Genomic DNA, 72,089 nt, shown 5'->3' on the forward strand with positions numbered 1-72,089 from the left:
ACTAATTGCAATGAACAAAGCATGAAGACGTAACTTATTCCTTTTGCTTTTACCACACCCCAACTTATGTGACTATTTGCCATAATAAAAGTGCAATCCAGAATACAATGCAGATAAAGAACAGATACGTAGCTCCTACAATGTTGTTTAATTGTTTTTTTTTCTCATCCCATTGAAATTGACCTTACTAAAATTAATTAATTTTACTTTGAATTTCTCCTTTTCTATGGCTAAGATGATCACGTGATGTCATTACCACTATATCCTCAGTGACCAGAAAATCTGCAGATTCTGGAAATCCAAAGCAACAGACACAGAAATTACTCTTCTAGTAATAGCATTAAAGGCCAACAGGATGACAAGTTTATGAAATGTGGTTCTAGGGCACAAGGTGGGTCAAGTGCACTATGTTTCATGTGGGGATCATTGAGGAATAACATGCTGGAGGAACTCTGCAGGCCAGGCAGCATCTATGGAAAAGAGCAAACAGTCTATGTTTTGGGCCGGGACCCTTCATCGGGTCTGGAATAAAGTCATGATGAAGGTTCTTGACCCGAAATGTCGACTAGTTCCTCTTTTCCAAAGATACTGCCTGGCCTGCTGAGTTCATCCAGCACTTTATGTGTGTTGCAACACTTTTTATTTATTTTATTCAGGTGAATATACTGCTGTGCAGTTGTTCCAGTGAACCAGCGTTGGAGCGGTTGCCCACATCTTCGGCTCTGTCAGGATTAAATTAACATTCATGCAAATGAGCTGGTCACGCATTGTCCGATTAGAAGAGTTGTGCGCAGGCGCCAATGGTTAGAGTGCCGGCGCCGTGTCGATCGCGGCCGCGGAAAATGGTGCTGCGCCGTGGCGAAGGGCGGGCCTGAACCCTGAGGTGATAAACATCGGCCTGACAACAATAACAAAAGCGACCGGCGCTCTCCCTTATTGATAAATTGGAGAGAGAGAGAGAGAGAGATACATATTAATTCGGATTTTGACGACGGAAATATTTCCGATAAGGCTGCAGTCGGACTGAGATGCCGGGGTGCCCCGTTTAACAGCGCAGTCCGCTTCTCCCCGCCCCAAGATGTGGCTCAAGCTGTTCTTCTTGCTCCTCTACTTCCTGGTCCTCTTTGTGCTGGCCCGGTTTTTCGAAGCCATCGTCTGGTACGAGACCGGAGTCTTCGCCACGAAGTTGGTAGACCCAGTGGCGTTGAGCTTCAAGAAGCTGCGGACGATCCTAGAGTGTAGAGGCATCTGCTACGCTGGCCTGCCCGAGAAGAAAGATGTCAGGGAGCTGGTGCAGAAATCAGGTATGAAATATACTCGCCTCCAAAGAGTGTTGATGCAATACCACCCACACGAAAACCTGAGATGTTTTCTTAGCAGATACTGACTGACCTGTTTTCAATTATTTTGTTTGTATTAATAATCAGGTGATGGGGTGGGGACAAGTACATTCTGTCTCCAAGGTATTCATCCACTAGGAATTGATATTTCAAGAACACTTATCATTGGGTGACTTCTATATTATGTCACCTTATTCTGAATTTTTTGCTTTATTTTTTAGATTAATGTTGCGACTTGAGGAGTTGCAGGATTTCCAAATACCTTATGCAGTAGGTTATTTGCAAATTGTTAACGAGACGTTATGTTGAAAGTATTTTGCAAATTTGCCTGTTTTATAGGAGGAGTTTTGACATTTCATCCATAGTGATATTGTTGGTTTTAATATATCAATATTTCCCGTGTTTTTATTAAACGTATGCTCAGTAGCCTCTTTATTAGATACACCTGTATACCTAATTAATGCAATATCTAATCAGCAAATCATGTGGCAGCAGCTCAGTGCATAAAAGCTTATAGATATGGTCAAGAGTGTCTCTTGTTCAGGCCAAACGTCAGAATTGGGAAGAAATGTTATCTAAGTGAAGTTGCGGAATGATTGTTGACGCCAGATGGGGTGGCTTGGTATCTCTGAGAACAATAGTCTTTAGGGTTTACAGAGAATGGTGCAGAAAACAAAAATCATCCAGTGAGCAGTACTTCTGTGGGCAAAAATGTCTTGTTAATGAGAGTGGTCAGAGGAGAATGGCCAGACTGGTTCAAGCTGACGGGAAGGCGACAATAACTCAAATATCCACCTGCTGTGGCAGTGGTGTGCAGAGGAGCATCTCTGAACTATCAACATGTCAAACCTTGAAGTGGATGGGCTGCAGCAGCAGAAGACCATGACCATACACTCAGTGGTCACTTTATTAGGTACAGGATTTACTGAATGAAGTGATCACTGAGTGTATAAATCAATGGATAATTTGTTCAACAACTTTAGGAGAGTCAGACTTAATGTGTGAACTTGAATGTTGATTCACAGAGTAATGTAGAAAGGATATAGAAAGGCCTTTTGGTCAAACTTGTCCATACTGACCACGTTGCCCCACCAAGCCAGGACCACTTGCCTGCATTTGGCCCATATCCCTCTCAACCTTTCCTATGCATGTACTCAAACAGTTGTTGCTATTGTACCTGCCTTGACTCCTGGCAGCTCACTCCATACACACATTGTCCTCTGCATGAACAAGTTATCCCTCAGGTCCCTTTTATATATTTAATCTTTTATGTTGAACATGACATGATTGCCTTGAAAAATGCACCAATGTTGTGCAATTAAGAGAAAGTGAACTTCCAATCTGTTTGTCACATTAAATCAGAAACAGTATTATGTATAATCTATTCAAGTACTAGAATGTTTGCATCTGTTACTTATTTAAAATGCCTTTTTCAGTTTTTCTAAATTTTAAAACATTTAACAGCTAATTTGTGAGGATTCAAACTTGGTTTTCTCTTTATTAGTTCCAGGCCTCCAGATTACCTCCACACTAACGGCTGCACAATCACTATTCCCTAAAGAAAACCATATTGTCTATTTAAATAATAACCTGACGAAGCAGCTTTTATAAAAACAAATGGACAATCAGAAAGGTTATGTTAAAAAATAAAAATGACAGTATCAGGATAAATATGTTCATATGATTCCAGTGTTGAAATAGACACGTTGTCTGCTGGATCTCTATTCTTGGGGAGAACTTTTACTATTTCTAAACAATTAAAGTTATTAAAAACATGTAAAAAAAGGCAATATCAGATAAGTGTGAATGCGAAGGTTCTGGTCAAAATACATTTGAATTTGATAATTGGGAAAGAGTGTTGGCTGAAATCCGGTCTTCTATTGTTGTGCATATTTGGTAATAAAGCATATGGCTAACTCAGTGGGAGTGGATTTAGTTTGATTTCAGCAGGAATGTACAAGCTTTGCAGTGTTGATTTTGAGGAGAAAAAAGTACTTGCATTCACTGCCTTTTGCTATATCGGTATGCCCAAGGAGCTTTTTGGATTGAAGTTGCTTTAGTAACAGAAGAGACTCTGCAACTAAATGTACAGAACAAAATCCATTATTAATAATATCATAATGATCAAATCTATTTGTTGATGATGAATAAATATTAACACACTAGAGATGAAGCTCATTGTAATGTGAACAGGTGGAAAATTGTAGCAAAATAGTTAGGACATTGATGCATTTGTTGATACTAGGATATGTCACTCTTCTAAAGGGACTTTCTTCCAACTATGCAGAACTCCCGTAGAATGCAGAATGCCGAACCCTTAGACTTCAGTCGTATCTCAGAAGTTGGACTTTAACCCATAACATTCAGAGAAAAGTGTTACACCTAATTTACTGTTGGCAACTACAAAGTAGCTGTAATGTTTCCAATATTTTTCCTGCAATCCTCTAATACCTTCTCCCTAGCACCTGTTCAAAGTCGTATTCCAAATAATTGATATGTATTTTACTTCTAAGGTAATGTTTCGTCAGAAATAGTTAACCTACTTAAACTTTTCTAAGGGGAAAATATAGTCTTGTGTATAAAAGAAAATTTAAGACCATAAGACATGGGAACAAATTGGGCTATTCAACCCATCAAGTCTGCTTTCCATCCATTCCATCCATTATAGATGATTTATTATCCCTGTCAACCCCATTTTATCCATAACTTTTGATGTCTTTGCTAATCAAAAACCTATAAGCCTCTGCTTTAAATATGCTCAGGCAATTGTAACTAAAAATAATGACGAGTTTAGGTTCAGGTTAGTTTATTGTTGTATATATGAGGGTACAATTAAATGACTTGCTCCATGAAGATCACAGAAAACAGTATACATGGTGATAATAAGCACAATGACCAGGGCACAGAGAATGGAATGGTGCAAAATATTGTATTGCAGACTGAGGTGGTGCAAAAAGAAATAGTTAGTTTTCTTTTCCTTGCTTTTTGAGAACCCTGAAAATGTTTTAAAATTTCAACAATGCTTCCTCAAAATGCAATATTATTGAAACATCCCTTAATGATACTATTCTAAAATTCCTTTTATTGTCATAATAACCATATTGGTGGGATTTTTTTCTGTTTGGTATATTATCATTGCATTACATTCCATACAACATTAATTTAAATAATTTGCCTGCTCAAGCTCTACATACTGGAGAGTGGAAAAACTATAAACAGGTTTTCCCATGGCACTCAAGATTCCCAGATTTTGGAGGAAATGAAGCAATGAAGGAAGGCAGGAACATTTTGATTTCCATCTCCAAATCAGAATGTAGGAACTGGAAAGAGGTAAATATTAATCTTGGAAAATGCTGGAATACGCACAAAATGAGGCTGAATATCAAGGGAAACAGTCTCTGTGCTCTTGTCTCTGACATGACTTGACCTGAAAAACTTTCAGTATTTTCTCTTCAGATTTGCAGAACCTGCATTTTGAAAAATTAATGTTTGTAGAAGGTATAATCCGAGGATCGTCATCTTTTCATGGTGGAGAGGCTTGTGAGTTCTGGAGATCCTGACAGCGATGCCTTTTGAAGTTTGTCCATTTGGTGCTTAGCTCTTGGTAGGGTCACCCACAGCAGTAAAGTCAAGGGGGAGGTTCAAAACAAAGATTGTTCCAACCAAGATGTCAGCAGTGGAGCTGGTGGAAGATGATGATCCTTCACAATGGCAGAGAAGGCAAAGAAAGCCTGCATTATCGTCGTGCATTCCATGCCACTGGACCCTGCCCCTGATTTGTTAAGGACCGCATGGCGGCTGCACATGCATCAGCCTCCCGACGTTAAACAAGGTCACTTACAGGTGTTCTCCATTAAGGGAATTCACTCTAACATCCCAGTTATGTAGATCCGGATCAGCATCTATAGCCACCTGAGGATCCATTAATAGGCAAACCCTCTGAAGAGAATCATACCCAACTAAAGTGACTGTATTACCAGTTGTGGTAGGGTTTAAAGGTATGGATAGGTAATTCTCTTCATAACGTAGCTTGAGGAGCAGGAGTACTTATCCCTCCCCTGTTTGTTAAACCTTGCAGCACCATCACCTTATGGTCTCCAAGTCAAAACGTCATAGAACTGGAATCAGGAAATCCAAGTCAGAATATTTGACTTCCTGCCAAATCATGTTCAGGAAAGTGAAAGAAGAATTTAGACAGGGTAGAAGAGAAAAGGATTATTTACAATATCCTGAAGGGTTAAATGTTCTAAACTCACTAAAGTGCTTAGGAGAGATTTGGAATTAAGATTTAAAATACTGTTCACTTGCACAGCGATATAAGCTCTAAATGGACACAAAATGAACTAATTATCTCTAGCATGTTTAGTATGTATCTGTAACACCAGCACTACACCTTTTGCCTTTATATTTACATGTGTTAACGTTCTTGCCAGAATACTACAGAGGTGACTTGTGAATAGACAGAACAATTCCAAGGATAACAAGTATTTAATTGGACATGTACATTCACAGATGTTACTGTTGAAATTACTATTTTAATAATTACAAAACTTGTTGGGCACTTGTCTGTGTGTATTTTTTCAGTATTTTCCTTTTCAATATTCACATTTATATATAGAATATTACAAGAAATTTCTATACTATCAATGGTTATGTAGATACTGCAAACTACCAGTGATAAGAGGTTAATTACAGGAAAATGATTCCATATAATACATACTTAAAAATATAGAAAGTGTATCCTTGTTCTTGTCTGTTGAAGTTAGCCGGAGATTCATTTTTACATAACAAGGCATGATTTCCAGTATTCTTTCAGTAATGGTTAAAACATCGACCATCCCTTTGCCTCCACAAATGCTCTGTGACCAGTTGAGTTCTTTCAGCAGTGTTTTTCTTCCCGCTCCAGATTCTAGCATCTGCAGTCTCTTGTGTCTCCAGTGGTCCTGTAATCTCATGTAAAGCAAAATATTAATTTAAATAAAAATCCTAATCAACCTGAGAACTAATATTGAATGAATACTGCAGTTTTCCTTTTCTAAAGGTCTTTAGTGATCCGGTAGGTTTTTTATGATTGCCTATTTGAATCTGGTTCCTTTTATGTCACCTATTTTCTCCAGTTTTTAAAAAAATTAAGTACAGCACCTTTAGCAGTTTAGCCAAGTTATAACATGGAAGTGCTTATAGATATCTGTTGAATTATTCAAATATAATAAATTTATTATGAGTAATGTACAATGTATTAAGCATTAGAAAGATGAAAGGGTGTATGATTTAAACTTCTCATAATAGACTATCATTCAAATTCCTGTGTTCTGTTAATGTATTCAAAATGCAATATTGATATAAAATTTTCACTGTTTTCATTGATTGTCAGATGACATCTGATGCAAAAAAAAAAATCAGGGATCACATGCTTAAATAATGGAAGTTAAATATGAATGTTTTAAATTCAAAAGTTGGAGGTCACAAGGTTTCAACTATACAGTTCCTTAAAAGTAGCAGTTCATTAAACAAGAGTTTGAGGTGTTTAGTTTTCTAAAGGAAAGAGAAATTCTAAATGATTTGGCCTAATCAAATTATTTTCTAATTCTGGGTACTCTTCTTTAGGAAGACATTTTAAGCCACCAGAATAATGAAGAAATTTACCACAATAATGCCTCATTGGTAGGAGTAAAGAAGTAATCCTGCAGGTAGATAAGACATTAATCGGAGTATTGTCTGCAGTTTTGGTCGCCCCATTTTAGGACGGATGTGGAGAGTATGCAGAGAGGTTTACCAGGATGCTGCCAATATTAGAAGGTATAAGCTATAAGGAAAGGTTGGACAAACTGGATTGTTCTCCCTAAAGTGTCATAGGCTGTGGGGAGACGTGATTTTTTTTTTAAGAAGTTGAGAAGCATAGAAACCATAACCAGTCAGACTCTTTTCCTTAGGGTAGAAATATCAGAAGACATTTTGTTCAGGTTAGAGGGAGAAGTTTAAAGATGTAACTGGAAATGATTATGACTGACCTTTCACCTTGATATCACTTTACCATGTTCTGTTATTTTCTTAAGATTTTAAATATTGGTGCTTCTGTACTATTTTCAGTGTATTTTTATTCAGGTGATTTGATGGAGGGCGAGCTTTATTCTGCACTTCGTGAAGAGGAAGCTTCAGAATCTACTGCCAGCACTAACTTCAATGGCGAGATGCATTTCTATGAGCAGGTGGAAGACACTAAAGATGGAATATGGCTGGTCCAAGTAATTACTTCTGTATTTTTTCAAAATGCTGTGTTAAGACTTCAATAATATTTTAAACTAGTAATTGTTTTAAAATGTATGTAATGAAATTTGTAGGAGGGAGATATTTTAACAGCAATAATGATTGCTATTTTAAAAATTGTAGTTAGAGAACCTGTATGTTGTTCTGTTTTAGTCATAAATGACAGCCATGTTTGCGGCTGAGTTGTCATTGTTAATTGTTCAATAGTATTAAACTCACTATATTTGTTGATCTACTTTTGGAGTTTGTTGTAGTAAGTAGTAAATGCTAACAGCATTTAAGATATTTTTAGACTATAGTCTAAAACACAAATCTAACATTGAGAAGTAGTGGTAATTGCATCCTAAGTTTAATTTGTTGCTTATCCCATTAGAATTCTATTTGGGCTTGAAAAGTGAATATTGATTACCGTGCTGAAAAAGGGGCATGGGAGTCTGGTGTGACATCCAAACCCCAAGCTGTTGATAGATGCTGTGGGATGATTCCTCCCTAGCATTGAGGACATCTTCAAAAGACGATACCTCAAAAAAGCTTCATCCATCATTAAGAATCCCCTTCACCCAGGCCATGCTCTCTCTTATTACTACCATTTGAGAGGAGGTACAGGATCCTGAAGAGGCACACTCAATGTTTTAGGCACAGCTTCTTCCCCTCCACTGTCAGATTTCTGAGTGGACAATGAACCAACTCACAAACACTCCCTCACTATTTTCGTTGCACCACTTTATTGATTTTAAAATATATTATTGTAATTTACCGATATATCATTTTTCATGTATTGCATTGTACTGCTGCCACAAAACAACAGCATTCATGACATAATGTGCCCTGAAAATGTATTCAGCCCCCACTCTTGTTCACATAAATAAGTATTACAATCTGGGGTTTTATTCAGTTTAACTGAGAATTTGTATTTGTGAATCACATGCTCCTTTTTTTTCTCCCCCACAGTAGAGCCCCAAGAAACAGGGAAAAATTGTAAAGAATGAAAAACTAAATGCGAAAACTGACATGTCAGAAGTACTCACCCCCCCCCCCCCCCACTTTTGCTCAGTATTCTGCGGCTATTATAGCCAGTAGTCTTTTGGAGAAGTCTCCATCAGCTTTGCACAATGTGATTTGTCTATTCCTCCTTGCAAAATTGCTCAAGCTCTGCCAGGTTAGTTAGAGAGTGGCAATCTTGAGGTCTTGCTAGAGATGTTCGACCTGGTTAAGGTCAGGACTGGGCCATCAATTTTTTCATTTGAAGCCACTCCATGGTTGTTCTAGCAGTGTGCTTTGGGTTATTATCCTGCTGAAAGATGATCTTCCTCCCCAGTTTAAGCTTTCTGGCAGATACTAGCAGGTTTTTATTCAAGATCTCTGTATTTAGCAGCATTCATCTTCCTGTCAATCCTAACCAGATTTCCAGTCTCTGCTGCTGAAAAGCATCCCCACAGCATGATGCAACCTCCACTATACTTTACTTTAGGGAGGGTGTTACCTGGCTGATAGACACCACACGTTCCACTTAGTGTTGAGGCCAAAATGTTCCACTTTAGTCTCTTTCAACTACAAGACCTCCTTCCACATCTTTACTGTATCTTTTAAGTGACTTTGCAAAGTCTTAACAGACAAGGATATGTTTTTTTTCTTGGTGTGGCATAAATCTTAATACTGTGCATCAGCCAGGTAACACCATCCCTGTTGTAAAGTATGGTGGAGGTAGCATCATGCTATAGGATGCTTTTCAGCAACAGGGACTTGAAATCTGGTCAGGATTAATAGGAAGATGAATGCTACTAAATACAGAGAGGCCCTGGAAAAATGCAGAATTACAGATAATATTGGAAAGTTCGGGTTAAATTGAGAAGTTTCTTTTCAGTTTACAGAAGCACATTGGGCATGCTGTTTATAAACTTAATGTAGGTCACAAATCATTTAGCTTGGTGTTTAAGATCGAGGCATGATCAGGATTAAAAATACAATACTGGAAATACTTAGCAGGTCAGGCAGCTTTTGTTGGGAGAGAAATAACCTAAAACATTTCAGGTTGATTAACTTTTGTCAGGGCTGAGAATAATTATTATTCTGAATAATAACTTATTTGTTTTCAAGTAACCACTGCCATTATTTCACAGGTTGTGGCTAAAGATAAGGATCCTTTATTGGGCAAGGATCAATGGCACAAGATGGTGAAGAAAGTGTCCCAGTTTGGTATACGTACAGGAGCTTTCAATTGTTCAAGTGACCCCAAGTAAGCTTTTTGGAGTACTTGTATTCTAAAACATTTCACAGTATGTGTAGTTAAACTGCAGAAATTGTTAATTGTTGTAAATGGCCTGACCAAACATTTTTTGCAGAATTAGACAGAAACAAATGCTTTTAGTGTATATGCATTATGATATTTACACAATGATTAAGACCTTTAATAATGAAGAAGGAAAAGTCTTGTATAGAGAGTAAATATTTAAAAGCACTTTTTTGGCTATACACTGTCAGAGGGACCATCTGCCTTGTGATTTTTTTAAAAATATATAATACTGGACATGTCACAATACTAGTAATGCCTTTGTTTCTACCCCACAGAAAGAGCTGTGGCAGCAACTAAATCATCTTTCACTTCAATGCACATTTTAGTGTGCAAATAATAGGAACTAACGAATAAAAATTTAATTTTCAGTGCAGTTTAGATGTGTAAATTTTATATACAAGGCATATTCAGCATATCTTTTTTATTATAGCTACAGTTTTACTTGTAGATCAAGAGCAAAAGAAATACTAATCAATATAAGCATTAAATCTAACTCATTTGAAAACTAGAATATGGCTACTGGCCAGATAAAGCATTTTGCTTGGTTGTCAAAAGTAAGCAACATACTTAATAGCAAATGGACACACTTAAACATAAATTGCATTCTTCAAGATTGTGGCTTTGCCTTCTAGTACTCGCCAAGTGTATGAAATAATCAACCCACTTTTACTAGTCTAGATCTTTGGGTTTATCCCAAGGGGCCCTGTTCCTACATAGTTGAATAAGGGCACCTCATCTCCAGCAGTAGCTTCCCTTTCTTGCCTTTAAAGCATTAACCTCACAGAGTCAGCTCATCTACATGCTAACTTGACAACATCATCCACAGGCACAGCTTGAAGTTTTGTCTCTCAGTTATAAACACCCTCACTATCATTGTTCTTTCAGTTTTTGGGTTCATGGTTTGAAATTTGATAAATTTAACAGTAATGTGGGAATAGCTTCACCACTAGGGCTGCAGTAATCATATAACCATATAACAATTACAGCACAGAAACAGGCCATCTCGGCCCTTCTAGTCCATGCCGAACGCTTACTCTCACCTAATCCCACTGACCCACACACAGCCCATAACCCTCCATTCCTTTCCTGTCCATATACCTATCCAATTTTGCTTTAAATGACAATACAGAACCTGCCTCTACCACTTCTACTGGAAGCTCATTCCACACAGCTACCACTCTCTGAGTAAAGAAGTTCCCCCTCATGTTACCCTTAAACTTTTGCCCCCTAAGTTGCAACTCATGTCCTCTTGTTTGAATCTCCCCTGCTCTCAATGGAAAAAGCCTATCCATGTCAACTCTTATCTATTCCCTCATAATTTTAAATACCTCTATCAAGTCCCCCGTCAACCTTCTACGCTCCAAAGAATAAAGACCTAACTTGTTCAACTGTACTTCCTTAGAAGGTTGGCGTCATTCAATGTCTGTAGTGAGATGCTGAAGATGTTCTATAGGTCAGTTGTGGAGAGCGCCCTCTTCTTTGTGGTGGCGTGTTGGGGAGGAAGCATTAAGAAGAGGGACGCCTCACGTCTTAATAAGCTGGTAAGGAAGGCGGGCTCTGTCGTGGGCAAAGTACTGGAGAGTTTAACATCGGTAGCTGAGCGAAGGGCGCTGAGTAGGCTACGATCAATTATGGAAAACTCTGAACATCCTCTACATAGCACCATCCAGAGACAGAGAAGCAGTTTCAGCGACAGGTTACTGTCGATGCAATGCTCCTCAGACAGGATGAAGAGGTCAATACTCCCCAATGCCATTAGGCTTTACAATTCAACCGCAGGACTTAAGAACTTTTTAAAAGCTATTATTAATGCTTTTTGAGATAGTGATTTAGATGCATATCATATTTTTTTACTGAGTTAAGTATTGCATGTAATTAGTTTTGCTACAACAAGTGTATGGGACATTGGAAAAAAGTTGAATTTCCCCATGGGGATGAATAAAGTATCTATCTATCTATCTATCTATCTATCAATCTTTCCCTGTAACTTAGGTGCTGAAACCCAGGTAACATTCAAGAAAATCTTCTCTGTACTCTCTCTATTTTGTTGACATCTTTCCTATAATTCGGTGACCAGAACTGTACACAATACTCCAAATTCGGCCTTACCAATGCCTTATACAATTTTAACATTACATCCCAACTCTTATACTCAATGCTCTGATTTATAAAGGCCAACATACCAAAAGCTTTCACCACCACCCTATCCACATGAGATTCCACCTTCAGGGAACTATGCACCATTATTCCTGATCACTCTGTTCTACTGCATTCTTCAGTGCCCTACCATTTACCATGTATGTCCTATGTAGCACCTCACACTTATCAGCATTAAACTCCATCTGCCATCACTCAGCCCACTCTTCTAACTGGCCTAAATCTCTATGCAAACTTTGAAAACCTACTTCATTATCCACAACGCCACCTACCTTAGTATCATCTGCATACTTACTAATCCAATTTACCACCCCATCATCCAGATCATTAATGTACATGACAAACAACATTGGACCCAGTACAGATCCCTGAGGCACACCACTAGTCACCGGCCTCCAACCTGACAAACAGTTTTCCACCACTACTCTCTGGCATCTCCCATCCAGCCACTGTTGAATCCATTTTACTACTTCAATATTAATACCTAACGATTGAACCTTCTTAACTAACCTTCCGTGCGGAACCTTGTCAAAGGCCTTACTGAAGTCCATATAGACAACATCCACTGCTTTACCCTTGTCAACTTTCCTCATAACCTCTTCAAAAAATCCAGTAAGATTTGTCAAACATGACCTTGCACCCACAAATCCATATTGACTGTTCCTAATCAGACCATGTCTATCTAAATAATTATATATACCATCTCTAAGAATACTTTCCATTAATTTACCCACCACTGACATCAAACTGATTGGCCTATAATTGCTAGGTTTACTCTTAGAACCCTTTTTAAACAATGGAACCACATGAACAATACGCCAATCCTCCGGCACCATCCCCGTTTCTAATGACATTTGAAATATTTCTGTCAGAGCCCCTGCTATTTCTACACTAACCTCCCTCAAGGTCCTAGCGAATATCCTGTCAGAACCCGGAGATTTATCCACTTTTATATTCCTTAAAAGCGCCAGTACTTCCTCTTTAATTGTCATAGTTTCCATAACTTCCCTACTTGTTTCCCTTACCTTACACAATTCAATATCCTTCTCGGTGAATACCGAAGAAAATAAATTGTTCAAAATCTCCCCCATCTCTTTCGGCTCCACACATAGCTGTCCACTCTGATTCTCTAAGGGACTAATTTTATCCCTCACTATCCTTTTTCTATTAATATAACTGTAGAAACCCTTCGGATTTATTTTCACCTTACTTGCCAAAGCAACCTCGTATCTTCTTTTAGTTTTTCTAATTTCTTTCTTAAGATTCTTCTTACATTCTTTATATTCCTTGAGCACCTCATTTACTCCATGCTGCCTATATTGATTGTAGATATCTCTCTTTTTCCTAACCAAGTTTCCAATATCCTTTGAAAACCATGGCTCTCTCAAACTTTTAACCTTTCCTTTCAACCTAACAGGAACATAAAGATTCTGTATCCTCAAAGTTTCACCTTTGAATGACCGCCATTTCTCTATTACGTCCTTCCCATAAAACAAATTGTCCCAATCCACTCCTTCTAAATCCTTTCGCATCGCCTCAAAGTTAGCCTTTCTCTAATCAGAAATCTCAACCCTGGGTCCAGTCCTATCCTTCTCCATAATTATATTGAAACTAATGGCATTGTGATCACTGGACCCGAAGTGCTCCCCAACACATACCTCCATCACCTGACCTATCTCATTCCCTAACAGAAGATCCAACACTGCCCCTTCTTAGGAAGTTCTCAGTAGTTCAGGAAAATGCCCAAATCACCCTGTGCAGTAGGGGTTAGATTATAAGCTTCACTTAGCCAGTGGCTTCCGCCTCCTGAGCAAACACCACTGCCTGGAAGTTGCCCTGTGGGCCACACCAACCTGACTTCACTGAGTCAAGATCCTGGAACTCTGTCCCTGGCAGCACTCTGGGTATGCCCACGTCTTAAAGACCATAGCAGTAAATGAAGGCAGCTCATCATCACCTTCTCAAGACCATACACAATGCTGGAGGAACTCATCATCTATGGATAGGAATGTGTTTTGGGCTGAAATCATCAGGAATCAAAGCACCTGGCCCTTGAATAAACAATAAAAGACGATATTTTACAAAAAGTCTCGTGAATGTGATTGAATGTGAGGTCAGAGTTAAATGTTAAAAAGAAATTTAACGATGCATTCAAAGGGGAGACTTGAAGCGAAATCTGCTGAGGGATCACAATTGCTAAAGGTAGGGAGATTTAAAATTGGGACTGCTCAAGAGTCCAGAATTGGGTGAGTGCCAAGATCTGTGAGGGTAAAAAGGAATTTGAGGTCGTGGTACTGCAGTACTTTGAATCATGTGGAGGACTCTGTCAAAAAGTTCAAGACCTTTGGAAGGTCTTAAAATCAAAAGGAAAATATTTGAATTTGGAATCACAAGCGTAAAGGATGAGCAAATCCTGGAATTAAATAAGATACTGAACTAAAGTTTTAATGAGCATGAGTTTCTGCAGGTTTGTCAGTAGAGTGCCAGAATAGTCATGTTTGATACTGATGAGAGAAATCTGGCTTTTGTCAGCGTACTAGTGGAACCTGTTGTTTCTTTAAATAATGTCATAGAAAAGTCAGCCATTTCCTCTCCGGCTGACACATCAGCATGAACTAGTTATTTTGTATTGGCTGTCCATCAGAATGTATCTCTTTTACTTCCCAAAAGCTTCATCAGATTCTGCTTTTAGTCCAATTTATGTGATAATTTCACTGCTGAAGCAACCTTCTACACTCAGTGGCCACTTTATTGGGCACCCCCTGTACCTAGTAATGTAGCTACTGAGTGTATCTTCATGGTCTTCTGTTAAAGCCTTTCTGCTTCAAGGTTTGACATGCTGTGCATTCACAGGTGCTCTTCTGTACACCACTGTTATAACACATGGCTATTTGAGTTACTGTTGCTTTCTTGTCAGCTTGACCCAGTCTGGCCATTCGCCTCTGATCTTTTTCATTTGCCTACAAAACTGCCACTCACTTTTTAAAATTGTTTAATGTGGGGAAAATCCTGGGAGATCAGGAGTTTCTGAGATACTCGCACCAATAATTATTCCATGGTCAGACTCACTTAGATCACATTTCTTCCCCATTCTGATGTTCGGTCTGAATAACAAATGAATCTTGAGTATGTCTGCATGCTTTTATGCATTAAATTGTTGCCACCTGATTGGACATTTACATTAATGAGCACATGTACAGGAGGACCTAATAAAGTGGCCACTGAGTGTAAATGTGCAGTGTGGTTCCTGGAAGGGAGTGGTATTTATGGATAACTTGATGTTTCTCTGTGTAAAGTGTACAGATAATTACAAAATGTATTTATATTTAATCTGCATTTTTTTCCTGTAGATACTGTAGCAAGCGAGATTGGTTGAAATCTACACTCATAATGTCCATTCCACAAACTAACACTTCAAAAGGGAAAGTAATGCTTAAAGAGTATCGTGGGCGAAGGATTGAAGTTGAGCACATTTTTAAATGGATAAACACCCATGTGGCATCTCGGATTAAAACAATCAGAAGTCCTGATCAGTTGATGGAAGAATGGAATAAAAGTGATCGATACCATGTAAAGATCTATTTGTTTGCAAGCCTTGACCAGCCACCTGCTTTCTACTCTGTTCTCAGTGTAAAATTTACAGGACGTGTGGAGTTCATTTTCGTTGATGTTCAGAAGTGGAACAGTGACAGATACATGAAGGAGATTGGTGTTGATCAATTCCCAGCATATATCGTGAAAACTCCTGAAGGTATCTATAAATATGGAAACACTACAGGGGAGTTTATATCACATCATGCAATGGATGTATTTCTCCGATCATTACAGCCTGAAGTAAATGATCTCTTTGTCTTGAGTCTAGTTCTTGTTAATTTAATGGCATGGATGGACTTATTTATAACACAAGGTGCCACAATAAAGCGATTTGTGGTTCTTATAAGCACACTAGGTACTTATAACTCCTTATTAATAATGTCCTGGCTGCCCATAATAGGATTTTTGCAGTTACCGTATTTGGAAAGCTTTTATGAATATAGTTTAAAGTTTCTGCGGTACGCCAACACAACCACTTTAGCTTCTTGGGTTCGAGCTGATTGGACTTTCTATTCATCTCATCCTGCTCTATTTCTCAGCACGTACCTGGGCCACGGTTTGTTAATAGATTACTTTGAGAAAAAGCGAAGACGTAACAATAATGAAGATGAGGTAAATGTGAATAACCTTGAATGGCTGTCAAGCCTGTGGGACTGGTATACCAGCTACTTGTTCCATCCAATTGCTTCATTTCAGCACTATCCTCATAATTTAGATTGGGAGGAAGATCCCAATTTGTTGTTGGAAAGACTTGCATTCCCGGATCTGTGGCTACATCCATTAATACCAACAGATTACATAAAGAACCTACCAACATGGCGATTTAAAACTATTGCAGGGCATTCTGAAGATGAAGTAAGTGAAAGCTGGCATGAGACTGACAGTGATTCTGAAAGTGAAAGCCATGATGTGTGCAATAAATCAAGGGTAAATGATAGTGAAGAGGCAAGTGGGCTCCAGACACTTGCAGAAGGAAAGGTGCAAACTAGTGAAGAAACCAATACCTGTGAAGTAAATTCTGGCAATGCATGTCAGTGCACACCAAAATCACACAGAAACACAAACATCACTGAAGCTGATGAACCAGATTGGTCTACCTGGCCCAGTAACATGCTCCATTGCTCAGAATGTGTGGTGTGCCTGGAGAATTTTCAGAATGGTTGCTTAATAATGGGACTACCCTGTGGTCATGTGTTCCATCAGCAATGTATTGTGGTCTGGTTAGCAGGAGGACGACATTGTTGCCCTGTATGCAGATGGGCTTCATACAAAAAGAAGCATTGTTTCATCAGATAAGGACAATGGTTCAGCAATGTTTTCAACCAATATTTCAGGCTCTTAAATATCTAATACTTAATATGCATTGTGATGTTTGTTGTTCATGTTTGTGCTTTTATGTGATTTAAATTTAGTTTTTATGTAGAATTTTTTTTGAGCTGATCCACAATATAACTACACTACATTTAGTAACGAGTCTACTACCAGTCTTGTTAATTTCTGGATGCTTTACAACAATAGCACAATAAATCTTGTTAATTCTGTTTGGTATGTTCAACCATTAAACTACCGGTATCACCAAACGGAGAATGTAAAAGACCTCCTGATTTGAGATTTTGTTAGAAGAATATTAAATTTAAAATATTTGTCTTGTTCTAAATAATTTCTTTATCTGGTTGCAGAACATTGGGCGGTATTTCATTACCTAGATCTGGGAACAGCTCATGGCTATTTTGAAGTGCAAGTCTTATTCTAAAAGGGAGTCAATAAAAAGATGTATAATCATTCATATTGAAGCATTTTTTGCAGACATTTTGAAGAGCATTCAAGACATGATTTGAAAATGGAAGAAAAACATGGTTCAATAAAAGTATTTCACACACTTAACCATTACCAAGATGCTTAGCACTTTATTCCCAACTTTATTGGATACTTCATAAACTGAATGTACCTTAAATAGATGTAGCTTGCTGAATCATCTGTATTCTTTGCTAGGGAATCATTTTTTAATTCAGATTTTTAAAAATGAAGGCCAAAGTCTCATAATACATATAGCACTGAGGTTAAAACAATGAAGTTCATGTAGCAATTGTGTTAGCCATTGAAAAAGCCAAGATTGTCAAAGTTTATAGGTCATAAGTGAAATGAAGAAGTAAATATATATTATAGTGTGTATGTATATACAGATATATAAAAGTAAAATAAGGACTCGGGGAAAATAATTGGCCCAAGGTGCTGATTTGGATTTGGCAGGAACAATAATTTCCATAAATAGATCCTTTGGTCCTTGCAGTCTGGAAGTACTTCTACTGCATATTATATTAAACAATAGCAAAATCCCTGGTACTGGATTTGATGATGTTATGTGCAGTGATGTATACTTCTGTCTTTTAAATGGTGAAATTGCTGTAAGGTCAAAGGGTGAATTATAAGGCAACGAATTGGCTTTTGTATGGAATGCTAATAGCAAACCATTTTCACAATAAGCTGTATTTATTTTCTATTATTCCTTGTAACAACTGAACAATAAACATTTTCCTTTGATGAAGGTCTACCTTTTTTACAAGTTGGCAATGTTTTAAAAATATGAGACTAATTGACTTTCAATAGACACTGATCATCATCATTATGTGTTGTATCATGGTCTGTGACCACAATTATTATCAACAAATCTTTCTACAGAAGTGGTTTACCATCGCCGTCTGGGCGGTGTCTTTACAAGATGGATGATCACTTGTGACGTACCAGCTGCTCGTAGGACCATCCACAACCTGCTCCCATGGCTTCACCTGACCCTGATCAGTGGGCTAAGCAGGTGCTACACATTTAAGTAACTTAAGATCAGAGTGCACACTCCCAATGGTGGAATAATTAAAACTGGGGATGATTGAGAGTCTAGAAATGGAGGAACACAGCTATTTCAGGATTGAAGCAATGGGTAAATTCCAATGATATCAAATAGCAAAGCCACGGAAAGAAAATTAAAATCAAAGTTTACAATTTAGACATTGTGACCACTATAGTTCTGCCATCACAAGGATAATTGAATAGGATTTAGTTCAAGTTGAAGCATGAGTTGCAAACTTAAGTTTGAGTAGGATGAGCTGGAAGTTGGACAGAAGAGTGTTGGAATGGTCACTTTGTGGTAACAGTAACAAGGATGAGGATTTCAATTGATAGGAAAAGTCTGCTATGAAAATAGAAGTAGGGCTTCTGAAGATTAGTGGTTGCAAGCTTATTCAGTTGCATATGCTAGAAAAGCAACAAACTGACCCTTGTTTAAATGTCTGAAAAATAGAGGGCTATAGGTAAGCCTGATAATTTCTGAGGTAGGGACAGGTTTGACACAACTTTGTAGGCCGAAAGGCCTGTATTGTGCTGTAGGTTTTCTATGTTTCAAGGACAGGGATGTAGTTGATAATCAGAGAATAAAATTAACAATGAGGATTGAAAACAGTAGTCTCTGTTTAATGGAGCAAATTTCTGGTTAAAGGAATATTGATGACAAAGTAAAGATAATGGAAAAGAAATGGCAGTGAGATAGATGCAGTATGTTTACTGCATGGATACTGAGAGTATGTTTTCAGATAATGAATGAGCATATGTAAGAAATAGTGTGTGGAGCATCCTTGGGATGCTGGAGATAATGAATGTTATTGTAGATAATTATTGATGACAAATGAGGTATCAGAGGTTGGTCTGGTCAGTGGTGAGAGGCTGAAGGTGTTTTTCAGTATTTGGGAAGTCAGTATAGCTTTGTCACTGTCATCTGTGATTTGGTAAGAGCTATTTTTTGTTCAATTTCAAAGTAAAAATTTGATAAATTGTAGCAGCTGAAAATAAAACTAAATGATTACCTCTGCTTTTGTGTATACTGTTTGACAGCTGAAGAATTCAGTGAGTCAAAATGCAATGGAATTTCAGGGTTGAGGACTAGAATATAAAAGTTACTTTAAAGCACTGGTGAGGCCTCACGTGGAATATTGTGAGCAGTTTTGGGCTTCTTAGAAAGGATGTGCTGAAACTGGAGAGGGTTCAATGGAGGTTCATGAAAATGATTCCAGGATTGAATGGCTTGTCATATGAAGAATGTTTGAAGGCACTGGGCCTGTATTTACTGGAATTCAGAAGAATAAGGGGTAACCTCATTGAAACCTATTGAATAGTGAAATGCCTTGATAGAGTAGGTGTGGAGAGGACATTTGCCGTGGTGTAAGAATCTAAGACCAGAGAACACAGTGTCACGTACCCCATGACAGGTAAAAAAACCCAGCAGAAATGGAAAACACTTTGGAGTCTGGTACTGCTATTAACTAATAGTGTTTATTAGTAACTATGCAATACAATAATATAAATGCAGATATATCAAACAGGTTAGCAATGATTATAGATACATATATGTGTGGAAATAGAAAACCAAACTTTTTCAAGTCTAGGGGTAAATGGATACAGTCTTACGATGATGAAGAAAGTTCCGTTCAGTTTGTGGTATTTAGTTGAGTTGAGTTGGAGAGAGAGAGAGATGTGTAGGTCTTCAGGTGAGCTGGTGTCATCGATCTTCCCGTTGTCCTCCAAAATCCTTTTAAAGTCACGGACTGTGACCAGAATTAAGGTGACTGTTCTTCTGTGGTGGAATTATCAACCTAGGCAAAGGTTGGGCACACAAATAACTTCCCATCGGTCACACCTTTTTTGCACTGCGAGAGCCACTAATCGATCCTCCAAAAAAATCCTCCTTCCAGTGGGCACAGCAAAGCTCATCCAGTGTCCAAAGCCGTGTGTGTCTGGCTCCAGCAGCTGACCTGGCATTTATCTCAGCATGCTAAACACCAGCTGTCCATCCAACTGCTCCGCCCTCCTCTCTCTGTAAGAAATTACAGGCAGGCAGTGTCCTTGTAGAAATGTCAACAAACTGCTGAGAATCCATAACATCAATCTTCAGAGCATTCTTCTCCTCTCTTAATAATAAAGTCTCTGTGTTGGACACCTCCCTCCCTCTCTCTTGTTAAGAGCACAGTTCATAGGGTCAACTCAGGACCCTGTCACAACAACCTCAGAATAGAGGGACATCCTTTTAGAATGGAGATAAGGAATTTCTTTAGCCAGAGAGCAGCGATTCTTTAGAGTTCTTTGCAACTGGCAGTTGTAGAGGCCAAGTCTTTATGTATATTTAAGGCAGAGGTTGAGAGATTCTTGATCGGTCAGGGCAGGAGATAGGGGCTGAGAAGAAATGTGGATCAGTCATGATGAAATGGCACTGAAGTCCTCAACCATTAACTTTTTGCCTCTGGTAAGACTGTTGCTATTGAGTTCTGGATGATAAGTAGCACAATGCATGTTTTGGAGTTCTGGAATTTTGACCCAGTGAGGGTGAAGAAATAGCAATATATTTCCAAGTCAGAGTAGTTTGTGGCAACTTTCCAATTGTTGGTGTTCCCATGTTTTTGCTGACATGCTCTTCCAGCCAGTAGAGGTATTATGGGTTTGGAAAGTGCTGTCTAAGGAGTCTTGCTAGGTTGTTGCAATGCATTCTGTAGGTGGTACACATAGCTGCTACTGTACATCAATTCTGGATAGGGTACCTATCAAGCAAGCTGCAATGTCCTGCATGTGTCAAACTTCTTGAGAGTTGAAGGTATACTCATCCAGTTTTGTCATGAAAAATGCAATATACAGTAAATGCAAGTTGTTTTTCTTACTGAAATAGGTGAAACTGGGTCCTTCAAGTAGAAGTTATTGTAAAGAACTTGAATATAAATAAACTAAAGAACAAATATCAAGTGAATTGTGAAGCTAGCAATAGGTTATGCAAGGTAAAAACTTAAGAAAGCCACTGGGCCCTTCTAGGGTATGGATCAAAGAATACTGAAGAATGTGAAAATGGGATGTTTACACAAAATCTCAATGCAACAATGATAGTTTAATGGAATTATAATGATCAATATATAAATGAAGGTTCTATGAACTCTGTCTTTTTGAATCATATTAAATGTTAAGATGGATAAGGCTGCAACTCTGTTTTGGATGTCATTTATATGACCTCACCTTGACTTCCTATTTCTAGCCAGATTCTGCGCCTGTCTTAATTATTCACTGCTGAAACTAATCCGTGCCTTTACATATATACCTTGATGATTCTAACACAGATCTGATAAGTTTATGTCTAATAAACGTCTGAAAACTTGAGCTCATTCAAGACTTTGCTGTCTTGGTCTACGCAAACCCTGTCCACCTATTACCGTAACAGTTTGTAATGGTGGCAGTGTTGATCTGCACTTTCTGCTAAACATCCACTTAGAATCATAGAACACTATAGCACAGAAACAGAACCTAGTTTGTGCCAAACTCTCAATCTGTCTCATCCCATCAACCTGCTCCATACCCCTCCCATCATGTACCTATGCAAATTTCTCTTAAATGTTGAAATTAAACCCACATCTACCACTTCTGCTGGTAGGTAATTTATTTATATCCACTCTCTCATCATCCTCTGATCGAAGAAGTTCTCTCTCAGGTTACCCTGATAAACATTTCATCTTTACTTAAACATTACACCTTTCTACCCCTCATAATTTTGTATACCTCTTTCAACTCTCCCCTCATTCTCCTATGCCCTAAGGAAGTAAGTGCTAATTTATTCAACCTATCCCTATAACTCAGATCCTCAAGTCCTGGCAACATCCTTGTTAAACTTCTCTGCACTCTTTCTATCTTATTGTTATCGTTCCTGAACTGCACACAATACTCCAGCTTAGGTCTCACCAATGTCTTATGGTCAGTTTCTAAAGAGTTTGTACATTCTCCCCGTGACTGCATGGGTTTCTTCCCACAGTCCAGGTTGGTAAGTTGTAAATTGTCCCATGATTAGGCTATGGATAAATCAGTGATTGCTGACTGGCGCTGCTCGAAGGGCTGGAAGGGCCTACTCTGTTTTGTAATAAAAATAAATAAAGACTTCAATATAACATCCTAATCCAGTGACACCAGACTGTATGTAAATTGGATCTGTTGTGTACCCAGTGGTCAAGCCATCATGAAACAGACAGCACAGTGACACAACTTAAAGAGTTGCTGCTGCAAAAGCAACCGAAACCTGGCTTTGATTCTGACCTCTGATGCAGTCTGTGTGGAGTTTGCATACTTTCCTTAGATGGTCTTGTTTCCTCTCATATACCAAAGATGTATGAGGTGTAAATTGCCCCTGGTGTGTAGGTGACTTGTCAAATTGAGAACTTGATGAGATTGTGAAGAGAATGATGGGTTAACATAGAATTATAGATGTGTGTTTGAAGGTCAGCACAAACTTAGTGTGCTGAAGAGCCTATTTTCTTCTGTATCTATGATTCAAAGACATAACTTGGAGACATGTTTGGAAACATGGGAGACTGAAGATGCTACAAACTGGAGCAACAGACAATCTTTGGAGGATCCCAGTGGTCGAGTAGCATCTGTGGGAGGAAAGGAACTCTTAGTGTTTTGGGGTCAAAATCCTGCATCAGGAATGGGTTGCAGATGCTGCCTGAACTGCTGAGTTCCTCCAGCAAACAATTGTTGCTTTGGAGGTGAAGTTTGTGGGTAACCAATTTATAGAAGGATACTCCACAACCCTTTCATGTGGTCAAAACTGCCTTGGGCTGACATTGCTCCCCAAGCAGTAAGAACGATCAACACACCACCAATTCCACCACTACTCTATTATTTCCCATAGGTCAACTAATGGATATACAATCAACCTATGTATATAAGCTTTCTTATGTATTCATATTGTGTGATTATTATTGTGTTTCCTATATTTTTATTTTTTGTACTGCATTGGATCTGGAGTAACAAGTATCTCGTTCTCTTTATGCATCTGCACCGGTGACATTAAACAATCTTGAATCTTGTATTTCTTTTGCATTGTCACATGGCCATTGTAACTTTCCACCCTGAGACTTGAGCAGAAGGAGCAACAAACTGCTTGAAGAACTCAGTGGGTCGAGCAGCATCTGTTTGGGGTGAAGGGGAGAAAAGGAACCGTCAATGTTTGGGTCAAGCCTCTGCATTAGGTATTGCTGATGCTACTCGACCCGTTGAGTTCTTCCCAGCAGATGGTTTATTGTTCAGACTCCAACCCTTGCATTGCTGTCTGCAGCGTCCTCACTGGGAGGTGAAGTTAGGAAGGGTCCAGGCAGGGAGCGTAATTAGAGCTGCAAACATGTTCCTCTCCAAATTGGCCAGTAGCGCCTCCTGCGGCAGCGGAGCGCAGTGCCAAAGGCGCGGTGGGATGACGTCACTGCGAGCGAAGGGACGGGACGGGGTGGGGCGACAGCGAGCACCTCGGTGACGGCAGCGTCGGCAATGGGGCTGTTCGGTAAATCCCAGGAGCGGCCGCCCAAGGAGTTGGTAACCGCGTATTTTCTTTTTGTTTTCCTTTTAAAATATCCGACTGCTGCGCGAGTAATGTACAGCCACCAGTCTATGAGGTCGAGGCAGCGTCATAACCAGTCTCGGTTATGCGCTGCCCAGCCGCCTTCATCAGACCGGCGCCCGCCTTCCGCTGTCGCCTATTGATCCTTTGGAGCAAGGACTCCTTAGTAATTGGATCACTTGCCTGCCACACCGAGCAGGGAGGGGAGACCTGCGTGCCAGTCCTTTAATGTTACTGAAAGTCGGGCCTTCTTTGAGACTCGTTGTGTTGTTCCAGGGCCTTAAGAAATTGGAATTGGGTTATGTACCGAGGCATAGTGACAAAACGTCTTTATACTGATCATTTGATTCTACTGTACATTGAAGTAGAACAAGGTAAAATAATAGCAGAAGGTAGAATAAAGTATAACAACTACGAAGAAAAACAATAAGGTGTAAGATAGATTGTGAAGTGAAGGGTCCATTTTATCAGAAAATAAATCACTAGCTTTATAATAGCGAGGTAGAAGCTGTACTTGAGTCTGTGGTACGTGCTTTCAGGCTGCTGCCCGTTAAAGGGGGTCGAGGAGAAGAGAATATCTGGGTTAGTGGGTTCTTTGAATATGCTGGCTACTTTATTGAGGCAGCAAGAATTAGAGACAGAGTCCAAAAAGGAGAGGCTGCTCTCCGTGATATGTTGAGCGGTGTCCATAGCTCTGCAGTGTCTTGTGATCACATTCAAGATTGCTTAATGTCAGTAAAATGAGAAACACAATATAATAAAATAATTAAAAAAAAATTTTAAAACCCTAGTGTGCAAAAGTCTTGGCTACATATATATAGCTAGGATGCCTAAACTTTTGCACAGAACTGTCTTTCCAGTTACCAAATAACATTTAATACTACTGAGCAAGTACAAAGCTAAGTATTGATCAGAATCTGTTTAAATATCACCAGCATATGTTATGAAATTTGTTAACTTTACATCAGCAGTAAAATGAAATACATAATATAGAGGAAAAAAACTGAGTTAAATAGTTAAGTTAAAATAAGCAGTGCAAAAAAAAACAAATACAAAATAGTGAGGTTCAATGTCCACTTGTGTGTGTATGTGTGATGTCCCTCGCTGGTGATGAGGACCACTGACGTCCTTTGGATGTTGTGACTTGCATGTGAGTTTGATTGAAGTGAGGGAAAGTTCCATAGGTCGTCAATCTCACTCTCTCGTCTTAGTCTGTCTGGATCCAGTAGCAAGATGAGAGTCAAGACACTAGAGATGTCCATTTAGGAGTCGGATGGCAGAGGGGAAGTAGCTGTTCCTGAATCGCTGAGTGTGTGCCTTCAGGGTTCTGTAACTTCCTGACGTTAACAGTGTGACGAGGGCAAGCCCTGGGTGGTGAGGATCCTTAATGATGGGTGCTGCCTTCCTAAAGCACTGCTCCTTGAAGATGTCTTGGATACTACGGAAACTACCCATGATTAAGCTGTCCAATTTTACAACTTTCTGCAACTTACTTTGATCTTGTGCTGTAGAACCCCCCACCCATAACAGATGGTGATGAGGCCTGTCCGAGTGCTTTCCATGGTACATCTGTAGAAGTTTTTTAGTGTTTTAGTTGACAAACCAAATCTCCTCAAACTTCTAATGAAATATAGCTGCTATCTTGCCTTCTTTATACAGTAGTTCTATCGATATATGAGTCCAGGTTAGATCCTCAGAGATATTAACACTGAGGAACTTGAAATTGCCTGCTCTCTCCACTTCTGATCCTTCTACGCCCACCTAGACAAGCCGGCGAGCACTGTGAGGGTCATGTTTTTTGACTTCTCCAGTGCATTCAACACCATCCGCCCTGCTCTGCTGGGTGAGAAGATGACAGTGATGGAGGTGGATGCTTCCCTGGTGTCATGGATTATTGATTACATGATTGGCTGACCACAGTACGTGCGCTTGCAACACTGTGTGTCAGACAGAGTGGTCAGCAGCACTGGGGCTCCACAGAGGACTGTCCTGTCTCCCTTTCTCTTCACCATCTGCACCTCGGATTTCAACTACTGCACAGAGTCTTGCCATCTTCAGAAGTTTTCTGATGACTCTGCCATAGTTGGATGCATCAGCAAGGGAGATGAGGCGGAGTACAGGACTACGGTGGGAAACTTTGTCACGTGGTGCGAGCAGAATCATCTGCAGCTTAATGTGAAAAAGACTAAGGAGCTGGTGGTGGACCTGAGGAGGGCTAAGGCACCGGTGACCCCTGTTTCCATCCAAGGGGTCGTTGTGGACATGGTGGAGGATTACAAGTACCTGGGGATACGAATTGACAATAAACTGGACTGGTCAAAGAACACTGAGGCTGTCTACAAGCAGGGTCAGAGCAGTCTCTACTTCCTGAGGAGACTGAGGTCCTTCAACATCTGCCGGACAATGCTGAGGATGTTTTATGAGTCTGTGGTGGCCAGTGCTATCATGTTTGCTGTTGTGTGCTGGGGCAGCAGGCTGAGGGTAGCAGACACCAACAGAATCAACAAACTCATTCGTAAGGCCAGTGATGTTGTGGGGGTGGAACTGGACTCTCTGACGGTGGTGTCTGAAAAGAGGATGCTGTCCAAGTTGCATGCTATCTTGGACAATGTCTCCCATCCACTCCATAATGTACTGGTTAGGCTCAGGAGTACATTCACCCAGAGACTCATTCCACCGAGATGCAACACTGAGTAACAACGCACATGGTGTGAATTCCTTTCTGGGGCAAAGTACTGTGCAGCCTTTTTGCAGTAACACTGTTCCATAAAGGAGGCCTGAATCAGGGAAACAAAATACACTAGTTGATACGGCATCTGGTGATGGAAGGGACTGCAGAGTTAGACAGAACTCAGGCCTGACTCCTCAGTAAGGATGGCAGATTGTAGCGATGTTTATCAACCAGAGAAAGTTTGTTACCTTGATTTGAAATGAGCGGATTTATTTAAGAAAAATTTCAGCTGGTTGGGCCTATATTGTTGGAGGAATGAGAGGTGTGAAGGCAAGATGCAAGGATGCAGACAGATAGCAGAGTTTTCGATTAGGTGAATGGGCAAAATATTGACTAATGCAGTATAACATAGGAAAATTTAATGCTTACTTTGGAGGGAAAATATTATTTAAATATAGAACCAAAGGGATTTGGAAGACCTTGTTCATTAAATGCAGGAAGCTGAAACACAAGTGCAGTGTGATGGAGAAGACTAATGGGATGTCAGCTCTTGGAAAGTACAGTTAGTCCCCGAGTTACGAACGTCTGACTTACAGACAACTCGTACTTATGAACCGAGGAAGGAGAATGCCGTCCGCCATTTAAAGTCGGATTGCGACGCCGTCCACCATTTTAAGTCATTGCTGTTGACACTGTTGAGTGTTTAACTTTGTATTTGGCTTAAAATTTTCTTAGTAAGATTCACCCTGACTCCCCCCCCCCCCCCCCCCCCAACCGTTCCAGTCGGCTGGTGGCGCAGTGAGATCAGTGCCGGGCTGGAGAACAGAGGTTTCTGAGTTTGATCCAGTGACAGATCGCTCCTGTGCCAGGTTGATGTTGATCCAGTGACTCCCGTACCATCCATGCCGGGTTGATACGAGCTTGCAACTTGACCTCGTAAAGAAAAAACACTGCCACCTCCAGTTTAAATTCCCATGTGGAATATTGTGGATGATCAACTATCCAAACCCAGCACACCCCCACTTGTCCCATTCAGCCTGTCTCAGTGCGGTGGTTGTTAGGATCCAGCGGAGCTCGGGACCCGCTGCCCACAGTGTTTCTGTTCCGTTGACGGTGTGCGGTGGTCATTAGGACCCGGCGAAGCTCGGGAGCCGGTGGAGGTCGGGACCCGACACCCGCAGTGTTTCTGTTCCATTGACGGGAAGTGATCGTGATTGAAAATAAAGTGGAAATAATAAAGCGTTTGGAAAGAGGTGAAACGCCATCGGTCATTAGAAAAGCGTTAGGCTACAGTCGGTCAACGATCGGAACAATTTTAAAGGATAACGGATAAAATGAGAATAATGGAGCATGTGAAAAGCCCTGCCCCGATGAAAGCTACAGTTATTACTAAGCAACGCAGTGGTTTAATTATTGGAATACATATGTTTCTTAAGTGTTTTATATGCATAGAAAGGTAAAATATATACTATATACTAGACAAACGTTTGACTAACTGATGCTAAATAATACCGGATGTACTTGTTCCGACTTAACTACAAATCCGACTTAAATTTGGACTCAGGAACGGAACTCGTACGTAACCCAGGGACTGCCTGTATTGAAATCTCACACCAGTTATATAAGGTGTGAGATTTCAATACAGGCAGGTGTTATATAAACCACCTAGGGCTCTGCCATTTTCATCACTCTTTTTAAGGAAAATTGTATTTCATTTGAGTTGGTTCAGAGAAGATTTACAGGTGTGGAGGGACAGTCCCTTAACATTCAGGTCCAGAACCTAATCATTGGATTCTGGAAGAATGAAAGGGGATTTTATTGAAATGTATACTGTTCTTAGGAGGGTAGTTGGGTAAACGCTGAGCTTGGAGAAGTCCAGAACAGAAACCGTGGTCTCAGAATAAGGGCTGCCTATTTTAGACTTGATGTGAAGGACTTCTCTCTGAGAGAGACAGCTGTGAAAATCTGTGTGTGTGTGGGGGGGGGGGGGGGGATAATGAGGGCGTAAATATTCAAGGTTGTGATTGATTCTTAATCAGTAAGGGAATGGAAATCTATGGAGAACAGCTAAGAAATTGAACTTGCTAGGTGAGTTGTCAATCTTTTGAATCATGCATTAGCCTGATTTCTTGTGGCCTTTGCTCTCAGTTCATCCATTGCAGACGTGTTAAGAGTGGTGACTTGAAATATGAAGGTGGCGTGGGAAAAGTCATAGAAATTATTAAGTGTGTTTGCTTAAGCAGGAAGAACCATTGATAGTTCGAAATGTTCATTACTGGAATTTGAAGACTAGCCTGGTTATGCCTAACTATTGTACTGAGGGTTGTTATTAGCTTGAATAGTTTAAAATAAGGCTTGTAGAAAAGCCAAAGCCTTTCATTCCTTTTCTTACACAAAGCAGATGAAATTTAACACAGGAAGCGTAACGTTGCAGTAACAAGGATGAGAAGTCTATTGTTTTTGGGAATTTTTCTGGGTCTTCTGTGAAGCCAAACTCAAAATAGCGTTTAATTTCTTTGTCATGTCCTTATTTTGCAATATATTTTCTCTTTTTGATGATCTTCAGAGTCTATTTTCACACGGTTTTATCGCTGTGTTATTGTTGCGAAAGATTTACGGATTGGCTGCATCCCCATTAAAACAAAAACCATTCTGGCTGCCAATATTGCCTAAAAATAGGCTTGTTGATTAAAGTCTTTGGAATAGCAATAAAATAAATATGGAAAAAATAAACATGGGTCATGAAGCAAATGGGAAGACACTGGGGAAAGGTGCTGAAAAGTTTACACTAGTTTTTATGAATGGGAGCTTGCATGCTAATCGTAATTTTCAACGATTCTGGTGCAGAGTTCTGAAATGTATCAGTTTATTTCCATTTATGTGTTAAAAATGGAATTCTCCATCCCATTAATGCAATATCTGAAACGTGTTAATAATGTTCCAACTTTTTTTATTATTAGGTCTCAGAATGGTCTATAAAAATAAGAAAGGAAATGAGAGTGATTGACAGACAGATTCGGGGTGAGTAAAAGATTTTTCTGTTTATGCAAAAGTGTGAAAATATTTGATGATGTACTACAGAAACCCCAAATAACATTGTGAAAATCCAGGTTTACTTGAGCTGTTTTTCACAGCGATAAGGGTTGGGTAATTAAGAAAGCAGGCAAAATATTATTGTTTATTGTAAACACAAGAGATTCTTCAGATGCTTGAAGTCCAGAGCAACACACACAACATGCTGGAGGAACTCAGCAGGTCAGGTAGCATCCATGGAAATGAATAAACAGTTGATGTTTCAGACTTAGACCCTTCTTCAGGACTGGAAAGGAAAGAAGGTGATAGTTGGAAAAGGTAAAGGGCTGGAGAAGTAAGTATCTGATATGAGAGGACAGTGGACCATGGAGAAAGGAAAGAAGGAGGGGCACCAGGGCAGGTGAGGAGATAAGGTAAGAGGCCAGAGTGAGGAATAGAAGAAGAGAGAAGGGAGAGGGGAAAAAGTTACCAGAAGTTGGAGAAATCAATGTTCATGCCATCAGGTTGGAGGCTACCTAGATGGAATACGAGGTGATGCTCCTCCATCTTGAGAGTGGCCTCATTGTGGTAAAAGAGGAGTCTGTGGACCGACATGTCATAATGGGAATGGGGATAGTAATTAAAACGGTTGGCCACTGGGAAAGTATGCTTTTTGTGGATGGAGCAGAGGTGCTTGTCAAAGCAATCTCCTATTTTATGTTGGATGTCACCAATATAGCGGAGGCCACATCGGGAGCACCGGATAAATAGACAACCCCGGCAGGTTCACAGGTGAAGTGTTGTCTCATCTGAAGGCATGTTTGGGGCCCTAAATGGAGGTAAGGGAGGAGGTAAATAGGCAAATGGTGCATAGCTGTCACTTGCAGGGATATGTGCTGGGAGGAAGGTTGGGTGAGGAGGAACAAAGAGACAAGGGAATCCCAGAGGGAGCAAACCCTGCTGTTAGAGAGAGTTGGGGAAGAGGTATGTTCAGTGGTAGGGTCCCATTGAAGATAGCAGAAGTTGCAGAAAATGATGTGTTGGATGTGAAGACTAATGGGGTGGTAAGTGAGAACAAGAGGAACTCTATCCCTATTAAGGCAGTGGGAAGATTGGGTGAGTGTGGATGTCTGGGAAATGGAGCAGATGCTGGTGAGCGTAGCATCAATGGTAAATCAATGCTTTTGTCTTTTTTGCTTGTAGAAGTTAATACAAAATTAGTGAGGTTATGCTTCAGTTGTATAGGGCATTGGTGAGAGCATATCTGGAGTGCTGTCTGTAGTACTGATCTCCTTATTTATTGAAAGTAGTTCAGAGAAAGGTTTATAAGTTGGTAGGTTCTCTTTTGAGGAAGAATTGGACAGGACATGTTTGTATCCAGGAGTTCAGAAAAGTGAGGGGAATGATTGATATACACAAGATCTTTGACAGGATGGATGTGGAAGAGATGTTTGCTGTTGTGGGAGAACCTGGGAGATCAATGTTTAAAAATAAGTGATCAGTCATTTAAGAGTAAAATGAGGTGGGGATTTTGGAATTCTTTCACCATGGTGTATTCTTACGGCAGATTGCACTTTGATAAACACATGGATGATAGAAAAATGGAGGGCTATGTGGGGAGGAAGGGATAGATTGATCATAGAGCAGGTTAAAAGCTTTTGAAGGGAGAAGATCATGTCGATTGTGGAAGATTCTGACCTGAAACTGCACTGAGACTCAGGATATACCCTTTCGGCTATTTTCTGCAGTCTGTTCAAGACCATGCGAGCGAAGACCTTCCCAATGATGCTCAGCAAGGAGACCCCTGTAGTTGTTACAGTCGCTTCTGTCCCCTTTGTTCTTATATAGGGTGACAATGTTGCAGTCTCTCCTGTCTTGCAGCACTGCTCCCTCTATCCACCACTGGCACAGTAGTTTGTGCAGGTGGTTTAGCAGGACGCCCTTTGCGCACTTGATGGCCTCTGATGGAATGCCATCCAATCCTGGTGCCTTCCCAGTGGGCAGGCTGTCCTTGGCTTTACTCAGCTTTTCGGCATTCGGCAAAGCATCCAGTTCCTCCATGACAGGCAGGCATTCCACGGTGTCTAGCGCGCTGTCCGAGATGCAGTCTTCTCTGGAGAAGAGTTCAAAGTAATGCTCCACCCATCTCTCCATCTGCTTGCCTTTGTTTTTGATGGTCTCGCCTGTTGTGGTTTTCAGTGGAGTTGTCTTGCTCTGGGTTGGACCGATGGCTTTCTTGATCCCCTCGTACACTCCACGGATGTTGCCTGTATCAAGTGATGACTGAATGCTTTTGCGTAGTTGTAGCCAGTAGTCATTTGCACAGCATCTTGCTGTTTCCTGGGCCTTGCTTCTTGCTGTCCTTAGCACTTGAAGTGTTGCCTGGGTGGGGTGGCATTTGTGCTCTAGTAGTGCAATACACTTTACCTCAAAGACAGCAGTGAGCTTACTTGAGTTTGCTTTAAACCAGTCCTGTGTCTTGCCCCATTTCTTCCCGAAGGCCTTGAGTGCAGTGATGTGGATAGTGTCCCTGAGAGTCCCAGCTCTGCTGGTCTACTTCAGACAAAAGCAATGTCTCAACATCTTCCACCTTCGCAGCCTGAGACACATCCTGGACATCAAGTGGACTGACCGAGTCACCACAATGAGGTCCTGGCCCGCGCCCAGATACCCAGCCTCTTCACCCTGCTCCAACATCGCCGTCTCCACTGGCTGGGCCATGTGCACCGCATGTCAGACGGGAGGATCCCGAAGGACCTGCTGTATGGGGAACTGGCCTCTGGCAAGAGAGCACAAGGGTGGCCCCATCTTCGTTTCAAAGATGTCTGCAAGAGAGACATGAAGTCACTGAACATGAACGTTGAGAGGTGGGAGGACATTGCAAGCGATCGCTCTTGCTGGAGGCTGGAACTACGCAGAGGTCTAAAAAGAAGAGAAGAGAAGCTGAGGCTTGCTGCTGAAGAAAAGTGCACTCGCCGAGAAAACAGCACCAAGGCAACACCGGAGGACAGCGCCTTCAAGTGCATTTGCTGCAGCCGAGACTGTCTCTCCCGTGTGGGGCTCTACAGCCACAACAGACGCTGCTCTACCAACACAGACTGAAGCAAGACTTTCCAGGCGCAGATCCATGGTCTCGCGAGACTAACGGATGCCATCAGTTATCAGGTTAAAAGGTTGGCACAATATTGTGGGCTGAAGGGCCCATACTGTGCTGTAATCTACAAACCCCATTTCCAGAAAAGTTGGGATATCTTCCAAAATGCTATAAAAACAAAAATCTGTGATATGTTAATTCACGTGAAACTTTATTTAACTCACAGAAGTACAAAGAAAAGATTTTCAATAGTTTTACTGACCAACTTAATTGTATTTTGTAAATATACACAAATTTAGAATTTGATGGCTGCAACACACTCAACAAAAGTTGGGACAGAGTTAAAATAAGATTGAAAAGTGCACAGAATATTCAAGTAACACCGGTTTGGAAGACTCCACATTAAGCAGGCTAATTGGTAGCAGGTGAGGTATCATGACTGGGTATAAAAGTAGCATCCATCAAAGGCACAGTCTTTGCAAGCAAGGATGGGTTGCAGCTCACCTCTTTGTGCCAAAATTCAAGAGAGAATTGTTAGTCAGTTCAAAAGGAACATTTCCCAACGCAAGATTGCAGAGAATTTAGGTCTTTCAACATCTACAGTACATAATATTGTGAAAAGATTCAGAGAATTCAGAGACATCTCAGTGCGTAAAGGGCAAGGTCAGAAACCACTGTTGAATGCGCATGAACTTCGAGCCCTCAGGTGGCACTGCCTAAGAAACCGACATGCTACTGTGACAATTATAGCCACCTGGGCTCGGGAGTACTTCGGAAAACCATTGTCACTTAACACAGTCCGTCGCTGCATCCAGAAATGCAACTTGAAACTGTATTACGCAAGGAGGAAGCCATACATCAACTCTATGCAGAAACGCCGGCGAGTTCTCTGGGCCCGAGCTCATCTCAGATGGACCAGAAGACTGTGGAACCGTGTGCTGTGGTCAGATGAGTCCACATTTCAGCTAGTTTTCAGAAAAAACGGGCATCGAGTTCTCCGTGCCAAAGATGAAAACGACCATCCTGATTGTTATCAGTGAAAGGTGCAAAAGCCAGCATCTGTGATGGTATGGGGGTGCATCAGTGCCCTCGGCATGGGTGAGTTGCATGTATGTGAAGGTACCATTGACTCTGAGGCGTATATTAGGATTTTAGAGAGACATATGTTGCCATCAAGGTGACGTCTCTTCCCGGGACATCCATGCTTATTCCAGCAGGACAATGCCAGACCACATTCTGCACGGGCTACAACAGCGTGGCTTTGTAGCCACAGAGTGTGTGTGCTTGACTGGCCTGCTGCCAGTCCAGATCTATCTCCTATTGAAAATGTATGGCGCATCAGGAAGAGGAGAATCAGACAACGGAGACCATGGACTGTTGAGCAGCTGAAGTCTTATATCAAGCAGGAATGGACAAAATTTCCAATTGCAAATCTACTACAATTAGTATCCTCAGTTCCAAAATGATTAAAAAGTGTTATTAAAAGGAAAGGTGATGTAACACAATGGTAAACATGCCTCTGTCCCAACTTTTGTTGAGTGTGTTGCAGCCATCAAATTCTAAATTTGTGTATATTTACAAATTACAATTAAGTTGGTCAGTAAAACTATTGAAAATCTTTTCTTTGTACTTTTGTCAGTTAAATAAAGGTTCCCGTGAATTAACATATCACAGATTTTTGTTTTTATTGCATTTTGGAAAATATCCCAACTTTTCTGGAAATGGGGTTTGTATATTCAGAAGTACATAGATACTGAATAAGCAAGGGTGAAAGGTTACCAAGGGTACAAAGAAATGCCGATTGAGATTATCTTATTAAATGATGGAGGAGAGCTGAGAGGCTGATGAGCCTGCATTTGTCCCTAATTCATGATTATATATGTTAAGTAGAAGCTTGTGCTGTAAAGGGAATTAGCAGTTTCCTTTTCTTCAAAGTGATGCTTTGAAGAAGCCAGAAATCAGAATCTAACACAAGAACTATGAGAGACAGTAGGTGAAACAAACACAAAGTTCACTTTGCCTTGAGCATTTTTCTAATTAATTCTCATATTACCTCAGTGCCAGCAATACCAGTTCTAGGTATTCTCAGCACCTGAGCATTCGCAAGTTCAAGGTCAAGTTTAATTGTCATTCAAACATACATATGAAACAGGCAAACAAAACAGCATTGCTCCAGAGCCAAGGTGCAAAATACAGTACCAACAGGCACATACAGCATATAGCACATATAGTTATGATAGCAGAAAAAAACATAGCCCAGAATATACCCCAAGTTCCTGAGTGGCATGGCCTGTAGATTGATGGTGCCTGGGATATTGTCCTGGAGCTAAGTTTCTGTAAGAACAAGTAAGTACACAGCGGTTCCTTATCACGCACTAGTGCAGCCACAGACAAACGTAATCCACAGAGTGAGCACTAGATGGCAACACCAACAGGAGAGGCCAGCCCCCAGCCTGGCACCAACTCCAGCATGCCTGCCGTGCCTCTGCTCTCTGCCACACCACCTCAGGGGTCTCTTCCCCTGGGCGGCTGCAACAAACGACACCACAGCACAAGGGTCTGGTCTGTGCAGTAACTGGGGCCACGTAGCTCCCCTGATGTCGGTATCGCCAGAGAACTGGACTTGCAGAACTCTGCATTACCAATGTCCGACAGGGTCTTGTAAACACAAGAAAAATGTCCAAGGCAATAATTTGCCACCATTTGTTGGACCACACATTGCCTCAGCTGTAGCAAGCACAACTCAGTGGTAGACATTTCTGAAGACTTGTAATGATGTCAGTCCATAAACTTTCCCTCATAAGTCCTAAATGCTTGATCCTCGGAGGGCATAGTGCAGAGTGTAAAGGAAACACTCAACCAGTCAGCTGTTGGTTTTTACCTAGCTCAGGATAGCACACACAGCCTTCAGTTAGAAAGTGTAGCTCTTGGCAATATAACCTAAACAAGCAACATCATGGTTGTCATCCTATCAAGCTTCAACCATACTTAAGTTGATATTAAGTGTAACACTTACCCAACAGGCTGGTATATGTCTAGGGGAAAAGGAGATCCAGCCACTCACCAACCCACCTCCCGTACACGCAGGTGCTGTGAGAATCGCGTTTATGCCTCGCGCCCGCCAACAGTATCAAACCCACAACAAATACCGGTATGAAATACACTTTAAAGAGTTTACTAAGATTAAAAGAGTATTAGGCAATACAATATATATATATATATATATATACACACAAGAAAAAAACAAAAGGCGCCAACTTATCAAAGTTCAGTCAGTTTAGTGCACATCGGTGGAGCTCATCCAGCGAACCATTCGACTCCTCTTCGCTTGCTCTCCCGACTTCCACGGCTTCCACCTCGGACTCACCGGTGGTCTTCCGAGTGCACGTCCTCCTTCCTCGGTGTCTCCCTCCAGACTCCCTTCACCCCCAAGCCCGCGCAACCCCTCCCCCAAGTTCCCAGCCTCACAAAACACAATAACATTCCCCATTGATTAACAAATGAATACAATTACCATATCAGCCATTCTAAAGCGAAACAACGGCGAGAAAAACATTTAACAGACAAAGAAACATTCCTACTCGTAACAAACCAAAGAAACCCTTTTTAGTAACATACATAGGACATTGTACATAAGTATAACACAAAGAACAAGAACTTGAGAAGCTGGATCACTGACAGCATTTAAGAAGCATTTAGACAAACATTTGGTTTAGGGGCGGCACGATAGCTTAGCGGTTAGCACGATGCTTTACAGTGCCAGTGACCAGAAAATCTTGGGGTTCAATTCCTGCCGCTGTCTGTAAGGAGTTCATACTTCATACATTGGCCATAACAGTGTGCGTTTCCTCCAGGTGCTCCAGTTTCCAAAGACTTATGGTTGGGGTTAGTAAGTTGTAGCATGCTCTGTCAGTACCAGAAGTGTGGCAACACTTGTGGGCTGCACCCAGCAGGACCTCAGACTGAGTTGGTTCTTGATGCAAATGACGCATTTCACTGTACATTTCGATGTCTATGTGACAAGTAAAGCAAATCTTTATCTTTGGTTTGCCTTGGCACAGAAGGCTATGGGTCAAGTGCTGGAGGTGGGATGAACAATGGATGGGTCCCCACTGGTCATTATAAGGTGGCGGGGCTGAGTGATCTGTTATCACACTTAAATTCTGGACAACACAACACCTTCATTAAAACTAGATGATTATCTCTATTGTTCAAGGGATCTTGTGTGTAAAAAATCTAATTTTGCTTCAGTTTTGTCCACACAAGTTGCATTTCCATCTGGTATGGGAGCAGCCGAGTATTGAACCAGAAGTCCCTACAAAGGACTGAGAACAGCTAAGAGGATCATAGGGGCCTCCCTACCATCCTTTGGCGACATTTTTCAGGAGCACTGTCTACGCAGGGCCCTTAATTATTAAGGACCCCACCCATCCATCTAGCATCCTCTTTGAATACCACCGCCAGGCAGGAAGCTCTGATGTGTATAAGCAATAAAGTCAGGATGAGAAACAGTTTCTTCCCTCAGGCCATTAGGCTTCTGAACTTCCTGCTGCATTACATTCAAAGTGTCACTGGTTAATCTGTTCTGTACCTGACAAAATTTATGTGCTTTACTTTATTTATGCATCATTCATCTGCAGGTTTTATCCTTGCTTCTTTAAGTCATTGTGTGTTATATATTACTACTGTGCTTTACACCGTGTCTTGTTTGACTGTGTAGGTGTAAATATTTCAATGACAATAAACTTGACTTCAGTGTGAATGAAGCCTACAGAGATATTAGGAAAGACAGCAGTTGGTAATAACACTTTCTATTTCCAACAGATATTGTTAGAGAAGAGGAGAAAGTAAAGAGGTCTGTGAAAGATGCCGCAAAGAAGGGTCAGAAGGATGTTTGCATCATATTAGCAAAAGAAATCGTACGGTCAAAGAAGGCTGTAAGCAAATTGTATGCATCAAAAGCACAAATGAACTCTGTCCTTATGAGTATGAAGAACCAACTAGGTAAGGTATTTATGCTGTCCATGAATTACAGTAATATCCCATGACTACTCCGTAAAATAGTGTTTTCTGATGCTATTCTGTGACTAGGAACCATAGCTAAAGTGAGATGACGTTACACCATCAATGATTCCATTGCCCCAGTCACTTGGGTGGTGATCTGGATTCTGAGCATTAGGGGGTACTTTACTCTCCTTGCTCCCACCCTGCACCCTCCCTTTACTTGGAGGGTAGAAAGGGGTATTGGGATACATTCAGACACGGGCTTGCGGGAATGGCAGACAAGAACAACCTCTGAAGTAGGTGGGTGATTAATTCATTTTCAACAGTATAGCGTAGTACAGGATATTCGGCCCATAACGTTAGAACATAGAAAACCTACAGCACAGTACAGGCCCTTCAGCCCACAAAGCTGTGCTGAACATGTCCTTACCTTAGAACTACCTAGCCTTACCCATAGCCCTCTGTTTTTCTAAGCTCCATGTCCCTAACTAAAAGCCTCTTAAAAAACCCTATCGTTTCCACCTCCACCACCACCACCACCACCAGCAGCCCATTCCACACACTCGCCACTCTGCGTAAAAAAAAACACTTACCCGTGACATCTCCTCTGTACCTACTTCCAAGCAGCTTAAAACTGTGCCCTCTTGTGCTAGCCATTTCAGCCCTGGGGAAAAGCCTCTGACTATCCACACGATCAATGCCTCTCATCATCTTATACACCTCTATCAGGTGACCTCTCATCCTCCATCGCTCCAAGGAGAGAAGGTCGAGTTCACTCAACCTATTCTCATAAGGCATGCTCCCCAATCCAGGCAACATCCTTGTAAATCTCCTCTGCACCCTTTCTGTGGTTTCCACATCCTTCCTGTAGTGAGGCGACCAGAACTGAGCACAGTACTCCAAGTGGGGTCTGACCAGGGTCCTATGTAGCTACAACATTACCTCTCAGCTCCTAAATTCAATTCCACGTTGATGAAGGCAAATGTACCATATGCCGCCTTAACCACAGTGTCAACCTATGCAGCAGTTTTGAGCGTCCTATGGACTTGGACCCCAAGATCCCTCTGATCCTCCATACTGCCAGCAGTCTTACCATTAATGATATATTCTGCATCATATTTGACCTACCAAAATGAACCACTTCAGACTTATCTGGGTTGAACTCCATCTGCCACTTCTCAGCCAGTTTTACATCCCATCAATGTCCCACTGTAACCTCTGATGGCCCTCCACACTATCCACAACACCCTCAACCTCTGTGTCATCAGCAAAGTTACTAAACCATCCCTCCAATTCCTCCTCCAGGTCATTTATAAAAATCACGAAGAGTAAGGGTCCCAGAACAGATCCCTGAGGCACCCCACTGGTCACCGACCTCCATGCAGAATATGACCCGTCCACAACCACTCTTTGCCTTCTGTGAGCAAGCCAGTTCTGGATCCACAAAGCAATGACCCCTTGGATCCTATGCCTCCTTACTTTCTCAATAAGCCTTGCATTAATCTTGTTGAGCCGACCCTTTAGCCCACTCCAAGATCAACGCTTCCCTCCTTCCCACATATCCCTCCATTTCTTTCATCCATGTGCGTATCTAAGATCTCTTAAAATATCCCTGATATTCTCTACCACCACCCCTGGCAGCATGCTCCACACACCAACACTGTGTAAATAAAACTACCTGACATCCCTCCAATCACCTTAAAATTATGCCCTCCCTGGGACACTGCGGCAATGTAGATATGAAATCATACTTTCCAGAGTAGCATATTACAGATACTCTCCAGAAATACAACTGCCATTGGACGAGGTTGTGATTTTGGTGAACAGTTTGTAAGATTGTGCACCATTTCAGATATGCTGCAGAAAGCACAGACTGTAAGATCTGCTGTGTAATTTGTGGCCTGTTTCTTAAACAAAACAGCAATGTTATGATGGACTATTTGGAAATGCAGTGGTGTAATGGCTTGATTTTACTGGATAGAAAGGATTTTCTGTTCCCCTTTGACAAAACTCTATACAAAATTTCTAACTGAACCAACTGCATACACATACATACAGGAACAGGACAGAACAGTATCTTGTAGTGATTAACTTGCCTTCAAGCCTTTCCAATGTTTGCAAGACAGGGTCAAGTGTGTGACAGGATACTCCCCATGTGCTTGAATGTGTCCAGCTTGAACAACATTCTGAAATGTTGGCACCACCCAGTCCAAAGTGGCTCATTTAATTGTTTAATCTGGGAGCTGAGGTGCCATTTTCTCCCTTCACTAGTACACCTTGCTGTTGTGCACACGTCTACAAATTGCACTTTGACTCCCTAAAGTGATTTTTTGATACCACCACCACCCCGCTCAAGGGCAAAGATGAGCTAATGGACACAACGAAACATCAGTTTCACCTTCTAAATCATTCACCATCCAATGTTGTTGGATCAAACTCCCACAGCTCTCTGACTATAGTGTGGAGTTTCTCATCACACAAGTGCGCAGGTCAAAGTGGTGATTCAAAATCATTTTCCAAGGGTATTCAGGATGAATGATAACTTAAACTTGCCAACATCCACATTCACCAATATAAACAGTTGTGCACAAAGGACAGTTTACTTAATAATCAGTATTGAAGTAAACAGTGTACAACTTCCTCACTTCAAGATTTTGCCGGACTTTTTAAAGCCCTCTTGACCCAGGAGCAGGGACCACCACATTACTTCCCTTCAGTACCATAATCCAGGATTATTACCTGTATGTTTACTTCCGCCAAGTTCTCCAAACGCTTTTGGAATTGTACTACATGCACCTTTAAAGAGTAGTCCAGTCAGGTCCATTTCCTGGCTCTTTCAGATCTAGCTGATGAAATTACGTTGAGCTGCCACAGATTTGTTGCTCATACTTTTATTGTAACAAAACCAATGAAGCTTTATCTACAGCTTAAGTTTTGTGCTGCAGCCTTTGCAGTGCTGTGTAAGTCAAAATGAAATGGTCATGTTTTCTGCTTTTAATTTACTATTTTTCCTTCCCTTCACAGCTGTAGCGAAAGTCACTGGTGCCTTAGAGAAGAGCACTGAAGTGATGAAAGCCATGCAGAGTTTAGTAAAAATTCCTGAAATTCAAGCCACCATGAGAGAACTGTCTAAAGAAATGATGAAGGTGTGATATTACTGTTCTTGTGACTGGAGCCTACTTTTAAGTTGTAGGTATCTGCTTTTATCTGTCGTAAGAACAAATCTCTAACTTGTCAAATTTAACGAACTAGAGAAACCAATGTTTAGGAAAGGGCTGCTAACAGCCATGTTAGCTTGTTAAATTGTTAAACAATGAACATCACCCACAGGAAAAAATCTAATCATCTCTCCCTTAATGTTCAATGATATTGCTATTAAGTTCCTGCCACAAGTATCATCGGGATCACCACAAAACATACATGTCAGAGGCTGGAATACTGCATTGAGTGATTCAGCTCTTGAACCTGCTGTTCCACTAACTACAAGTCAAAGTTGCTGAGCTATATAACTCTACGGCCTGAATCATGACAAATAGTATTAACATAGTTGGGCATGGACATGGTGAAATGATGGGCCTATTTGTATGTTCTTCAGCTCTGGTAGGAGTGTAATGGAGCTCTTTCTCAATTGCCTGGATGAGTTTGTGTCAACTCTCAAGCTTCTTGTCATTCAGGACGGAGCAGGCTGCCTGACTGGCACTACATCAACCTCCCAAAGCAGCCATTCTCTCCACCACTGGCAGCATCTACAAAATACATTGCAATTACTTACCCAGGCAGCTTTATCATTAAGATCAAGGGCAGCAGGTGGATGAGAATACCACCATCTCCAAGTTCCCTTTCATCTTGAATTGGAAACATGGCCAGTCCTTAATCTGAATCCTGGAATTTCCTGCGCAACAGAATGTGCTGACTGACTCAAGGAGGCAGTTTACCATACACCTTTCCAAGTGATTTAGGGGTGGGCTATAAATGGCAGCCTTGTGAGCAAGTTAGAAATTCCAAAAATGAAAAGCATGGGAAATTCAAAACCATTATATGTTGTTGGAGATATATCAACATCCTTAGTGAACATCTGACAGTACTTCAGATGTACGTTTCATAGAAACTGCCAGAAATTAGGGCAGACTTGGGTCTAGTAGTTACTTAGTGTTGATGATTTTTAATTATTTTTTAACATGTACTTTCTGTATGCAGGCAGGGATTATCGATGAGATGCTGGAGGATACTTTTGAAAATATGGAAGATGAAGAAGAAATGGAAGAGGCCGCAGAGCTGGAAATTGACAAAATACTATTTGAGGTTACTGCAGGTAAATTAAATCGTGTTTTTAATTATCTTTTATAGATTTTCGTAATGTCTGAAATTTTTAATAGCGCAGAATCTCCTATAGATTCTTTTTGCATGTGGTATTCTCAGAAATGTCCTCTTTGAAATGAAAACCAGAAATTCATTTCATTTTGAAAGTTAATGTTCTGGGGAAATAATTTCAAAGGAAGTTCTGTGCTCACATAGCCAGTATATTAGAGATTGTGATTGAGATAGCCCGTATATCATGGATTGCCCATAGCGCTGGCTTGCTGTGGCTAAACGCCTTTGTGATTAATAATTGCTTTATTGTGGACAAATTCATGGAAACTAATGGTAATTCTTGTAACTTGCATTCTGCATGCGTTTCTGGGAAAGGTTGCCAATAGCCTTGGACGGTGTTGTTGCATTCTCAGATCTCTGCAGAAACACAATCAGATCAGTATTGGAAAAGACAGTTTATATTTGTGCCTTCTGCTTTAGCACCAAATATTGACAAGTCACAAAAGCTATTGGGCTATTTTTATTTTTCAGGTGCTCTTGGGAAAGCTCCCAGCAAAGTCACGGATGCTCTCCCAGAGCCAGAACTTGCAGGGGCCACAGCTGCATCAGATGAAGGTGAGGCAGAGGAAGATATTGAAGAAATGCAGTCACGGCTAGCTGCACTCAGGAGTTAATCTGTGTAAATAAATTGGATATATAGTTCCCACGAGTTTATAAAAGAATTATCTTGCTGTTGAGTTCCCATACCCCTTTACCCCCCTATGCAAATACCAAAGTAAATACTTTCTGTGTAAGAAATGGGTACTGCTAAATTGTACAAAGTAAATTTCCCAAAACAATAAGATTACACTTACAAGTTATTTCTCCCATTGTATTGAACTATTTGTCACATCTTTGACTAGTTTGTTAATATAATTTCAGCACTGCTGTCATACTTACAGTAAAGTGTAATTCCTGGATGTAACAGGGATTCCAGTTCTTGTAGCTACAATTGAAATTTCTTTTATATATAATATAAAGCTATTAGAAAATGTAAAATAACTTTTTTAAAGTGGCCTTATTACAGTGAAAGGATCTTCCAGAAACTTTGGTAAGATCTTATAATAAACAGCCAATTCTAAGAAAATATTCAAACTATCCTTTATATTACGTAACAAATGTATATTTGAGTTATAAATGAATGTTTTGGTCTGTGCAAAAAAAAATTGTCTATTTAAGTGGTGTCTCGAGTTTTTAATATGGCTATTTTTGGCTTTAATGGAACTTGTATGGATGGGTAGCTATTGGTTTTGTGATCATCAGAGACCTGCTGTCTCAGATAAAGTTTACTTGCCTTGTTCTGTAATAACTGCAGTCCATTCAAACTCTTCAGACTAAAATAATTTTGGTATTGTCTTTGGGTTGGATTTGAAATTGGAGATGCATCACATACTGTAGTATTACTGTCTTCATTTACAACCATCTTATTAAACATTTTTCAAATGTTTGTTCACTACTAGCACTTCTAAGGAGTTTTTTTTGTACATATGGATAACTGAGCTCCTTACCATCATTCAAGTATAGCTGTGATTTTGCTTACCTTCAGTAATAAAAATGAATAAAATGTGCTTTTCATGATGTGGATTGTCCTAGGATGCTTTCTAACCAGGTAAACACTATTTTGCAGCCATTTCATTGCAGAAAACAAGTCTTATGTCTCCACTAGTTTGTTAGAAAGTAGCATCTTGATACCTAGATCGGATAATTTTGAACATGCCGGTTTCGCGTAAAAATAGGTGTTTGTACCAAGTGTGTTTGAAAATACCTCTGTCCACATTAAAACGGGTATTTAGGCAAATCTCCTCCTACTGGGCATGTGCAGGACACATCTACAGAAAACAAGCGACATGTTTGGTGTCAAATCTCACTGTGAAAGTGCGCATTTGTGCAGTTACAGACTAGAAAAACTTGAAAGGAAATTGCCAAACGATGGATGGCTGTTGGCTGTTATGCAGGAGGACTAAAAACAAATACTGGAGCATATGGAGGCAACCAACAGGGAGCTCACTGACAGTATGACCCAGCTGATGACGAACTTTGAAAAACTAACTCTCTTGCATTAATAAAGCACCTTGTTAAATGTATAAAACGTCTGCATCAGTGTTATCTTGTATTTCCATATAATGTTACATTAGGCTGTTATAGATCTATTGTCAGAGAAGTACTTGCATAAATAGGTAAACCACCTTCATACAAGCAAGGACAGAAAACAGGGCAAAGTGAGTATTCTTATTTATTCAGTAAGTTATGGCTCAAAGTATTTGGTGAGTACATTTCTAACTCTTCTGGCTTCAATCTTGTTGCTGGCTGTTCTGAAATTGTTAGGTTGTGTGGGGGGGGGGGATCACGTTCAAGAAAACAATGAAATGCTGCTGCCACCATCTGTTCCAGTACGTTATGACAGCGTTTCTAGAAATCTCGGGTTACCCCGTCCACACTATTCTGCCCAATCGGCGTTTTCAAATTTACACTCTGGGGGGCGTTTTAGAAAAGCTCTGTTTTCGGGGGAGGAAAACACTGTTTCAGTGTGGACGGAGGGACAAAATGAAGAGAAAAAGCTTTGGTTACAGATTTATCCGGTCTAGTGTGGACGTAGCCTTAGTTGACTGCTACTTGTCAGTTCTGGATCATTTTAATTATTAGTTACCAGTGGGATATTATCAGAAGGATTCTCAGCAGAACAAACCTATAATCTATCAATTTTTTCTTCATGTAAAATTGGAATAGGATTAGTGGAGAGATTTTGACAGCTATTTAAGTGCCAGTTGATTCTACCAATATTAATGTGCATGTTATACATAAACGACTCACATTACAGTTACAGAGGAGATAGGAACATAGAAAACCTACAGCACAATACAGGCCCTTCGGCCCAAAGTTGTACCCACCATGTCCCTACCTCAGAAATTACTAGAGATGTTGGGGTAAGTTGTGTTTTTTTTTTAAAAACACAAAGTGGTGAATGCTTTGAATGGCTGCTGGCGAGTGGTGGCGGTAGATACAATAGGGTCTTAAGAGATTCTTGGATAGGTACATGGAGCTTAGAAAAATAGAAGGCTATGGGTAACCCTAGGTAATTTCTAAGGTAAGGACATGTTCTGCACAGTTTTGTGGGTCGAAGGGTCTGTAGTGTGCTGTAGGTTTTCTATGTTTCTATTAATATTTAAATAGGGATGCAAAGAAAACAAATATATTCCAATTTGATTTCTCTACCCAAACGGCTTTGCTGGATCTGTACAATCTGTTTCATGTACCTTCAGATGTACTTGTTACACTAAAACTGAAATGTTGCAATGTTTAATGAGTTGCCTAGCTTTCACTTTTATTCAACAGCTTACTGCTTCAAGAACAAGTAGGAGTGTAAATATGATCACTATATTCTGAAAGGATTAAATTGGGATCCAAAATGGATTTACAAGGATATGATTAAAGAAATTAAAGGAAAGTGCTGTGAGTGAGTTTACTTACCAAAGCTTTACCTGTAACTCTCTTGCTCAAGAACAATGCTGTTACTTTCTGAACCTATGAACAGACTTTGAGAATTAAAAGATTCTAGGTATCTACAAGAACAAATCAAAGGATCAACCAACTCATTACTAAAATATTATTTAATACCTAAGTGGATGACCTCATCTTCCACACGTCACTTGCCATAGTTGTTATTCAACTCCGAAATCAATGGAAATCAAGTGCCAAAATAATGAGCACAGACAATTGATCAAATGGTCTCCTCGTGTTATGGCTTGGAATAGATCAGCCAAATCATGCATTTGTTTATTGCATCTGCTTCACTTGCGATTTCGGAGGAACTTTCTAACCGACCACTTGAAATCACTCATCAAAACGGCATCTAGAACCAGGGACCTTGGCTGGAATGAAATGCATTTAAAGGCACAACCATTTTTTTTTAAAACAGCATGTTGATATATTGTGTAAAAATCACATTGTTGTACAAATATTGCCCAACCATCTGAACAATTCTATTAACTTGAAATTTTCAGACTTCAACTTTGATGCTCTGCATTTAAACCACAGAACTAGTAAAATGTACAAAGCAAACAAAACCCACACAAACATTCAACATAGCAGTTATGTCCTGAGTAATCAAAGTTACTGAAATACCAACGATTGGGATTTCATCTACTTTGAAAGTTTTATAGCAGTTTTACAAAATAGTTCAACTAGAATAGTCTCCAAATTTTACAGCCAAAGAAACAAGGCCATTCTCCACTGGTACACCAACCAAAAAACTTGCACTCAATTTCAGCAATGTTTTAAAACAAAAAGTGGATGAAAATTAGTCAAGCTGAACCAAACAACACAGAATGGGGATGAGTCTGAACTTGCAATCAACTGTGTAATAACATAGCAAAAAGTTTATTTCTCTAATAATGCAATTTGTTTGCATAGTGTATTGCCTACATTGTTAAGGAAACCCACACATCAGTAAAAGCTGCAGTACAGCACAGTGAATGCCAATTAGAATTCTCATCCATGCACTTGTGTATTTCCCAACAAACATTTCTTGCAGCATAAAGGCAAAAAAATCAATTAGGAAGTACTTTGCTCAAAGGAGTCCTGGGTTTGTAAATGTGCCAGACAAGTTAATATCTCCACAAGACTGGCAAAATAATTTTTACCAGCTCAAGTGGAAAATATTACAGCAGCACTATGTGAAATGTGCCTCAGTCTGTAAATAATTGGTTCTGTGAATCTGATTCCTGGTGGGGTTTCGACTTATCTGTGTTTCAGATTATTAACTCCTGCTAAACATGAAACATTTCTCCAAATGTTAAGTACAAAATTAACACAATTCACATTAACAGAAAGATCAAATATCATGAACTTTTGGATGTCTTCCATTTAGAACTCTGTAGATATCCAGATACAGACAAACATGTAAACTATATTAATGGTGAACTGCTGTAGAAGAGCTAAATCCACTATGACAATGAAGATTAAAACCTCTGATCTCAGGCCTGAGTTTACTTGTTTTAGCACTAATAATATCTGGATATTTTGTTTTCCAACTAGACATGAGACATCTAAATAGGATGTTGCCAACTATGCCAGGCTACAGCTAATGATCTTCAATAGGGAAGACTAGACTTTCTTCTATTGCTTCCCTGGTCTTCTGTGGGAAACCACAAATAAGTATTCCTCACACAATTCCAAGATGACTACAGAGCCATGAGAATAAATATAGGGTGGGTAGAGCAAAACTAGTTTGGAATTGTTTAATTGGGAGCCTAAAAATGTTTACTTGTTAGCATTATTAGATATAATTTGAAACAACATCCTTGCTGCGTAGTTTTACAAATTATACCAGATAAAGTACAGGTTCACATCTCCTAATTTAGCCAGTGGAACAAAGATGCTGTATTGCCTCCTCGAATAAATCAGTTTCTGGAAGTTGGTGTCAGCAATAGAGTCCAGATTTGATGTCCAGCTCTGGACATCACCCTTGGGTCTTCAGCAGGCTGGACTCGTGAGCTCTTAACATCGCAACAGCATCTTTCACTGCGTGGTAGATAATATTCTTCACCTGTGTATGAAAAAATAAATCACAGTATTGTGATTAGAAACAAGTTATACTGCTCCTTAAAGCAAAAAACATTGCAAGTAATAAATGAGTTGGCATCAACCCTTGCCCATCACAGGCCAAGCTCTCCCCACCAATGAACACATTTACAAAGAACGCTGCCATTAGAAAGCAGCAGCTATCATCAAGGACCTTCCACCACCCAGGCCATGCTCCCATCTTGCTTCTGCCATCGGGAAGAGGTACAAGAGCCTTAGGACCTGCACCACCAGGTTCAGGAACAGTTATTTCCCCTCAACATCAGGTTTTTGAACCAGAGAGGATAATGTCACTCATGCTACCTCTGAGATGGTTCCGCAACCACTTTCACTACAATTCATGTTCTTGCTATTTATTGCTTATTTTTTGTTTCTATTTGCATAGTTTGTTGTCTTTTACATATGCTTGTTTGCCCGTCTTTGTTGTGTGCATTTTTACATTGACTCTTCTGGGTTTCTGTGAGATTCATTTTCTTGTGGGTATACACAGTAACTACATAGTATATAGTGACGTACATGTACTCTGATCTTTGAACTAAGATTTTCATTGATTCTATTGACTTTATTCTACTTTAAATGCTTGCAATAAAATGAATCAGAGCAGTAAATGGTGACCTATGTACTTTGATAATAAATTTACTTTGAAGTATCGTTTGTTCAAATTGCTTGAAAGATGGAATCTTAAGACATTACTGACCAAAATTTTTAAGTTGAAAGGGTGTAACCACATTCATTTAAGCACCAGTCTTTACATTACAAAGTGTTTTTCTTAATGATTTTTGAATTTTAAATTTCTTCACAACATTACTCACCAGTAATGCAATGGCTGAGGTTCATAAAATATTAATTGCCCTTACTACTGACTAATATCCCCTGTAATTTCCAGTCTAGGGGAATTGTGACAATGGGTGAGAGGATGACAGAGTGAGGAGTTTCCATTGTGATGAAGTATTTGGATTATCCATATTCATAACTAACACAATTTCCTCATCTGAAGATTACATACATGCTATTCACTGTCTTCCCACCCCAAATATTTTCCTTATTCATTTTATTTCTGCAAAAGACTGAACTTTATCAACAATGCCATGACGCAAGTTCACATGGCTCTCCTCTTTCCCATCTACAACAACTTGAAAGGATATTATTCAATTGCACAATTAGCTATGAATGAGCTGTATTTCATTGTAGTGCAGAAACTAACAGTGGTTTCCAGAAAGGCATTGACTTGAACAGTAAGATCACAATGTGGATAGAGTGAATTCAGATACCTGGAGTTTATCCTCATGGTTGGTGTGCGTGTTAGACAGGTGTCGAAATTCCTGCGTGAGCCGGAAACAGTGTTTGACGTGCTCAGTGGAAACAAAATCCTCTGCAACTTTGATACAACTGTACAAGTTGTGAACCTGTAGCAAGCATCAGAATACTTAGTTAGCCTATTAAGAACAGAACAGTATGGGCCCTTCGGCTCATGATGTTGTGCCCACCTTTTAAAATGCTCCATGATCAAGCTAACCCTTCCCTCCCACGCAGAGTGGATCACACTTGGAGATCTCACTGTTCCTCCACACTAACAATCCTGCTTAGTACTCTATGTTCATGTTCAACCTTTCAAAGTGTATCACTTCACACTTGATTGAACTCTGCCACTTCTCAGCCCAGCTTTGCATCCCATCAATGTCCCGTTGACAACCTTTTATAACTATCCACAGTACCCCAACTTTTGTGTCATCCTTAAACTTACTGCTCCACCCTTGTACTTCCTCATCCAACTCAATTGTAGAAATCACAAAGAGCAGTGGTCCCAGAACAGATCCCTGCAGAAAGCCACTGGTCACAGACCTCTAGGTAGAATACACTCCACCTACTACCACCGTCTTTCTTCTGTGGACAAGCCAGTTCTGAATCCATGCAGCCAAGTTTCCCTGGATCCCATGCCTCCTGACTTTTTGAATGAGACTACCACTGGGAACCTTATCAAACACCTTAAAAAAAATATGTCTCATCCACTGCTCTACCTTCAAATTATTTTGTCACTTCCTTGAAAAAGCTAAGCAGACCTGCTGCTCACAGCACCATGCTGATTATCCCTAATCAGACTCTACTTCTTCAAATCCTGTCTCTAAGAAACCTCTCCAATAGTTTGCCCATCACTGATGTACCCACCATGGGGAAACTTGTTGAACGCCTTACTAAAACTCATATAACACCACATCCACTGCTCGACATTCAGTGTACTTTGTCATTTCCTCAAAGAATTCAATCAGGCTCGTGAGGCATGACCTGCCCCACACAAAGCCATGCTGACAATCCCCATTAATAGACACCGAAAAATACAAACTTCCACCTGGAAAGTCCACAGGGACAGCATGACAGATATCAAATCTTTCTTTCTCCACTCCACAGTGCTCCTCCCACCCTACTCATCCTGAAGGCAGCAATCCCAGAGGACCCGTTTACAACAGAGAGGACAACTACTTTCCACATCGACAACCTCTACCACCTAGAAGAGCTCAGAGGGTCTATTTCAGCTAAAATTAGCACAACACTTTACATACAGGTGAGCTGGGTTCAATTACTGCGTTGTATGTTCTCCCCCGACCACTTCCTCCAGGTGCTCTGATTTCCTCCCACAGTCCAAAGACATACTGGTTGGTAGGTTAATTGGCAATTGTAAATTGTCCCATGATTCAGCTAGGATTAAATCGGGGGGGGGGGGGGGGGGGGATTGCTGAGTGACGTGGCTCGAAAGGCCGGAAGGGCACATTCCACGCTGTATCTCAATAAATAAACTAATTCCTGCTTTTCCCCCAACGTCCACATCTTAAGATTGGACCACTCTACATGGAAAGGACAGTAAAACAGGATTCTAAATTTTTGGCACTGCTGAGACATTCCTTCCAAATCTCAGGTACAGGGTGACGTATACAAAGGGAACCAATGCCCATGTTGTTTTATTTTCTTGCCAGGTTGGGTTAGGGGTTCTACCTTAGGGGGGACTATTGCAGCCGAACAAGCCATGCTACTTCACCTCAGGAGATAGATGATCACCCAGCAGACCCAGGTTCCTGATCACTCATTCCCAAGTTACAGCAACCTCCCAGACACACTGGAGCATCACATACGCTACAGGATCTGCCAAGAGAGGCCTGAAAACAGTAACCATTTTATCTGCCAATCCCATTCACGCACAAGTATGCTGTAGACACAGATCAGGCCTCATTTCAGTTAGAGTGTTGAGAGAAATAGAAAAGACACAGCATACCAATCCAAGTAATGACGGAGTGACGCATAAATACATTTAGCCACAGATCGGACGCACTGAACACCAACCTGGTGAGGAGCACCGGCGGGTATGAAGACCACATCGCCGAGGTACTGCACAATAGCCCAACCCTGAACTCCATATTCCTGATAGAGCCTCTTGCGCAGGGTCCTATCTAGGTACCAGCTTTGGTCATGAATGGGATCGTGGTCCGGAGGATTTTCCTGACCTTGCTCTTCTCCAACCTGAAAATGTGCACAGTGTAAGTAACATTCAGAGCTTGGATTATTCACAGCTAGGTTTATCTGCTACAAAGAGTGTGTGTAAATAATTTTATTTCCAAACATCAGATACAACTAAATCGAGTGTAGTAATTTTATCTATTCAATTTTTAAAAATCTAGTTCAATACAGGGAATTCTACTAGCGAGTCAAGTCTGAAGTAATAACCATAAGTTCAAGAATGATTTTAAGCATCCTCAGGCTGTAGGGAAGGTGGGAATGGGGGAGGGAGAGAGAACTGTGAAAGACTGTCGGATCTGTGATTCCTCTGGTATTGTGCAGATCCGCACATTGAGTGGAATAGTATTATTTTGTTTTTTATCATCTGTTTTTATTTCTGCATTGTAAACTTTACATAATTCTAATAAAATGATTTCTTGTGGCCTTTAACACATGTATAATGCTTCCTTTGCAAAAACCTTGTCCTGCTGAATCAGAAAAGAACACTGAATGAATTTTATGATGTTATTGGTTCAAGGAGGCTGGATAAAATGAACAAAATGAACAGCTTTGAAACATCCTGAGGTCAGGGTTTAAATGCAATGCCTGCTAAACTGTCTAAAATGGTAAACTGTAAATTCAAAGAAGCAGGTGATCGGTGTTTGGCAGGAGACTGAACAGCAAGTGAGGAGAAAGAAGAAAACAAAGCAACATCAAACCACACAGAACAGCAGGTACGGTGATTCCAGCAGTAGGTGCATGTGCTCCAGTTACCTTCTTCAGCAGATCTCGGATCTTCTCCGCATCCTTGGCAGAGTAAATGTGCCACAGAGCACCGGGCCTTTCACTGGATTCTGTGAAGCGTTTTATTGTTAACTCATCCACATCCCCCTCCTCCATGGTCTTCAGAATTTCTGTGAAGAGATAAATAATAAAAGTGGGGCAAGAGAATGACCAGAGGTAATTCACAACATTTCTATTTTAGTTTTATTCAGTTATGAAATGAAAATAGCGCTCAAACACATCAACCAATTACACATCCTTATACATGTCACAACCATGCAAGTCTGATGTGATGGGTTTGCCCTAAGAACAGGACTGCTGAAGGGTTTTGGCCCAAAACATCGACTGTACTCTTTTCCTAGATGCTGCCTGGTCTGCTGAGTTCCTCCAGCATTTTGTGTGTGTTGCTCAAATTTACAGCATCTGCAGATTTTCTCTTGTTTGAGCCTGAACTAATATCAGATTCACTGGTTCTTCCCGAATTTTAAACTAAAGCAAAGAAAATTGCAGAGCTGCATTTGAAAGCAAATTATTACGACAACCTGCATTTTTTTTTTAAGGTGGCACCGGGCTGCAATGCCCATTAGGTTTATGGCTCAGGCTTAGCTTCTTAAGGTTTGTAAGGATGGTTTTTGGGGACAATGTAGGAAATTAGGGGTAGGAATAGGGATGAGGGGAGTGCTAGGTCAGGGGCAGTAAATGAAGAGTACAGGGAAGGAAGTTAGAGTGCTCCGAGGTCTGTGGGGTCACAAGAATGAGGGTTGGCAATCCTCAAGGTCAACGGGAACGGGGGTCCAAGGTAGGCTAGTCTTGGGATTGGAGGCCCATAATAGGCAAGTCTTGGGGTTGAAGCCCAGAGGTCAGCGAGTCCAGATGTCAAAGACTGGAAGTCCAAGCCCCAAGGTCGGGGAGTCCCAGGTCACAAACTGGAAGGTGGAGGCGGCCTGCCCTAGGTCAGGGACCCAGTTGTGTGTGCAGGTGGGTGCTTGTTAGGCTGTTGCTGTTTGTTACATGTTGGCTGCATGTTACTTCTGCTGAACATCGTGGGCACACTATGTTGGTGCCGGAATGTGTGACGACACTTGCCTAGCTCTTCCCCAGAACGTGTTGGTTGTTAATGCACTTTACTGTGTTTATTTTGGGAGTGGGGATGCTACAAGTGAGATGAATGTCAAAAACCATGCAATCTCAGACTAATACAGTACTGAACTTTAAAGCACTAGCTTAGGAGTACTGAATCACCAGGTACTCACCCTCTTCATGATTCGGCTGGCCGCTGGGGATCCCAACATAGACCATAACGTTAGCAGCATCGGAGACATCCAGGTGAAGGTTTGTTGTCCCAACCTTCCTGTCCTCTGCTGATAACAGACCTAAACAACACACAACAGAACTACTTGCAGCAGGAACTTCCACATCTGCAAATTCTTCTGCACTTCAGACACAAAATTTTGGGACAAAAGGTTTAGGGTAGCACAGCAGTGTGTGCCTCTGTGTCAGGAGATTTGTGTATGGACATATGTATAAATACACATACATACAGATACAAGCGTATATATCTTTATAGACTTTTGCATAGTATTGTATTTGTCAACACGGAGCAGTGAGCAAGCTTTGAAAAATCAGGCGGAAGCATAGGATGTTGAGAATGGCGAGCGAGTTACGGGAGGGGTATGGGACAGGTGGCAGAGAAGGAGTGCCAGGGTTGGGCCGTTGCATGGGTGCAGACACACCATACTCTTGAGACTCCAGGCAAGATCATTTGATTCCAAAACAATTGATTCATTGATCATTCTAGAATGTCTCTCTGGTGTTTCCCATTCCCTCCCCTCTTCCCCAACCATGATTCCCCTCTCCCTGCACCCTTCCCACTCGCACTCCACAATAGAGACCCATATCAGAATCAGGTTTATTATCACTCACACACAGAATGTCTAAATAAATAAAACACAGTCCACTTACCATAAGCATTGTACATTTTTGGTCCCAAATCAGGTCTCACAAAGAAGTCTGGCAGCCTGGAAGCCAGGTTCAACTTGCCATCTCTCTTGGTGTATTCAGGCAGAGGTAGGTTATTCATCAGGTCCTCAAACCTGAAGGAGCAGTGCAGAGCAGAAGAGACCATTGATTGATCTTGGACCCATGCTCAAAACTACATAGATCTTGGAGTTCTTAGTGTGACAATTCACTGCGTCCAATATCATATTTCAATAGTAACATACCTGTAGTACAGTATAACCAATTCTTTGACAAGCAACCCACACAAAATGCTGGAGGAACTCAGCAGTTCAGGGAGCATCTATAGATGGAAATTCATGAGCACTGGCCCAAAATATTAGGCCATGCTCTCCTCTCTCAACTACTATCAGGAAGGAGGTACAGGAGCCTTGGCTCCCACACCACCAGTTTCAGGAACAGTTATTACCCTACAACCATCAGGTTCCTGAACCAGTGTGGATAACTTCACTCACCTCAACGTTGGACTGATTTCACAACGTACAGACACACTTCAAAGGATGCAACTACTCATTCTCAGTAATACTTAAACTTTATTTGCACTGTCTTCTTGTGCTCATTGGATGTTTGTCAGACTTTATGTATAGTTTTCATAAATCCTATTGCATTTATTTTCTTTAAATGCCTGCAATAAAATGAATCTCAAGGCAGTATATGGTGACATATACTTTGATAATAAACTTACTGTGAACTTTGGACTATTTATTCCCCTTCATAGATGCTGCCAGATGTGCTGAGTTCCTCCAGCATTTTGTGTGTGTTGCTGAAGATTTCCAGCATCTGCAGAATCTGTGTCTTTGGCAAGCACACCTTTAGCTGATGGAAGTGCATACCTCGAAAGCATCATATCTCTGAAGTCCTCTCCTGGAGGCCAGTCCTTCAGTTTCAAAGCCATCGGTTCCTTCTCTTTTGTCGCAAGCCGACCTTAAGAAGAGAAAAAAATGTCACAGTTAAACATCTTGAAATAAAGACCTTAAATGTGAAAGATGCAGCCAGCCTTACATTACATACACCAGTAGCCACTTTATTAGGTACACCTGCTCACTTAATGCAAATATTTAATCAGTCAATCATGTGGCAGCAACTCAGTGCATAAAAGCATGCAGACATGGTTCAGAGGTTCAGTTGTTGTTCAGACCAAACATCAGAATGGGGAAGAAAAGTGATCTAAATGATTATGACTGTGGAATGACTATTGGTGCCAGACAGGGTAGTGTGAGTATCTCAAACTGCACTGATTTCCTGGCGATTATTATTATTATTAATTTATACACAACAGTCTCTAGAATTTACAGAGAATGTTGTGAAACATCCAGTGAGCAGCAGTCCTGTGGATGAAAACACCTTGTTAATGAGAGAGGTCACAGCAGAATGGCCAGACTGATTCTAGTAGACAGGAAAGCAACAGTAACTCAAATAACCTCACGTTACAACTGTGGTTGCGGAAGTGCATCTCTGAATCCATAAGTCAAATCTTGAAGTGGGTGGGCTACTGCAGAAGACCACCAACATGTACTCAGTGGCCACTTTATTAGATACAAAGGTACCTAGTCAAGTGTCCACTGAGTGTAGAATGCAATAATCTTCATTCCATTGTAACTAGCCACTGGGTTAGTCATTGATGACTCTCTCAAAGTTAAGAAGCATCCCAAGACAACTAGCTAACAGGTACAAGGTGATGGGAAAGGATACCTGCAGTGAATATCCTGAACCAGCAACAGGATATTCCAGGCATCCACTTGTAAGGTACCGCTGATCAAGAAAATTTGAAGCAAATCAGAAAATGTTGGAACAACATGCAGAAAATGCTGGGAGGAAAAGTTAACATTGTTTTGTTTTTCTGACCACTCTCTCTGCAGTAATTTTTATTCCTGTCCACTTACTTCACTCACGCAAATTACAGCATCTACACGGAAAATTATCTGATGGAACACGGGTGGGGAGCAAGGATTCTCCAGGACCCAGCTCTCATTACCACCTCCTCATCCAGCATCTTCCACTGCTTTTCTAGCCAACCACCTGGGGTTTTTGATTTTATCTAGAGAAACAGCACAGTAACTGGTGCTTCTGGCCCTACAAACCTGCGCCGACTAACTAACCTATTAACTCATACATCTTTGGAATGTGGGAAGAGACTGGAGGAAACCCATGCGGTTACGGGGAGAATGTACAAACTCCTTGTAGATAGCCGCGGGACGTGGGACAGGTAGCAGAGATGTGCCAGGGCAGCAGGGTGACACAGGTACAGACAAACCCAGCCCCAAGTCACCCAGCAAGATCATTTGATTCCAAGTAATTAGTTTTTGATCATTACAGAAAGTCTCCCTGATGCTTCCTGCACCCTCCCCTCTCCCTGCACCCCTCCCACTCTTAGTCTACGACAGAGACCCATATCAGAATCAGATTTATCATCACTCACATATATCATGAAATTTGTTTTCTTTTTGTGGCAGCAGTAGTGTGTACATAAAATTACTACAGCACTGTGTAAAGGTCTGAGGGACAATAGCTATAAGTGCCTAAGACTTTTGCACAGTACTGTATGTGGAACAAGCTGCCAGAGGACGTGGCTCAGACAGGTACAACAGTATGATTTAAGCTGCACTGGATAGGCACGTGCAGGGGTTTTGAGGGACACAGTCTGAATGAAGAGGATTGGGACTAGTTTGGTGGCCAACACGGTCAGCGTAGACTAGCTGGGTCAAAGGGCACTGTGGCAGAGGCAGTAAATACAGGAGAATATAAAATATTCAGGGTAATTACCACTGTAGCAGTGCAGGTGTAACCTCATTACTGCATGAGTATGCATATACGTTACCAACACGACTGGACCCCACTTTCCTCAGGCATCCAAAGACGCGCTGACAGGTGAGAAGAACTTGAAAATCCAAGAGAGATGCTGGGCACGCGAGAGAGAACCGATCACAGGGAATTTATGCCAGCGACCCAGCTACACTTCCTGCTGCTGTCTGTAAGGAGTTTGGACGTTCTCCCCTTGCCACGTGGGTTTCCTCTGGGTGCTCTGCTTTCCCGAGACAAACAGGTCAATTGGTCACATGGGCGTAACTGGGCAGCAGGGGGTCGTTCAGCCGGGAGTGCTGCATCTCTCAATGAAAATAAATGAATGGGACACTTTGGTTTGCATGGCGTTAGGTCAAAGGCTCTGCTTTCCCTGTTGTATAATTCCATGTGCAAAATAGATGGGTTACTCGAGAGCTGTCACAGAGCTTGAAAGGCTGAGTGGACCCCTTTTACGTCATATTAAAACATTCCCAGATGATAATCCTCCCACTGCACAACCCATCATCACAGGTTGTGAACAGTTAATACATATTCTTGGAGAATCCACCCGACCTGCTGGATGCCTCCAAGGTTCAATTTAATGTCAACGAATGTGTACTTAAAATCCTTACTCTTCATCTTGGGTTTCCAAGTGCTTGCTCCATGACATGGTACCGGGCCAGAATCTGCCAGCAACTCTTGGCCAAGCTCTCTTCTACATCATCACAAACAGAGCTTTCAGCTGGGGCTGAACAGACTGGCCATTCAGATGAAGTTTGACCCAACACAACTGACTGCCCCGTTTTCCTCTGCAGGATCTCTTCTGTCAAAGTCAAAGAACTGTTTACACTGTCTGTCATTTCATTGTTGTCTTTATATCGTCAGCCTGTCACAATCCAGAGACTGTATCTCAAATGCACTTGGTCAGCTGGAAAGGGCTTTTCAGAAAATATAAGAAAACTTACGCGAGAGGTCTTCAAATCCATCCCAGAAGTCTCGGATTTTTGCACCAGCGATAATAGTGTTGGTTCTACAGTCGACCAGGTCTGCATCTTGCTCCCCGAACTCTTCCCCAAAGGCCTCAGGTTTCCACAGCTCCTCTCGGAGCTTTGTGTGGACACCGGATACAATTACTGGCTAAACAAGGGCAAGAAATAAAGACAGAGGAATAAGAAGCTGTTCAAAGGAATAAAGTCGGTGGAGCAGTGAACAGGGCAAATAATTCATAGCACAGTTGGTACTCACGCTGCCTACAACAAGCTTATATAACGCTTTTAACAAACTTCTAATATTGCTTCACAGGAGAATTATAAGACAGGGAGCATTAGGGCAAGTGGTGAAATGCCTGGTTAAAGAGGAGTTAATCAAGACAAAGATTAAAAGGCCCAAGCAGCTGGGTAAAACCGTGGCAACTAGATTTCAGCAGGGGTTGGCCACACAACAGGACAGATTCAAGAATTTTACCGATGACTAACTCAGATGTATAACTGGATCACTAAAATGAAGAAATAAAACAATCAAACAGGCTGACAACGTTAAGAGTTTGATAGTGAGGATGGTAAAGGAATGAGGACTGAGTCAGGAAGTCATGAAGCAGCTGTACAAAACTGGAGTACGTGCACAGCTCTGGTCACACCATTACAGGAGGGATTTGGAGATCCTGAGGTGCAGAAGAGGTTCGCCAGGATTGTGCCTTGAATACAGTGTTTAGCAAGAAGCTGGACAACCTTTGGTTGCTTTCTACTCGATAAAACCACAGCAATTGGCAAGTGGTTTTACATGGCTACACGTACCAAGGTGCTGTGAAAAACTACTTGGCATGCACATGCCATCCATACAGATCATTTCACAGTACAGGACATGGGAGGCAGTACAATTACTGGAGTACAGTACCGGGGGTGGGGGGGGGGGGGGGGGGGTAGTACAATGACTGAATACAGAATGAGGCAGAGACAGGGGTTCCCAACCTTCTTTATGTCAAGGACCCCAGGTTGGGAACCCCTGGTCAGAGCGTGAGAATCATCTCAGTGTAGAAATGTCAAATGCTAGAGGACAAGCAATTCAGGTGAGAGGGGGAAAGCTTAAAGGAGATGTACTGGGGAGGTGTTTTAAAAATATAGCTACTTTGAACATGCTGCCAGGGGCTGTGGTGGAAGCAGAAACAGTGGTGGCATTTCAGTGGCATTCAGACTTGTCAATGTGGGGAATGGAGGGATGTGGATCACGTGTAAGCAGATGCAGGAGGTTTAGTTCTATTTGGCATGACGGTCTGCATATACACGATGGGTCGAAGGGCCCGTTCCTGAGTTGTGCGTATTCTGTGCACTAGAATACAAAGGAGAGAAAGGTTTCCAAAGTGCTAGTGAATTGACTAGAACCCCAAGAAACACAACAATAGACAATAGGTGCAGAAGTAGACCATTCGGCCCTTTGAGCCTGCACCACCATTTTGAGATCATGGCTGATCAATTCCTATCAATACCCGGCTCCTGCCTTGTCCCCATATCCCTTGATTCCCCTATCCATAAGATACCTATCTAGCTCCTTCTTGAAAGCATCCAGAGAATTGGCCTCCACTACCTTCAGAGGCAGTGCATTCCAGACCCCCACAACTCTCTGGGAGAAGAAGTTTTTCCTTAACTCTGTCCTAAATGACCTACCCCTTATTCTCAAACCATGCCCTCTGGTACTGGACTCTCCCAGCATCTGGAACATATTTCCTGCCTCTATCTTGTCCAATCCCTTAATAATCTTATGTTTCAATCAGATCCCCTCTCAATCTCCTTAATTCCAGCGAGTACAAGCCCAGTCTCTCTAACCTCTCTGCGTAAGACAGTCCAGACATCCCAGGAATTAACCTCATGAATCAACACATTCGCCTATAAAAGAGCACAACGCAGAATTTAGCAGAAACGCATCAGAGCGCCGATGACAGCTGAGTGTAGAGAGACTATATCAATAATGCTTGCTCCTAGAAATAGACTGTGGAGTTGAAAAATTTAAAGAAACCTAAGAGGTACATATTCCTCTGGTGGGTGAATCAAGAAAAACACAAATATCAGGGAAGTGTTACTGTCTCCTTCCTGTCAGTTTGAACCAATCTGGCCATTCCCTCTGACCTCTCATTAACAAGGCATTTACACCTACCAAACTGCTGCTTACTGGATGTTTTCTAAACTTTTATCAAGTCTCCGCAGCAAGATAATCGGCTCACTAAAAGCAGAGGATTGTCTAATTAAGAAAGTCTGATGGATTCCTACCAGAAAATACTGTGCTAAGGCAGGTGGGTGCTTCTGGTGATGCACAGCAAGTTAGAGTTGCAAATTTAAAAACCATTTCACCTTTCTGCAAGAACTATTGGGGGTGGGGGTAAGAGGTGCTCAGATCGTGTAATGAGAGGCCTATGGGCAAAGCTAGGCAGCCTGAATGATCATTAAATGGTTCCATAGGTGACTCATAAAATTGATAAAAGTGCAACTCTGCACCAGGTTCACCAAAACAGCAAACTGGAGTTGAAAACAACACACTCCCTGGCCACTGCGTGAGGTACAGCTGCTCGTTAATGCAAATATCTAATCAGCCAATCATCTGGCAGCAAATCAATGCATAAAAGACTGCAGACGTGGTCAAGAGGTTCAGTTGTTGTTCAGACCAAATATGAAAACAAGGAAGAAATGTGATCTAAGTGACTTTGACTGTTGAATGATTGTTCCTGCCTCAGAAAATGCTGATCTCCTGGGATTTTCACGGACAACCGCCTCCAGCTTACAAAGAATTGGGCGAAAAACAAAGAAAAACATCCAGTGAGCACAGGTGAAAACACCTTGTTGATGAGGGAGGTCAGAGGAGAATGGCCAGACTGATTCTAGCTGACAGGAAGGCAGCAGTAACTCAAATAACCATGTTACAACAGTGGTGTGCAGAAGAGCAGCTCTGAATGTACAACACATCAGATCTTAAAGTGGATGGGCTACAGGAGTAGAAGACCACAAACAGACACTTTGTGGCTACTTTATTAGGTACAGGAGGTACACAATAAAGTGGCCACTGAGTGTTGAATATACAAGAGGTAGAGATGATAGTGGCTGAAGGAAGACGATCAGGAGGAGCTTGGTTGAGGTTCTAGAGGGGCTGGTTAAACACAGCCAGCCCCTCTGTACAGACTGATAAGCTAGATACACACATGCATATTCTTAACAATATAGCACAGTCAGCCCTTCTGGCCCTGTGAGCCACGCTGCCCCAGCAACCCGCAACAATCCTGATTAACCCTAACCTAATCCTGGGACAATTTACAATGACCAATTAACCTACCTAGTATGTCTCTGGACCAGGAAAAACCCAGGCATCTCACAGGAAGGACGTACAGAGACTCCTTATAGAGAATGCCAGGAATAAACTGACACCCTGAGCTGGATTAGCATGGCGCTAACTGCTATGCTACCGTGGCAATATCAGCTCATTATTCCTTTGCAAGATTGAATCACAGGAGGCCATTTGGCCCAGCTAATTGATGCTGGCTTCACACAGAAGTCCCATTCCTCTGCAAAATACTTTCCTTTGAGTGTCTGCCCAATTCTCCTTTGAAGGTCCTTGTTGACTCTATTTCCATAACCCATATAAGCAGCGAAATCCTCTTCATCAACACATTTCCCTTGTAGTCCAGCTCTGCCCCACTCTCCATGAACCACGTTAATGGGACTAGCCTCCCTCCATTACTCCATAAATCTCTCCGTCTCACACAGCCCAATAATCATATCTTTCAACCTTTTACACACTGTAGCTAAATATCCTCTTCCCAGGGACCAATCTAGAACATAAAGCATAGAGCACAGTACAGTCCCTTCTGCCCATAATGTGCCAAGCTTTTAACCTAATCTATGATCAATCTACCCCTTCCTTCAACATCGACACACAGACAATGGTAAAGTGCTGGGCTATCTCTGAATTTCTCAAACGTATCTGCCCTCCACCACACCCCTGGCTGGACGTTCAATGCAATCACCACTCTGTGTAAAAAAAAAATTAACTCTGATATCCCCCTACACCTTCCTCCACTCACCTTAAAATTATGCCCTTTCGTATTAACCATTTCCACTCTAGGAAAAAAGCCTTTGGCTATCTACTTGATCTATGACTCTTTTATCTTGTACACCTCTACCAAGTCATCCCTCGTACTTCTCTGCTCCAAGGAGAAAAGTCCATTTGCTCAACCTGTCCTCATACAACATGCTCTCCAATCCAGACAGCATCCCAGTAATTACCTCTGCATCTCCTCTAAAGCATCAACATCCTTCCAACAATGAGGCGACCAGAACGGAACACAATTCTCAAATTGTGAGTCTAATAATTCATAGTAAATTTGAGTAAATCCAATCATTCATTGCTCAGAACTCTATAGAAGCTCCAGTCAAATTCTAAGTCAATCAAAAACCAAAGTCACAGTCAACACAGCTTCCACCTCCAGGGCTGACACTGTCCTACGATTACCGGTAGATTTATTTATTCATATCAAAGATCTCCCTTCTTTCGTTTATTTTGGGGCACTAGACAAGGTTGTCCTTTTAGCCCATTACTATTTAACATTGCTTTAGAACCTTTGGCAATTGCCATCAGAGAATCACAGGATATTTCAGGTATTAATCGTGGGACAGATATTCATAAGGTATCTTTGTATGCAGATGATTTATTATTATTCATTTCTAACCCTGAGAAATCTATTCCAGCAGTTCTATCATTGTTGGCTCAATTTAGTGAGTTTTCTGGGTATAAGTTAAATCTTAATAAGAGTGAATTGTTTCCTTTGAATAGACAGGTCCCAAACTATGGTAATTTACCTTTTAAATTAGTTAATGACTCTTTTATTTACTTAGGGATTAAAATCACAAAAAACCATAAAGAATTATTTAGGTTTAATTTTTTACCCTTAATTGATCAGATTAAAGGCTTGTTTACTAAGTGGTCACCATTATCTTTATCTCTGATAGGTAGGATTAATGCTATTAAGATGGTTATTTTACCTAAGTTTTTATATATTTTTCAAGCGGTACCAATTTTTATTCCGAAATCCTTTTTTACTAATGTTGATTCAAAAGTTTCCTCATATATATGGCAGAATAAAAATCCCAGGTTAGGTAAAACATACTTACAGAAGACAAAGAAGGAAGGTGGGTTGGCATTACCCAATTTCAGATTTTATTATTGGGCAGTTAATATTAGATATTTGTTATGTTGGTTGAAAGACTGGGATGGTCCTTTTGGCCCTCATTGGGTGAGTTTGGAAATTAAATCGGTACCAGGTTATGCTCTGGGTTCTATTTTAGGGACTTCTCTCCCTTTTGCTCTTTCTAAATTGCCGAAACGAATTGACAACCCGATAGTTAAATATACCTTACGTATATGGTTTCAATTTTGGAAATTTTTCGGGTTGACTCAATTCGTTTTAAATATTCCTATTGTATCTAATTGTTTTTTCCACCCTTCAATTATAGATCAAGCTTTTTTGGCTTGGCAAACTAAGGGTTTATTAAGATTTTCTGATTTATTTTTGGACAATTGTTTTATGTCTTTTGAGCAATTATCTAATAAATATAATTTGCCTAGATTTCATTTTTTTTAAGATATTTACAGGTTAGGCATTTTTTAAGTATGGTACTTCCTACGTTTCCAAATTTTGTGTCTTCAGATATTTTGGAGAGTTTGTTTGAATTAAACCCTTTTCAAAAAGGGCTTATATCAAAACTTTATAATATAATTATGAAGATACGTTCAGTGCATTAATACAATTTAAGGTCGTACATAGGGCCCATATGTCCAAGGATAAATTAGCTCGTTTTTATTCTTATATAAACCCTATTTGTGATAGATGTCAATTGGAAATCGCGTCTTTAACTCATATGTTTTGGTCATGTCCGCTTTTGAAAAAATATTGGAAAGATATTTTTGATATTATCTCTGCGGTATTGAATATCGATTTACAACCCCATCCTATTCCCGCAATTTTTGGTTTACCAATGATGGACTCACTTCAATTATCTTCTTCCGCCTGTCGAATGATTGCATTTCTCACTTTGATGGCTAGAAGATCTATTTTGTTGAATTGGAAGGAAATTAATCCCCCCACTGTATTTCATTGGCTTTCTCAAACTATGTTATGTTTAAATTTAGAAAAAATTAGAAGTGCTGTATTCGATACTTCTATTAAATTTGAAAAGATATGGAGTCCATTTATTCAATATTTTCATATGATGTAATATGACCCTGTTCCAAGATTATTGGATTTTTCAGCTTTAATCTTATTTATGTTGAGAGGATCGGAGTTGACGACATTGATGTTTATGTATTCTTGTGAGATATTATAAACAGCCCTTTCTTTTTTTCTCTTTTTTTAGTTTTTCTTTTTTTGCTTTTTTTTTCTTCTTTAGATATTAGATTAGTAGGTTAGTCAATTTTGCAAATATATATTTTTTTTCTTTTTTATATTATATATTATGAAATATCTAGATTCACCTTGTTCATACATATACTGTATGGTTCATGTTTTGGGAAAACTTATTTATACTGTAATCATTGCTTATGTATTCTTTCATGTGTAATGGGAATTTGTATGTTTGTAATCCCTATATTAATATATCAATTGTATTTTGTTCATAATATTATTAATACTAATAAAAAGATTGAAAAAGATTTATTCATTTATCACATGAACATCGAAATGTGTCTTCTGCGTTAACAACCAACACAATCTGAGGAAGTGCTGGGGGCAGCCCACAAGTGTTGCCACCCATTCTGGCGCCCACATAGCATGTCCATAATTTTCAGCAGAACACACAACCAACATGCAATAAGCAACAAAAGTGAAGCAAACCCCTTTTCCACATCACACCCACACACAGAGACCAGCACCCAACTCCAGGGCAGGCCCCCTCCAGGTCTCCAACCTCCAGGCCGCAGCCATGGAACTTCCCTGTGAGGTGTTCTCCTCCACACTTACATGTCCTTGCTTCCAGCATTCTCGGAAAATATTCCAGTTGTTCTTGTTTCCAGGATCTTGCAAGCACAGAACACGGCCACCACAGTACCAGGTGTGAGGAGTGTCCGAGCCCAAAATGGTCCCCTTCCCCGGCGAGGCTTTCAACAGCTCCCTTGAATCGCTCACCGTGCCTGGTGGCTTTGATCCATCGCTGGGCAGTTTGCTCTGCACCAGGGAGGCAAAGATGTCGTCCAGCAGGTTGGAAGTGCTTTTTGATCCCGTTTCAGACTGGGGGAGGAAATGGGGACATTTTAAAACTCAGGTCTTCCAAGTTATCTCAGAGGATCCTATATAGGCATCCATTAGTCTCATGAGACCATGGATTTGCGCCATGGAAGGTTTCCAGGGTACAAGCCTAGACAGGGTTGTATGGGAGACCAGCAGTTGCCCAAGCTGCAAGCCTTCCCCTCTCCACGCCACCGATGTTGTCCAAGGGAAGGGCACCAGGACCCAAGTAGCTTGGCACCGGTGTCATCACAAAGTAATGTGTTGTTAAATGCCTTGCTCAAGGACACAACGTGCTGCCTCAGCTGAGGCTCGAACCAGTGACCTTCAGATCACTAGACAGATACCTTATCCACTAGGCCACGTGCCAACATCAGAGGATCCAACATTGTCATTAAAAACATCCATAATGTAACACAGTTAGAACCATAGAGGATTTAAGCATGGCACAAGGGATAAACTCAGCAACGTAACAGAATTTCACTGGTACATAAACTTATCTCAGGCTTCCATCCTGGTACAGGTACTGATTATAACCGACATTTTCATTGCCTTACCGGTTTATTCTGGCGATCAGAGTATTGACTGCCCAACCCCCTCCCAGGCTTTTGCAAGTATTGGTGATAGCTTGGTTTACCAGATCCCTGTCCCCCAATGGAAATTCAAGCCTTCAAGGTAGGATTAGTTAAATGTGCAGTGAGACAGCAACAAGCTGGGGTGGCTTCCTGAATAATTTGCAAACTATGGTCAATGCCCGCTTTCAGCTGATGTACAGGGAGCACTCTAACTAGTTGCATCACAGCCTGTTAGGAGGCTCCAATACACAGACTGCAATAGGCTGTGGCCAGCCTCCCATCAGGGGCACAACTCAACCATCAGCTGACGATGCCTCAAGGTGGCGGCATCCATCATTAAGGACATGCCTTCTTCTCATTACTACCATCAGGGAGGAGGTACAGGAGCCTGAAGACCCACACTCAACATTTCAGGCACGACTTCTACCCCTTCGCCATCAGATAACTGAACGATCTATGGACACTACCTGTTTCTCTTTCACACTATTCACTTATTCAATGCAACTTACTGTAATTTTTATGTCTTGCACTGAACCTCTGCCACAAAGTAACAGATCTCACAACTAAGCGAACTCTGCCTTTTCTCCTTGGAGCGGTGGAGGATGAGAGGTGACCAGATAGAGGTGTATAAGATGATGAGAGGCACTGATCATGTGGATAGTCAGAGGCTTTTTCCCCAGGGCAGAAATGGCTAACACAAGAGGGCACAGTTTAAAGGTGCTTGGAAGTAGCTACAGAGGAGATGTCGGGTAAGTTTGTTTGTTTGTATTTTTTTTTTAAACATAGAGAGTGGTGAGTGCATGGAATGGGCTGCTGGCAATGGTGGTGGAGGGAGATACTATAGAGTCTTTTAAGAGACTCTTGGATAGGTACATGGAGCTTTGAAAAGTAGAGGGCTATGGGTAACCCTAGGTAATTTCTAAAGTAAGTACATGTTCGGCACAGCATCGTGTATGGTGCTGTAGGTTTTCTATGTTTGTACAACATACGTCAGTGATAACAAACCTGATTCTGGGAATGTGTATTGCAATATTACTCGTTAGCCGAATATTGTTGAGCTGTAGTGTGCGGATTGCGACACTGTCACTTCAGTCTGCACCATGGAAGGTCGGCCAGGAAGAAGCGGCGGTTGGGCCTCTGAGGACACTGTCCTGAATTACTCCTACAGTGACACCATGTGGCTGGGATGACTGACCACACCGCCAATTACATTGTGCCTGGGCATGGGTAAGGAAGGCTGGTGAACAAACAGCGTGGTTTGGCACTGTTCTTGCCAAGTTCACCGGTTTGCTGCTTGGGAGCAGTCTGACTGGACACTAATTTGCCAGATTGGATTTATTCTGCTTTATTGCATCCTACTTGTATCAGGCACCAGGTGGAGGCTTGTGCAACCAATTACAGCCACACTTGGACAGTGAGCCATTTCTTAGATGTTTTAATACATGTACATGCAAACAAGACAGTCAGAATCAGGTTTAATATCAATGTCTATTGTGAAATCTGTTGTTTTGCAGCAGCAGTAGAGTGCAATACATAAAAAACTATAAATTACAATTTGCAAAAAATATAATATAAACAATTAATTAAGTAGTGCAATAAAAAAGCCAAAAAATGGTGAGGCAGTGCTTGTGGGTCGATTCAGAAATCTGATTGTAGAGGAGAAGCTGTTCCTAAAATATTATGTGTGTATCTTCAGGCTCCTGTACCTCCTCCCTGATGAGAAGATGAACAATGAGAAGGGGTCATGTCCTGGATCGAGAGAGTTCTTAATGATAGATGCATCGCTTTGAAACATTACCTTTTGAAGATGTCCTCGACAGTGGGGAGGCTGTTGTCTATCTGAGTTTACAACCCTCTACAGCTTTTCCTGACCCAACCCAAGACGGACTGTACAGTGAATGAGGCAAGGCTCACCTTCCCTGAGCTGGAGGTCAGCAGGTTTCTCAGCGAGCTGGGGGCACTGGAACTGCTTGGCGTCAGAGTTAACAAACTGTTGAAAGTTTGCAGGGATGATGAAGTCTTCGACAACGAGCTCAGGGAATTAAACAACCCAGCTGGTTTAGTCTCTTTATTCAAGGCAGGCATCTGTGAGCTTCCTAGTAGAAACATTTAGTAGGGAAATAAAATATTACGGCAGCCATTGAGCAAAAAGAAAATTCAGAATTTATTGTAGCACCAAACAATTTTGAATCTATTCTGTGAAGAGAGATTTTGATATTTAAGTACCAAATTAACAATTGCAGTCGTTGGAAAGCAGAAACAAAAACAATTTTAAAAATTCTCCCCACATTTTCACAAACTTCCCCAATTCTACCACTCCGCTACAAACCATTGGCCATTCAGCACTGTCCCTTCTCCCCACTTCCCTTTCCATCAAGCAGAAGATACAAAAACTCAAGAACATGTAACACCAGGCTCAAGAACAGAGTCTATCCCACTGTTATAGGACTTTTGAAAAGAACTCTTACGCAAGAAAGATGAACTTTCACTCCCTCAATCTATCCCATCATGGCCTCTGCTCCTTAATTACCAACCCGCACTTTCTCTGCAACTCTTAAGACAATATTGCTACGGGTTTTTCCTTCTGGTACTACCTCAATGTGCTCATACTTGGAATAAATAAATCTGAGTGGTGCCAACAACAACCTCTCAGGTCAACGTCAGCAAAGGCAAACAGCGGACTACTGACTTCAGGAAGGGGAAACTGGAGGTTCATCGGCCAGTGCTCATCAGGGGATCAGAGGTGGAGAGGGTCAGCAACTTTAAGTTCCTCACTGTTATCCTTTTAGAGCAGTGGTTCCCAACCTGGGGTCCAGGGACCCCTTGCATAATGGCTTTGGCTCAGCCTAAAAAAAGGTTTAGAACCCCCGATTTAGATCATCTGTCCTGGGTCCGTCATTTGTAAAGATTCAGCATGTCATGTAAAATGTTACAAAATTCTATAGATGTGTGGTGGAGAGTGTATTGACTGGTTGCATCACAGCCCGGTATGGAAACACCAATGCCCTTGTTGTGAAAAACCCAGTCCATCACAGGTCAAGGCCTCCTGTTGCTGAGCACATCTATACTGAGTGCTGTCTTGGGAAAGTAGCGCCCATCAAAGACTTCCACCATCCAGTCCATGGTTTCTTCTAGCTGCTGCCATTGGGAAGTTGGTACAGGAACCTCAGAAGCCAAACCACCAGGCTCAGGACCAGTTATTACCCCTCTTAAGCCAGAGGGAATAGCTTCACTCACTTCATCACATGAAGCAGGACCGGGCTTTCATTGATTCTGTTCTGTTTCCTGTATTTGCTGTGATTGCCCACAAGAAAAGGAATCTCAGGGACATATATGTACTTTGAAAATAAAATTACTTTGAACTTTCCACAAACATAATAGTACGTGACAATAATAAACCAATTACTAAGTCACACCACCCAATCAACCTACCAATCTATACATCTTTGGGGTATGGGAGGCAATCCACGTGGTCACAGGGAGATCCTGCAAACTTCACAGAGAGAGCATGAGGCCAGGATTGAACATGGGTCTCTGGCTCTGAGACAATGGCCCCTACTAGCTCAACCACTCGTGTCTCCTTTTTTGCTCACCACAATGCATAGGAGCAGAATTCAATCATTTGGCCCACAGTCTGCTCTGTCGTTCGATAATGACTGATTTATTATCCCCCTCAACCCATTCTCCTGCCTTCTCCCTGCAACCTTTGTCATCCTTACTAATCAAGAACCTACCAACCTCACTTTAAATATAACCAATGATTTGGCCTCCACAGCTGCCCGCGTCAATGAATTCCTCAGATTCAACACCCTCTGGCTAAAGAAATTCCTTTTCAAGTTGCTCAAATTATGAGGGGCAATTCTTTTTACTTCTCAGTTTTTTTCATGCCCTATGATGGCATTTTGAGTTAGTCCCACTTCCCCAGTTACATGTTCTCCCCATATTCTTAAACCTGCCTCCATATTCTACCACTCGCCTACACATCCAGATATCCCACACATCCTGTTTGGGATGAGGTATGAAACTGGAGCACCCAGAGGAAATCCATGCGGTCACAGGGAGAACATGCAAACTCCACACGGACAGCATGTGAGGTCAGGATTGAGGACACTGTCACTGTGCTCTAGTTGACTTTATGGATAACCCCACACACTCTGTACACAGCTGCTCCAGGTCCAATCTGAACCAGTGCTCGAACTCTAGGCCAATCCTTAAGTACTTTAATTGCGTCACTGTTGTTCAAATGTCTTAAAGTGACTCCTCTCTAGGTCTTGGTTATCTCAGATCTGTAGCTGGGCGTACTCAAGTTAGATTGTCATTTAACTACATACATGTATACAGTCAAAAGAGACAATATTTCTCTGAACCAGTGTATAAAGCACAGTAGTTCTACAAAACACTGTCCTGTGGGGGCATGCCTTATTCTGAATGTCAAAAGTTGCTTCTGTTGTGATTGGTTAGTTTTCAAACTGCAGCTGCTTTTCCCATTGGATAGCTGCCTTGGTGTCCAGTTTCAAATATCCCAGGTATAGAAAATAGCACGTGGAAGGGGCTTGCTCTCTTCTTCCTTTGTTTTAGGCAAGACGATTAGGAAGGGATGTTCTATGTGCACCTTTAACTAAGTATGTTTGTTGAATATTCAGCTTTGTATTGTCTGTAACTTGGGGAACATGAATGTTTGGTCGAATATTTAGTCTGTAAATAAATGGTTAATACATCTATTCAAAGTCAGTGCATTTCCTGTCTCACTTGCCAGACAGCGAACCTGATTTAACATTACAAACACACTTTACAGTCAATAACTTAGGAAAGCAAGGATAAAATCTACATATGAATTACATAAATAATGTAAAATGCATAAATTAAATATTGTAAGCTACAGAACAGATTAGCTGGTAACACTTCAAATGTGAAGCGGCAGGGAATCAAGAAGCCAAAAGGCCTGAAGGAAGAGACTGCTTCCCATCCTGACCGTTCTTATTTGGTGTATTGGAGTCTCCTGCCTGATGGCATTCATGGGGAGTGGCTCCAACTAAATTTCACAGCAATACTATGGACAGACCCAGCATCTTTTAAACAAGATCCTGTTTAGATTTAGCATACAGTTGAAATTCAAAGGAACACCCAACCTTCCCGAAAGTTTTGATATCAGACAGTATTGCCGCTGCATCGTACCTCCAGTGCCACAGGTTCCATCACGAACTTCAGTACTACCTGTGAGGAGATTGCACATTATCCCTGTGATGCTATTGTTTTCCTCCAGTTCCTCCTGTTTCCTCCCATATTCCAAAGGCTAGTTGGTTAACTGACCACAGCAAACTGCTCCAAGAATGACAGAATCATGAGGAATTGATTGAAATATGAAGTTAATGGAATGGGACAGGTGTAAATGTTTGACAGGGGTCCTACTGAACCATGCAGCTTCAGAAAGAACAGTTGGACTGCAGCATTGGGAAACTGGTAAAGATACAAGAACTCTGGTGGAAAATATTAACATCCAAAGAACACTGCCACACTGGAGTTAGATTACAGAAGAATAAAAGCATTGAGGTGCAAACAGTTCCTAACCCTAAACCCTGGCAAAGCCTTCCCCACCGAGTACATTTACAAGGAGTGCTGCCACAAGAAAGCAGTGCCCGTCAACAAGGTCCCCCACCATCCAGGCCCTGCTCTCTTCTCACTACTACCATCAGGCAGGAGGTACAGTAACCCCAAGTCGCACGCCACCAGGTTCAGGAGGAGTTATCACCCTTCAACCACCAGGTTCCTGAATCAGAGTGGATAGCTTCATTCACCACAACACTGAATTGACTCCACAGCCCATAGACTCACCTTCATTGACTATAACGCAGTACATTTATTTTTTTTAAATTACTTGCACAATTTGTCTTCTACATTTTGTTTGTCAGTCTTTATTATTTATGGTTTTTCATAAATTCAGTTGTATTTCTTTATTGTCCTGTAAATGTCTGCAAGTCAACAAATTTCAAGGTAGGATACAGTGATATACATGTACTGTTGTCAACACATTTACCTAGAACTTGGACAGAAGTTTGATTTCCTAATGAACACATACCACATCCTCACCACCAGAGGCCCCCAGTGAGCAGTGAAATCTCCCACTAAGTATTTAACCTTCCATAAGGTGCACTGTCAACAATTCTTCTACGATTGAGAGCTGATACAATTAGGAAAAGTGCAGGCACATCACTTCTAACCTCATTACTGTTGTAGATTTTAGAATGCATCGTAAAAGTTATGGAGTGAGTTAACAGAAATCAGCAGTGGCTCCAAGTGCCAGCATTGCCGAGAGATCTAATGCAGGGCAAAGTTTATACTGAATTAATAGCTGATGGCTATTACTGCAACCTTATCAAAAAAGTAAATTCCCCACTCCTAAAAGGAATACTTGGCAATTCCAT

The 72,089-nt window shown here is 41.1% G+C and overlaps 2 protein-coding genes across 6 annotated transcripts in view; one reads left to right on the plus strand and one right to left on the minus strand.

Moving 5' to 3' along the window:
* The first annotated feature begins 782 nt into the window (after positions 1-782).
* On the plus strand, positions 783-43,767 carry rnf103 (ring finger protein 103). 4 transcript variants are annotated; one of them, XM_073042200.1, is made up of 7 exons: positions 801-1,304; positions 7,446-7,585; positions 29,690-29,750; positions 37,660-37,839; positions 40,864-40,985; positions 42,037-42,151; positions 42,682-43,767. In XM_073042200.1, exons 1-7 carry the CDS (start codon positions 1,079-1,081, stop codon positions 42,822-42,824), a joined length of 987 nt encoding a protein of 328 aa, XP_072898301.1. In that variant the 5' UTR covers positions 801-1,078; the 3' UTR covers positions 42,825-43,767. The 4 variants fall into 4 exon arrangements, with proteins under 4 accessions (XP_072898298.1, XP_072898301.1, XP_072898299.1 ...); XM_073042198.1 differs by lacking the exons at positions 801-1,304; positions 7,446-7,585 and adding an exon at positions 23,925-24,033; XM_073042199.1 differs by lacking the exons at positions 801-1,304; positions 7,446-7,585 and adding an exon at positions 23,931-24,029.
* A 2,015-nt stretch (positions 43,768-45,782) lies between these two features.
* Positions 45,783-72,089, minus strand: part of LOC140726181 (lysine-specific demethylase 3A-like) — an 85,069-nt gene continuing 58,762 nt past the window's right edge. For both annotated transcript variants that reach the window (XM_073042196.1, XM_073042194.1), the window contains exons 16-25: positions 67,582-67,763; positions 64,829-65,095; positions 57,801-57,972; positions 54,888-54,978; positions 54,001-54,131; positions 53,292-53,411; positions 52,030-52,169; positions 51,103-51,279; positions 49,041-49,175; positions 45,783-47,734 (exon numbers count right to left, since the gene is read on the minus strand). In XM_073042196.1, the coding sequence (XP_072898297.1) occupies positions 47,648-47,734; positions 49,041-49,175; positions 51,103-51,279; positions 52,030-52,169; positions 53,292-53,411; positions 54,001-54,131; positions 54,888-54,978; positions 57,801-57,972; positions 64,829-65,095; positions 67,582-67,763 (1,502 nt within the window). In that variant the 3' untranslated portion in view covers positions 45,783-47,647. The remainder of the gene's footprint in view (positions 47,735-49,040; positions 49,176-51,102; positions 51,280-52,029; positions 52,170-53,291; positions 53,412-54,000; positions 54,132-54,887; positions 54,979-57,800; positions 57,973-64,828; positions 65,096-67,581; positions 67,764-72,089) is intronic.

Source organism: Hemitrygon akajei, chromosome 4, assembly GCF_048418815.1.
Source record: "Hemitrygon akajei chromosome 4, sHemAka1.3, whole genome shotgun sequence".
NCBI classification, from domain to species: Eukaryota; Metazoa; Chordata; class Chondrichthyes; order Myliobatiformes; family Dasyatidae; genus Hemitrygon; species Hemitrygon akajei.

Bases quoted from the DNA above. Each gene is read 5' to 3' on its own strand.
- rnf103 (XM_073042197.1), top strand. From the start codon at position 1,079: ATGTGGCTCAAGCTGTTCTTCTTGCTCCTCTACTTCCTGGTCCTCTTT. The intron at 1,305-7,445 runs GTATGAAATATA...ATTTTTATTCAG, and splicing joins GGAGCTGGTGCAGAAATCAG to GTGATTTGATGGAGGGCGAG. The intron at 7,586-9,727 runs GTAATTACTTCT...ATTATTTCACAG, and splicing joins ATGGAATATGGCTGGTCCAA to GTTGTGGCTAAAGATAAGGA.